The sequence below is a fragment of the Rosa rugosa genome, chromosome 5 (assembly GCF_958449725.1).
Source record: "Rosa rugosa chromosome 5, drRosRugo1.1, whole genome shotgun sequence".
NCBI lineage: Eukaryota > Viridiplantae > Streptophyta > Magnoliopsida > Rosales > Rosaceae > Rosa > Rosa rugosa.
In genome coordinates, this window is record NC_084824.1 from 54,980,990 (window position 1) to 55,039,545 (window position 58,556).

A 58,556-nucleotide genomic window follows, 5' to 3' on the forward strand; every position below is an offset into this window, starting at 1 on the left:
ACAATTAAACACAATACCAATTGAACTAAGCAGAGCCAAACCGTGTACACCTCAACCCTAAACCTAGCTAACAACAAGAACCTACCGTTGATCGCCATGCTCGGGCCAGGTACTTATTCGATTGTTTCAATTTCACTAAAGTGTTATTTTTAGGTCAATTATATATGCTCGGCTTCATGTTTTAAACTCTGCTCATTAGAGTTAAGTTTGTAAAACTTTTGTTTGGCTTTAGCTTTTGGGAAATTGGACATACGTATTCTTATAGAATGAAAGATGCAGAGAGTTGACGATCATTTACTAATGAAAAGCAATTGGAAAGAAGCATGTATATCAGAAATGACTAGCAATTGTCTTTCAAGCAGGTATATGTTCAAGATAATACCGTATTCCACCTCATATTATACATCTATACACTGTTGAAACTATATATATGTTGCTATTTAGTCTGTTTGCTGAGGTTCTTTTGCAACTTATATTTTTTTTTTCCGGATTATTTTGATTGATTCCAATCCCAACCTCAGGGCTGGCTCTGCAGGTTTATTGAAGTAATTTAAAGAGGAGAAAAATGGAGTTGTGTATAGAAAATTTTGCACAGCCTTTGGACTTGAGGTGTGGACCTAAATATTTTTTCGGATTTCCCTCTAAGTTTTTCTCATTTATATATAGTTATATTGAATTAGTGATTCTAATTTAAAGTACTACAAGTTGCTTGTTAAACAAGTTCCTATAAAAGTAACTTGTAGTGAAAAATGCACATCAGAGTGGGATAATTTACGTACTGTACTTTTACTAGCCACGAACTCTTCTTTTAGTCTTGTCTAATAATTAAACCTTCATCACCTTTCCTTTCTTTTCATAGCTCTGGAGGAGCTGAATCAGCTGATAGCAACACAACCATCATGCCAGATAAGAGAAGGAATAAAAGGAAGGGTGCCAATGAGGTGCGTGCAGAACTTAAATTTTTGATTTCATTCTTCTTTGTATTTGTAATGAGGAATTTCTGTTGATATCTAGGTTTTTGAAAAAATCAAGACAAGAAACACACCAAAGATGATCACATCTTACTTGACCTGGAATTTTTGCTTTGAATTTCTCTAGGAGGAGAAGGAAAACACACTTCTGCTATCAAAAAGCACCGAGGCTTTAGTGTACGCCCATTTATCATCTCCCCCAACTACTTTTTCCTTGGTAGTTGATTACTAGTTTGATCTGTTTCCTATCCTAGTGACATTTGATGAAATCTTAGATTTGCATTATCAGGAAATATACGATTCCAGAAGGTGCATATGCTCTTCTGCAGTCATCACAAAATATTGGCCAGGTTTGTATCTTTGTAGTTGTTGTTTATTCATATAATGAATTTTTGTTACATATCTCTATTCCAGGCATTTTTATAATTCTTCATGTAGGTTGAATCAAGAAAGAGAAAACGAAGCAGAGCCCTAGTATTCTCCAAAGCTGGAATTGAAGTTTCCCATGCTGACCAACCATTTAAGAAGATAGATTGTGACGAAATGTGTAGTGGAAGTGAACCTCAGTTGGAAGAGATGCAGAGTCTTGACAAAAATGAGCAGGGCCAACCAGTGATGGTACAAAAGGAAGTTGAAAAAAACACATCAATTACTTTGGAGTCCTCTCAGGGGCTAGACTGTGGCAAAAGTGTTGGCATGAATGGTGAGTTCACAGCTGCCTCACCATCTGGAAATGTTAATATTGGTGACGAATGTGACTTGTCTTTACACGAAGATGTAAATGTTTCGCCAACTTCAAGCATGAATGATGACAGTGAAAGCACAGAGTCAATGGTAAGTTCATACTTAGATCTGTAATTTGAATAAAAGATTATCTCGGTAGGGATTTCCCTTAGTGAAATATAAGAATATGACTGGTGAACTAATATATATATAGGCTAGGTGATACATGAAGATGAACATTCTGAGATCACATGTGGAATATGGATTTGGTATATAGGGGAACAATGAGCTCAATGCCTTTAAGTTAAACTTCGATCATGACATTGTTTCTCAAGTGATTATATATATGTATATAGTATATATATTATACACACAGAGAGTAGTGAGAACTGTCATATTACCAGTTTTGATGACTATCACTTATATTTACTAACTATTTGAAGAATGGGGTTGAATACTGGCCAGGATAAAGTAAAGGGGAGTCCAAAAGTAAATTCCAGCAGGCCAAGTGAACTCCAGCAGCGCAAGAATGTTGTACATGTATCAAGGCCTAATGAAGTTGAAAATGCAAGGGGTTATCTTCCAATAATAGATATGGAGATGGATATAATGGAGGCTATTAAAGAAAATTCTGTTGTAATTATACGTGGAGAGACCGGATGAGGTAAAACAACCCAAGTTCCTCAGGTAGGTTTGTTATTATTACTGTGATTATCTTTATTTTTGTTCTTTTATCTTATTTCTCCTTGAACCTCCTAAATTTGTCATTCGGCTGGCATTTTGCAGTTTCTTTATGAAGCTTGCTTTGCCAGAACTGCTATTATAGGTGTTACTCAAGTACTCAACCCCGCGTTCCTGCAGTCCGTGCGACTGTTAAGCGCGTAACATATGAGGTCTGCATTTGGGTAAAGAGGTTGGCTTTCAATAAGTCAGGTATGAAAAAAGGATTGAAGAAAATTGCTCCATCAAATTCATGACAGAAGGAATATTACTACGAGAAATCCAGGTTCTTTAAGCAACTGATACTTCCTTTGGATGTTAACTTTCTATATATCTTTTAGTAATTGCCAGTTGTATAATGAGATTTCTATGCAATATGGTTACTTAAAAAGAGTGTTTTTGCTTGCTAATCCCAAGTGCAGGAGTCGCGTAGTAGTATAGACTCAGAAGTACGAGTGTCGTTTCCACCGAGAGCAGTGAGAAAAACACAGAATGATGAATAAACTGAAAAGAAAACAATTTGAATGAGTTTAGTTGAGGAGAAAATTCAATAAGGATATTCACTAAGGTTTCGGGGTTCCACCTTAAATCACCTATGCAATCATATTAATTCGACTCTTTTCCTTGAAACTTATTCAAGAAAACTGACACTAAAGATAAATCCAATTTATGGTAGTTCAAACACACAAAGCCCAATTAATTTCTCTAGGAATAGTTCAAGTATAAACTGTACCTATGGCAACAACCTATCAAGACATAATTCCAACGAAATTATTTATCAATCTGCAACTCTACTTAGTCTCAAAAGCATGGATATTTTTACTACACAATAGGAAAAACATGGCTGAACCTATGAAATAGATTATCAAATACCCATCAATCAATGAAAAAGTAAATGCAGAAATTAAAATTGAACATCCAAAAACTGAATTTGCATTGAAGTTCTTGTCGAATCGAACTAATAAAAACTACATAGGAAATCCAAGGTTTCTCCCCTAGCCTTAGCTAGGAGATTAGTTCTCCATAAGAAAAATGAAAGCAACAAAATGATCCATGAGTTTGGAAGAGTACAACGCAGAGGATGAACTGTGGTTGAAGGAAAAGAAGAGAGAAGAGAAATCTGCTCCAACCTCTCTTTATAACCTTTCACTTTTGCCCCCAAGAAAATCTGAAGAAGAATCCAATCCCCAAAATACTAGGAGCCATTTGATGAAGTTTAATTGCTTTCCACTTCTTCTCAGAATCTGGTTTAATTGGGAGATCTCCTTCCATCTTGATATGATGTCGATCTTGGTTCTCTAATTTCACGGAGATTGGGCTCTTCATACTTATTCAATTTCCTTCACTCCCCCTTAATTAAGGTTTATTGATTCTGGGTATTTGGTGATATTGGGCTGCGGCAAGGCAAGGGAAGGTGCCTTCCAATATGTAGAAGAAAGAATGGAGAGCTAGGCACGTGGGAACACTTATCTCCTCCCAAAAGATAATTATACAAAGCACTTGACCGATAAAGTCAACTTGTCCACATCCAAGTCCAAGCACAGCAACTCCTTTAGGCCTTTAATTGTCCAATTCCATCATCCAAGTCCCAGACCTAATAAAGCAAGAATATGATATAGTTAGATTAAATTAGGCCAATAAATTACTCAATAGTTAAGCAATTATGAAGATATGAATGCACTTTTGACCACTTATCACACCCCCCAACTAGCTTATTGCTAGTCTCTAGCAATTAACAGCGACTCGAAACGACTCTCCAACTCAAAGAATGCTAAAAAAAAACAAATTACCTAAGCCACTTTCGTAGGGATCACGATTGCATTTAGCATATGCAACAAGCCTTTAATTCCACTAAGAATTCCTTAGCAGACGAGTTATAGTCTCGTGAGGGTTTTCCAGGGATGATACCCACAAACATCAATTCCAAGAGATTACTACTTCCCATCATTAAACTCAGAGATACCAAACAAAAATATGTCAACACAGAATCAAATCATCCACTAACATAATTTCAGAGAGCTAAAAGAAGACTGAGCAAGAGCTCCACACGTTGTCCAAGTGCCAGACTCAACTCATAAACACCCAAAACTGCCCAGCCACAATCAGTACCATTCCAGATCCCAGTTTCGACACAAACCAAATCATCATAAGCAAGCCTCAACTTCAACTCTCACATAGGATATATCACTCAGAATAAAATCGCTCAGAAGTTGGTTAGGTGTTTCTCTCAATGCATATGTGAGAAGAATTGATGTACATGGATGCAAAGAGTCTCACATATAGTCATGAAAAATAGCTTTTTCTGGTAAAATAAAATAGATCTCATGAAAAGATACCAACCACCATTGAGAATATCGGACTACACCCCATAGTTCCCTCTCTATCTATTCTCCACAATTGTACCACACAACTCCCAAGATCATAGAGGTCTTATATAGGGTTGTAATGGGGCTAGGGACATGGCTAAACAAAGAACGGATAGGATATTCAAAGAATTCCTGAGAAACTATTAGAGGCCTTCAAATTATACACTAGACAATCTTGCTTTCTATGAGTCTGCATCTAAATAATCTGCAACGAACCGTGCTTACTCATCTTCTCTTTCTGTTTCGAATATTTTTTTTTTTTTTTTTTTACTAGCAGCTTTTTTTTTTTTTTTTTTTTTTTTCTGCTGCACATTTTTTTTCACTCCCTTCATTCACTAAATCTGCATACATATAGTAAGACTGCGCACACATATTTGCAGATTCCAAAAGCACAAAATTTCACCCTTCACTCATTCATTTTTTTTTTTTTTTTTTTTTTTTTTAACTTTCCTAACCATTTCTCCAACAATAGTACAGCAATAATCAAAAGGAGAACATTTCTGTGAATACAAACCATCTCTAATAATTTCTCAGAAAATAAGGGGATGGATATGTATATGTGGCTCAACTCCAATATTGGAGCATGGTAGGAGAATATGGTTAAGAATGAAAAAGGCTTATTTTAAGGCTCAAAATGGTTATCTAGGGGATGATTGTATAGGACACAGGCATATATGGCAATGGAGGTAATCCTAAGTGCCTTAATCCCTTCCCAGTCATCATGTGGTCAACTTTTACGCTTCGAGAGACATTAAAGGAAGTTCTAGTGTAATAATCCAAGGCAATGAATCCTCGGTGGTTGATCAAAATAGAAGAATAATGAGATCATCAAAAATGTATTTAGCACAGAAGGAAAATAAGATTTCATATATAACCCTCAACAATAAAAGAATAGCTCAAATCTCACTTTGGGTTATAAGTCTCCACTTATTTTATGACTTTCCAGTCCATGTAAATTCCAAAACCTTGAACAATACTAACATGGCTGAAACAACCCCAAATGTCATGAAGATTATCTTGCAAAAGGACAACATGCAAAGCTAACGCTCATATCTCAAATTAACCACCAAAATCTCAAGTATTTCTTCATGCCATACAGGAAGTATCACTAATGTCTCATCATCGTATTGGGAAGTAGGCAACCTCAAAGGAAATATGACACAAACTAATAATTTTTTTTTTTTTTTTTAACACTATGTGAACAGTGACGACGATGAACAGTACCAAAATTGAAATACACAGTAAACATAAATGCACTAAGACAAAACTGACAAGTTGCTACTCCCCCCAACTTCAAAGAAACATTGTCCTCAATGGGATGATCAATAGCAAAAGATAACAGACAAGTCATTAAAAGTAAAGAGTGAGTAGGAAAGAGTGCACCTGAAAGAAGAGATGTTCCCAAGCAATACTCTGCAACTTGTTAGTGACCGAACAAGAAAAGAAAAACAAACAAAACTGAAAACAATTTTACACTTTACAACAAAGGGACTAAGAGTCCAACAGATCAATCTGCATAGATAGGATTTTCTAGAGAGATGGTTTCATCCTCTAGAACAATATTCTCCAAAAATGGTTTCAAACGCTGCCCATTAACTTTAAACACATTACCATTCTTTGGGTCCTCAATTTCAATAGCACCAAATGGAAAAACTCTTGTAACCACGAACGGACCTGTCCACCTAGAGCGAAGCTTACCAGGAAACAAATGCAATCTAGAATTATACAAAAGAACTTTTTGACCAGGTTCAAAAGTTTTTCTCAAAATTTTCTTATCATGGAAAACTTTCATTCGTTCCTTGTAAATCCTAGAATTTTCATATGCTTCATTCCGAATTTCTTCCAATTCATTCAACTGAAGTTTCCTAAGAGAACTTGCATCATTCAGACCAAAATTAAATGTCTTGATCGCCCAATAAGCTCTGTGTTCCAATTCTACAGGTAAGTGACAAGCTTTTCCATAGATTAATCTATAGGGGGACATACCAATTGGGGTTTTATAAGCTGTACGGTAAGCCCAAAGTGCATCAATTAGTCGTAAAGACCAATCCTTACGGTTTGGGTTCACTGTTTTTTCCAAAATTTGTTTTATTTCCCTATTGGCAAGTTCAACCTGACCACTTGTTTGTGGGTGATAAGGGGTGGCCACTTTATGAGTAACTCCATATTTCTTCATCAAGGCCTCGAAAGGCTTATTGCAAAAATGCTTACCCCCATCACTAATAATAGCCCTAGGTGTTCCATGTCTAGAGAAAATATTTTCTTTCAAAAATTTCAAAACAGTTTTATGGTCATTTTTCCGACAAGGAACAGCCTCAATCCATTTAGATACATAATCAATGCCTACCAAGATATATAGATATCCAAAAGATGAAGGAAACGGGCCCATAAAATCAATGCCCCAACAATCAAATATTTCAATGACTAAAATGGGATTCAGAGGCATCATATTTCTACGAGTTATCGCTCCTAACTTTTGACAACGCTCACATGTTCGACAATATGCATTGGTGTCCTTAAACAGAGTTGGCCAATAAAATCCACATTGCAAAATTTTAGCAGCTGTTTTTTTAACAGAAAAATGGCCACCACATGCTTCATTATGGCAAAAAGAAATCACATCATGCATTTCATTCTCAGGTACACATCTCCTATAAATTTGGTCTGCACAATATTTAAATAAATAAGGATCATCCCAAAAGAAACTGCGTACCTCCACCAGGAACTTTTTCCTATCTTGTGCATTCCAATCCGGAGGGATTTTACCTGTGACAAGATAATTAACAATGTTAGCATACCAAGGTAATTCCGAAATAACAAAAAGCTGCTCATCAGGAAAAGAATCATTAATAGGCTGCAAGTCAGGATTTTCATCAAAAACCAATCTAGATAAATGGTCTGCCACCACATTCTCGACTCCCTTTTTGTCTTTGATAGTGATGTCAAACTCTTGGAGTAGGAGGATCCACCTAATAAGTCGAGCCTTAGCATCCTTCTTAGTGAGGAGGTATTTTAAAGCTGCGTGGTCAGTGAAAACAACAATAGGCGATCCAACAAGGTAAGCACGAAATTTATCTAATGCAAATACTACCGCAAGGAGCTCTTTTTCAGTTGTTGAGTAATTCATTTGAGCACTATTCAAAGTTCTACTTGCATAGTAAATGACATATGGTTTCTTATCTTTTCTTTGCCCCAAAACAGCCCCTATTGCAAAGTCACTAGCATCACACATAATTTCAAAAGGCAAATTCCAATCAGGTGATTGCATAATAGGAGCAGAAGTGAGTAATGCAATTAATCTTTCAAAAGCAACCTGACAAGCATCAGTCCAAACAAATGGAGTGTCTTTAGACAAGAGATTACACAAAGGTCTAGATATGGCACTGAAATCCTTTATAAATCTCCTATAAAAACCAGCATGTCCTAAAAATGATCTAACATCTTTTATGCTCTTTGGAACAGGTAATTTAGCAATCAGTTCAATCTTAGACTTGTCTACTTCAATTCCCTTAGACGAAACAATGTGACCAAGAACAATTCCAGAAGGGACCATGAAATTACACTTTTCCCAGTTCAGAACAAGATTTTTCTCTTCACATCTTATCAACACTCTTTCTAGATTAGACAAACATTCATCAAATGAATCACCAAAAACAGATATGTCATCCATGAAAACTTCAAGAAATTGCTCTACCATGTCACTGAAAATACTAATCATGCATCTTTGAAATGTGGCAGGAGCATTACACAAACCAAATGGCATTCTACGAAAAGCAAACGTACCAAATGGACATGTAAAAGTAGTTTTTTCTTGATCTTCAATGGCAATTTCAATTTGATAATAACCTGAGTAACCATCTAGAAAACAATAAAACTCATGGCCTGCAACCCTTTCTAAAATTTGATCAATGAAAGGTAAGGGAAAATGATCTTTCCTAGTTGCGGAATTAAGTTTCCTATAGTCTATGCACATGCGCCAACTAGAAACAACCCTAGTAGGAACCAATTCATTTTTATCATTCTTGATCACTGTTATTCCAGATTTCTTAGGTACAACCTGTGTAGGACTAACCCATTTACTGTCGGAAATTGGATAAATAATACCCGCATCCCACAATTTCAAGACCTCAGTTTTTACAACTTCTTTCATGTTTGGGTTTAGTCTACGTTGTGGCTCCCTAGATGGTTTAGCATCCTCTTCTAAGAAAATCTTATGTGTGCAAACAAGAGGGCTAATTCCCTTAATATCAGCAATAGACCAACCCATAGCAGATTTATGGGCCTTCAAGACATTTAACAACATACCTTCCTGTTCAACAGTAAGTAAAGAGGATATTACCACAGGAAAAGTGTCGTTTGGACCCAAGAATGCATGTTTTAGGCCTGCTGGCAGAGGTTTCAGTTCCAGTTTTGGCACCTCTACACTTGATGGTTTGCTCTCAACTCGCGGTGGAAGCTTCTCAAACTTAGGCGTCCATCCATTCACTCCTTGGACCTGAAAAGAACCAAAATATGAACTTATTTCAGCAATTTCAGCAACATTAGAATCATTTGAATTCATGAGGAAATTTTCTAACACATCTACAACGCTGCTCTTCACAAATTGTTCATGCATTAGAGTTCCAATAAAATCAACAAATTCACATTCCTCATCTCCATATGGCTGCCTAAACACATTAAAAATATTAACTTCCATTGTCATATTTCCAAAACTCAATTTCATCACTCCACTCCTGCAACTAATGTTAGCATCACATGTAGCTAAGAATGGACGTCCTAAAATAACAGGGATTTGATTTTCAGTGTGTGAAACAGGTTCTGTGTCCAAAACAAAGAAATCAACAGGATAATAAAATTTGTCCACTTGGACCAACACATCCTCAATCATTCCCCTTGGAATTTTTACAGAACGATCAGCCAGCTGCAATTTAAGCTTTGTAGGCTTAAGCTCACCGAGACCTAGCTGCAGGTACACTGAATAAGGAAGTAAGTTTACACTAGCACCCAAATCAAGTAAAGCACGATCAATAAAATGTTCTCCAATGACACAAGAAAGAGTAGGACTACCGGGATCTTTGTATTTTGGAGGAATTTTACTTTGAAGTACTGAACTAACATGAGCAGCTAAAAATGCAGTTTTCTTCACATTATGCTTCCTTTTCACAGTGCACAAGTCTTTCAAAAATTTTGCATAAGATGGCACCTGCTTAATTGCATCTAACAAGGGAATGTTTATTTTTACTTGCCTAAAAAGATCAAAAATTTCAGAATTCTGATTCACTTTCTTTGAAGGAAGTAAAGCTTTGGGAAATGGTGCAGGCACAGAATGATTTTCAACAATTTCATTCTCTTTAGACTCATCAAATTCATTTTTACTCTTAGGTTTCTCTACCTCTTTAACAGGAGGTGCATTTTCAATTGTTCTTCCATTCCTAAGAGTAATAGAATCAGCATGCTCAACTATTTCAACCGAATTGATACGTTTGGGATTTGGCTCAGTATTAGAAGGAAACCTCCCTTTTTCATTAAAAGCAAGAGAATTGGTTAATTTAGAAATCTGATTCTTAATTTCCTTATTCTCTTCAACTATCTGACCAAACATAGAATCATATTTAGTGAACATGGCATCATACCTTTGACTTTGTTTTTGCTGCTCTTGCATGAATGTCTGAAGAGTGTCTCCCAGAGATGGCTTAGAATTAAATGTATTAGGTGCTGAAAATTGAGGGTTAGGGACACTTACCTGAGGGTGAGACTCATTCCGCCAACGAAAGTTGGGATGATTCTTTGTTGTTGGGTTGTAAGTCTCCGAATAAGGTGAATATTGTCGCTGAAAATTTCCCAATGCAGCCACTTGTGGCTCATTCATCACCTGCAAAGAAGGACAATTTTGACCAAAGTGACCAATCTCATAACAATAATCACAAACTTGATTACAATTAACCGTTTGAGGCACGTGAGATTTATTCAAACCAGCAAGTAAGGTCTCATATTTCATCTTCCAGTGGTCTTCTTCTTTTAATTGAAAAATTCCTTTACTCACAGAAGGTGTGGAGGGCTTAGAGCGATCTGTGCTCTCAAAAGTAGAAGAGTCACTCCATTGGTGAGCCTTCTTAGCAATCTCATCTAAAAACTCTATGGCTTCATCAGGATCTTTTTTCAGGAAATTTCCATTGCACATAGACTCAATAAATTGACGATCACGAGGGAGAAGTCCCTCATAAAAGCAACTGGCCAACCGCCAAGTTTCAAAACCATGATGTGGGCATAAGCTCAAGAGTTCCTTAAATCTTTTCCAAGTTTGATACAATGACTCATTTTCATTTTGAGCAAAATTAGCGATCTTTCTCTTTAAAGCCATTGTCTTATGATTAGGAAAATACTCATTGAAAAATGCTTCAGTCATTTCAGCCCAAGAACCTATAGATCTAGCCCCCAAAGAATACAACCAAGCTTTTGCCTTGTCCCGCAACGAAAATGGAAAGAATTTTAGTTTGACAAAATCAACGGCTGCAACTTGATCATAAAATGCAGTAACTGCTTCCTCGAATGCCCTAACATGCACATATGGATTTTCATTTTCCAAACCATGAAATGCAGGAAGAAGTTGAACAATGCCAGGTCTAAAATCAATGTTGGGCATGTTAGGTGGTAACATGATGCAAGAAGGCTGAGCATTACGTGCAGGATGCAAGTAAGTCTGCAAAGTCCTAGGTGGAGGAGGTGGGGGAAGCAGATTATTGTTGAGCACATTATTCAAAACATTGTTTTGGTCATTGTTTACATTATTATTGTCGTCGTCTTCCATGTTTACAGATGATGCAGACGAACTCGAAGACTCAAACAAATTGCCAAACAAAGTTTCACACTCAGGCTTTTTAGCAAATCTACCTAATTGATCTCTATAACGCATAAGAATGAAAACAAACTAAACTAACTAACACTAACAAAATGAAAAAAAAGAAAATGGAACGAATGTACCAAATGTCGAAATATTCCGTGTGCTTCGTCAAACGCTCCCCGGCGACCGGCGCCAAAAAAATTGCTTGCTAATCCCAAGTGCAGGAGTCGCGTAGTAGTATAGACTCAGAAGTACGAGTGTCGTTTCCACCGAGAGCAGTGAGAAAAACACAGAATGATGAATAAACTGAAAAGAAAACAATTTGAATGAGTTTAGTTGAGGAGAAAATTCAATAAGGATATTCACTAAGGTTTCGGGGTTCCACCTTAAATCACCTATGCAATCATATTAATTCGACTCTTTTCCTTGAAACTTATTCAAGAAAACTGACACTAAAGATAAATCCAATTTATGGTAGTTCAAACACACAAAGCCCAATTAATTTCTCTAGGAATAGTTCAAGTATAAACTGTACCTATGGCAACAACCTATCAAGACATAATTCCAACGAAATTATTTATCAATCTGCAACTCTACTTAGTCTCAAAAGCATGGATATTTTTACTACACAATAGGAAAAACATGGCTGAACCTATGAAATAGATTATCAAATACCCATCAATCAATGAAAAAGTAAATGCAGAAATTAAAATTGAACATCCAAAAACTGAATTTGCATTGAAGTTCTTGTCGAATCGAACTAATAAAAACTACATAGGAAATCCAAGGTTTCTCCCCTAGCCTTAGCTAGGAGATTAGTTCTCCATAAGAAAAATGAAAGCAACAAAATGATCCATGAGTTTGGAAGAGTACAACGCAGAGGATGAACTGTGGTTGAAGGAAAAGAAGAGAGAAGAGAAATCTGCTCCAACCTCTCTTTATAACCTTTCACTTTTGCCCCCAAGAAAATCTGAAGAAGAATCCAATCCCCAAAATACTAGGAGCCATTTGATGAAGTTTAATTGCTTTCCACTTCTTCTCAGAATCTGGTTTAATTGGGAGATCTCCTTCCATCTTGATATGATGTCGATCTTGGTTCTCTAATTTCACGGAGATTGGGCTCTTCATACTTATTCAATTTCCTTCACTCCCCCTTAATTAAGGTTTATTGATTCTGGGTATTTGGTGATATTGGGCTGCGGCAAGGCAAGGGAAGGTGCCTTCCAATATGTAGAAGAAAGAATGGAGAGCTAGGCACGTGGGAACACTTATCTCCTCCCAAAAGATAATTATACAAAGCACTTGACCGATAAAGTCAACTTGTCCACATCCAAGTCCAAGCACAGCAACTCCTTTAGGCCTTTAATTGTCCAATTCCATCATCCAAGTCCCAGACCTAATAAAGCAAGAATATGATATAGTTAGATTAAATTAGGCCAATAAATTACTCAATAGTTAAGCAATTATGAAGATATGAATGCACTTTTGACCACTTATCAGTTTTTCTCTAATCTATCTAGTTAAATGAATCCTTGTTATTGTGTAGAGTGATTTTTGGTTGAAGCAGTACTCTGTCATCATTCTTGATGAGGTTCATGAGCGGAGCTTGTGCACAGACATACTTATCGGAATGCTTTCACGTGCAATTCCTTTTCGTCAGGTGATGCTCAAGAGTGGTGCTTACTGCTATAAGTTATACATACTAAGCAAATTTTATAACTCATATGTCATACTAATTTGCAATTGATGGCAGAAATTATATGACGAGCAGCAAAATTTATTGCATGAGGAAGTAACTATAAGTTCTGAAAACCGGATTTTTCCATTAAAGCTTGTGCTGATGAGTGCCACCTTGCAAGTGGAAGACTTCGTTAAGCTATTTCCTGTTCCCCCACCGGTTATAGATGTTTCCGGCAGACAGTTTAAAGTAAGCACTAAGCACTCAGTTCTCAAGGAAAACTGAAGCTAATTATATAAATGCGGCATATAAAAAAGTCCTGAAAATTCCCAAGAGTATGCCACATGGGAGCATACTAGTTTTTGTCACCGGGAAGAGGGAAATAGAGTCGTTGTGTCAAAAGCTACTTAGAGCTTGGAGTAAAATGGTTATGAAAATGTCAATTGGGAGTGACAGCACTGAAGTTTCTGAAATAAACTCTGGTCAGGAAATAACTAGGAATGAGATCAGTGAAGCATTTGATGTCCATGACAACTTAAATGACCATCAAACTGCCAGCGACAGATTTTGCTCTGACGATGAATATCATTATGAGGTAGGTGAGGATGAGTGTAGTACTTCATATGATTCAGAACTAGAGAGTGAGTTAGAAATTAGTGATGACTGATGACGATGTGGATTCATTGTGCCAAGATGCCCCAGAAATTGAGGGTAATGTTGCAGATATTTTAGAAGAGAAAGTAAGCATTGTATCACTGAAGGCTGCTTTTGAAGGTTTAGTCAGAAAAACATCATTGGGCAATAAGTCAGATGGCAAACAACCTAATTCAGTTACTGTACATACCTCCAATAATATGGAGTATTTACTACGTCACCAAGCATAAGTAACACCCACTTTGGGACATCCACAAGACATGGCAAGGCCCAACCGAGACATACATCGTGTAGCCCTATGTTCAGGCTACGCGGCGGTATCCGGAAGTCACAAATCCGCCACCGGGAAGCCACCTTCCCGCCCTTGCCAAGATGCCTCCATAACATAGCTTTCTGCATGTTAAATAGACTAGAAATATGTGGAAACTTGTCCCACATCGAAGAATAAGTAGAGGAAGGGCATTCCTTCATCTATAAAAGGAATGCCTCCTCCCACAACTCAAGACATTCATTACATCTCTTGTAATCTTGTTAGGCCGCAAGGCTCGACACACTAGTATAGCTTTCAAGTGGACGTAGTCTCCCGCTCATGCGGAGGCGAACCACTATACATCTTGTGTCAATCTCTCTCTCTCTCTCTCTCTTTCTTTATTTATAGCTAACTAGAGATCCCCACGGATCCCTAACGTTAACATTGGCGCCGTCTGTGGGAAGCCAACACATTGGCTTCATCACCTTCCATGAGCTAAGTCTGCTTAGCGGAACTCAAAGAAATTCCTTCCCTCCTTCTTTGAGCTACTTCAAATTCATTGGTCACCCATTTCACTTTAGTCATTCTTGAGTTTTCATTGGTTACCAGTGAGTTCATGTTTGAATTTGTGTTTCTTGGCGGCAACTTTTGCCAAGGCATGATCAACATAACTCCAGCGGTACAACTAGAGCAGAAATGTGCAGAAAATTGCACCTTGAGGATGGTCAACACCGGTCAACGCCGGTCAACACGTGGTCAACGCCCAAGGAGTGGTCAACACTTGCAGAAACTGCTCAAAACACCAACATCAGGGGCCGTTCAATGCTTGGTCAACACCGGAAATTGTCGGTCAACGCCCGGCGGAGACAGTCAACGCCCAACTCAAAAAAGTCAACGCTGAACAAAAAAAAAAAAAAAACAAAAAAAAAAAAAAAAACTTGGCGGCAACTCTTCTCTGGACACCCAGGACACTTCTCTGGGCACCCATCTCCTTTTTTCAACTTTTTCCGCCGGACACCAGCTTCCGCCGAGCTCCACCAGTCTCCGCCTAACTCCTCTGGCAGCACCAGTGTGCAGTCCCCGCTGCGCCCACCGGACTGCTCCGCTCCGCCAAACCGCTGGGACGAACTCGAGCCTGCAGTTCCGCCGGACCACTCCGCTCCGCTGCACTCCGCTAGGAATCACCAGCGGCACACCACCGCCCAGCTACTTCCGCCGGCAAAGCTTCTAACGCCGGCACATTACCGCCAGCAAGCCTTGCTCTGCCAAACAAACTCCTTCATGCAACTTCAGCGGCACCGCTACGGCCAACGCCATCAGCGGATCCCATCCGCCAACCAAGACCGCAGCTGACAAAACCCAGCTTCGCTGAACTTAACCACGAGCTCCGCTAACAAGCCACTGCTAGCCACAGCTCCGCCGAATGCCGGGCCTATTGTGAGGTTCCGCCGGCCTTCTTCTTCCGAGTTTCCCGCCGCACTTCGCTCCGCCGAGCTCGCTCTAGGAGTACCACTCCAACAGGCGTCGCAGCAGCTCCGCTTAACCACCGCTGGCTAAATGCTTCGCTCCGCCGGCCAGGAACTCCGCCACCCATGAGCTCCGCTCCGCCGAGCCTTCCCCGCTGGACAACCTCCTCTCCACACCCAGAAATATGCTCTGGGCCAACTGACCTCTCGGTTCGCTCTCAACCTCCGCCAGGAATGCACAGTCACGCTCACTATTATCTCCGCCTAACGCCCAAGACCCACCGCCAGCGGCCTCTTGAGATCATCAACCTTCAATCTCCTTCACTAGTGTGGTGCCCAGCAGCTTCTGCTTCGCTCACTCAGCGGCATGTCCGTCGAACAGCAGTCCGGCATTCTCAAAGGAAAAGCTAAGTCTCTAATATTTTCTGCTTGTCTATCATTGGGCTCATCATCTGTTTACACGTATACCTATTGCATGGACAAAGCCATGCTTCACACTTAGTTGCGCTGTTGCTCAAGTACTTTGGATACACGTGTGTACTCATGCATACACCTTCATACTCTTATCCATAATTGCGGTGCACGTATATGCTCAGTGGACAAGGACCATGCGCAATTTATATTTTAAATGCGGTCGTACGCTATCTTTTCTTTTTTCAAGATAATTTGGTCCACTTCGTATGCCGCCATTCCGGTCCCCATGCATGCTAGCTCTACTTTACCTAGCCACATCAAACACGTGCTATCAACCATCTTTACTGCCTGTGCATATACAAATTCATAGTCAACCTCATGAAATATGCATGTACCCCACCGCCCCGGTGCCATTCAAATGCCATGCAATTACACATCTTTAATTGTGACTTGCTCTCGTTCTCTAAATGCATAACCAGTGGTATATATGCCACCACTTGATGACTATTGTGTCATAAGTCCAAATTACATGTGATAATTATTCTGCATAATTGACTTTGGCTAACAGAACATCACACACATATGCATTAGCTGGGGAAGTCAACCATGCATATCTACCTAGGTCCAAAATGACTTTATGTGTATACCATACGTACCCATCTTTAGTTAATGGGTCTTTCATACTTCTACGGCTCTCTGTAGTGAAAGTATATTGATATATGCATGCTATTTGTCATCAACCACCACATTTGCTTATACACTTTGCTTACAATTTTGTCAAAATACATATGCAAATTGTTGATGTTGCTTTTAATCATCTATTTTGTTTCAAGGAAATTCAAACTATTTCTATTGAGCATTCAACCTCAACTACGAGTTGACGAACATTATCGGAATACTTTATCCGCCACAAGCAATGGACCGCCATGCTCGGCCAATTCCGCCAGCCTCCAAATCGGCATACGATAAGTAAACTACATCTTATCTCTTACGCTCCTGCACTTTGAGCTACCGCCGATGCCATGTCTATACATGTTTCCATGACCCTTACGCATGCCTACGGCGTGTTATTAACACCTTTACTACATCGTATATGCTTGCTCTGTGTGTTTTGTCATTTTTTCGTGCACATACAAACTTTACGACTCCACGGTCTACGACCAAAACCGCCAAGCGGTCAGGCAACGCCTCATAATAGCCATTGATCCGGCAGCAAGGGACTAGTTAACACAGCCTACGGCAGCCATTGATCCGGCAGTTAACCCCGACGCTTGGGTACCAAAGATTGGGATCGCTTCCCAACACCCTCTGCTCCGTGCAGCTCCCCCTCAACAAACATGGCTGGGGAGTCGGGGACTCTCTAGCGGGCCTAGCAGGGGCCCACCCATTGAGCTTCCCGCTCATGCCTTCCCGGCACCCCATTGAGCTTCCGCTCATCCCCATTGAGCTTCCGCTCACACCCATTGAGCTTCCCGCTCATGTCTTCCCGGCACCCCATTGAGCTTCCGCTCATCCCCATTGAGCTTCCCGCTCATGCCTTCCCGGCACCCCATTGAGCTTCCGCTCATCCCCATTGAGCTTCCCGCTCATGCCTTCCCGGCACCCCATTGAGCTTCCGCTCATCCCCATTGAGCTTCCCGCTCATGCCTTCCCGGCAATCCTTGAGCTTCCCGCTCATGCCTTCCCGGCAATCCTCGAGCTTCCCGCTCACGCCTTCCCGGCATTCCCACTCTTCACATTCATGTCTACACGACACACCACACGTTAATGGAACATGGAATTCTTCTACCATTTGTCGCTCCCGACAAATTGAATTCTTTTCGCGTTCCATTAATACGAGCGACAACCAAACGCTTACCTTCGCAGCGCTCATACAACTTACATTTATCATATGCAATCCATATGCTCACACGGCCATACGCGCTCTCGAGTTTGTACGTCATAATCGATCGTACTCGGCGCCATTCGCGTGTATACATCAACATGTATCACGCACCTCATACGTTTATATATGCCAACGCATATACATGCAACTCACATTTGTTGCCCAATGCAACGAGCATTCTACATGTGTCTGTCTTCTTGTCTTTTATTGTACAGGTTAACGAGTCCCTTCTTGCTTACGGAGTTCGGGGACTTGTAGGGGCTCCGTACCGCCCGGTTACTTATGCTTGATGACTTCGTGGTTATAAACTCCCCAACCAAGAAGCTACTCTTACTCGGGGACTTCGGGGACTTGTACATACCTCCAATAATATGGAGTATTTACTACGTCACCAAGCATAAGTAACACCCACTTTGGGACATCCACAAGACATGGCAAGGCCCAACCGAGACATACATCGTGTAGCCCTATGTTCAGGCTACGCGGCGGTATCCGGAAGTCACAAATCCGCCACCGGGAAGCCACCTTCCCGCCCTTGCCAAGATGCCTCCATAACATAGCTTTCTGCATGTTAAATAGACTAGAAATATGTGGAAACTTGTCCCACATCGAAGAATAAGTAGAGGAAGGGCATTCCTTCATCTATAAAAGGAATGTCTCCTCCCACAACTCAAGACATTCATTACATCTCTTGTAATCTTGTTAGGCCGCAAGGCTCGACACACTAGTATAGCTTTCAAGTGGACGTAGTCTCCCGCTCATGCGGAGGCGAACCACTATACATCTTGTGTCAATCTCTCTCTCTCTCTCTCTTTCTTTATTTATAGCTAACTAGAGATCCCCACGGATCCCTAACGTTAACAGTTACTGATCTAGATGCTTGTTCTAATCAATCCAATTATCTCATAGGGAAAAAGGGTAGTGTTAAAGATGGTAGAATGCCAGGTGCACTGCGTGTTCTCCCTCTGATCTAGATGCTTGTTCTAATCAATCCAATTATCTCATAGGGAAAAAGGGTAGTGTTAAAGATGGTAGAATGCCAGGTGCACTGCGTGTTCTCCCTCTTTATGCCATGCTGCCTGCAGCGGCTTAGCTACGTGCATTTGAAAAGGTCAAGGAGGGAGAACGGCTTGTTGTTGTGGCCACTAATGTGGCCGGAACCTCTAAAACTATACGTGGGATAAAGTATGTTGTCGATACTGGAAAAGTAAAGGTGAAGAAATACAATCCCTCAAATAGCATGGAGACATTTGAAGTAGAGTGGATGAGTGAGGCATCGGCTGATCAACGTAAAGGAAGAGCTGGAAGAACAGGGCCTGGCCACTGTCACCGCCTGTATTCTTCTGCAGTATATGATAATTTTCCTGAGTTTTCCGTACCTGAAATATCCAAAGTCCCTGTTGATGGTCTTGGTATCCACGAGGTGCATCCAAAAAGTATTTTGGTGCTTATTTTTTGTATAATCTTCAAGATGTCTAAATGTACAGACAATTTACCATGAAATTCACAGTAAGGAGCTTGTGCTTTCTCTTTTACTTATGAACTGCTTTTATAGTATATGAATTCATATTTTTCGGTGCATCCCAGGGATCAAATTTTCCATTATTTCCTACTCCTCCAGAGGGTGTGGTTGAAGCAGAGCTTTGCTTAAATCACCTTGGAGCACTTGATGAAAACAAAAGAGTGACATCTTTAGGGAAAGCCATGGCTTGGTACCCCATAAGTCCTCGCCAGTCAAGGATGCTCCTTACTATTATTCAAATCATGCATAAGAAAAAAATCGATCCCAGGCCTAATTTAGTGCTAGCATATGCAACTGCAGCAGCTGCAGCTTTGAGTTCGTCAAATCCTTTTGTTGTGCAGTTTGAAGATATTTGCACAGAGCACTATGACTGATCAAGATGGAACTTACGAGCAAGAAAATGTAAAAGTTTCTGGTGAAGAACTTTTGAATACTAGCAGTGATGCTCTGTCCATAGCTAATGCTTTGCGGTGCTATGAACTTTCCGAGAGGCCAACAGAATTCTGCAATGAAAATGCTCTACACCTGAAAACCATGGAGGAAATGTCCAACATGAGAACGCAGCTGCTCAAACGTGTCTTTGATCAAAGGAGGTTTTCCGGAGGTGATGACGAGCTACTCAATTTTTCATGGATGTATGGAACTCTGGAAGATGTACAACATGCTTGGCATGATAAGAACCTTCTTGATAAAAATCCTCTTTCAATGAATGAGGAAAGGCTCTTGAGGCAAGGCTGGCAAGCTATCTGTGCTGGTTGAGCAGATAGAGTTGCCAAACGTATTAAAGGAATTAGTTCAGGCCTTCAGGGTCATCTGAAGGAGATAGGAAAGTTACTGCAATTCGGTATGAAGCCTGCAAGGTTAAAGAGAGAACAGTATTTCTTGACCGGCAGTCATCTCTTTATAGTTCAGCCCCTGATTTTTTGGTGTACAGTGAGTTGATACAAACAAAAGGAGGACGGCCATACATGCACAATGTTACCTGTGTCAAAAAAGAATGGCTTGTCGAGTATGCTCGGTCTTTATGCACTTTACCTGACCCCAAAAAAGGTACCAGACATCGTTATGATCCAATAACAGACCAGGTAGTACATAATGTCGTTCCAACCTTTGGTGATCATTTGTGTGATCTTCCACCGCATCCTCGGGCAATTAGTGAGTTTGAAGATCGAGTGAAAGCTTTCGCTTTTGCTTTGCTTGATGGCCAAGTATTTCCTTGCTTAAAACCTGTTAGCAAGTCAAGAGATCCTCCTCCTGCTATTGTTTTAAGGCCATTAGAATTAGTTCCAAAACAGATTTGGAATCATCTGGAGAAGCTCAAGACAAAAAACATAGACAGCTGTGCTACGTTACGAGAGGTCTGGAAGGTTAATCCCTGGGAATTGTATCAAGAAATCGGGGAATGTAAAAAGAGTCTCCACAGTAAATTTGGATCTCTCTGGTTAGATATGCTTAAACAAGTTGGTTCAGACCTCCCACGATGATTTCACAATTGAATCAAAATAAGGCAACGGCTGGTGTTGGAGTTGGACCAACGTATAGTATTTACATTGATGTCTTTTTAGTAACCTGAAAGTGTTATATTTGACTCCTTAATTGAGATGGATGACCTCTTTGTTAGAATTTGAGCTTCTAATTTGTGATTAACAAACTATAATTAAAAACACAACTTGGATGCTTTGATTAAATTGCAGTGCAATTGAAGCACAAGATAGAACAGATGAGAAAAACAGCTAAACTTGAGTTGATGAGTGCTTGATTTTGAGATCTATAATTCTTATCTATTACAACACAAACATAAGCTTATATAATAACCTACCAAACCATCTTGTGGTGAGAAATGAAAGCCTAATTAACAAGATTATAATTGTACTTTACAATAAAAATGTACAAGCAGAGAAGAGAAGAAACATATTTCCATTTTCTGTAGATAGATTCCTAAAGACGTCAAATAAGAATGGAACAATGCGTATAGATAGCAGCAGATCTTTGTAATTAAGAAAGCAGAAACATGATTCCATTTTCTGCAGACACAATCTAGTCAAACTTTTCTCAAAGCCAGTATTAGGTATGAACGAAGTTTTTCAGACCAAAAAATAGGTGGAAGAAGATAGTTGGAATAGTACTAACTTTCCTACACTACTGTACCTTGTAAATTCAGTGGTGGCCGCAGCTGACTGATCAAAATTTTCAGCTGCGGACATTCGTGGCTTCTTCTTCGGTGCTACTATGGCATTGCCGTAGCTTCTTCTTGGGCTAATATGGCATCACGTATCTTCTTCTTCCGTGCTAGGTACAGTACATGTACCTTTGCTAGGGCTATAGCTTCCTTAAGCATTCCATTATTACAATCTACTACAGTTTTTTTGTGAAACCCGTCCAAAGTCATCTGATGATCTCGGCATTCAATGGAGCAGAATGCGGCTAGGTCACTGCAGGCATCATCAGAATTTCAACTCAGATAAAAGAGTTAATTGCTTACTGATCAGTGCAAACCTACTTAAATGGTTTTCAATTCTTGACAATGAAAAGAGTAATGCCAGGTGAATCACTTCATAAAACATATTTATAAAACATATGTATAACTAACTAGCTATAGCTAATTAAGTATTCAAAAGCAAATAACCGATCAGCTTTTCCCTCTAGTTTGCCACATTGAGCTAGTAATTACTAATTAGTTCAAAATAAAAATCATCATACGTGTATTACAAACTTCAGTTCCAAGGCACTTCTACGGAAAATATTGCTAAAATGAACTCCAAGATCATCTTGACAAAAATAGGGTTAATGAAAAAGAAAGAAAGTAATTTAATTAGCAAGAGTTACATACCCATACATGTAGAGGTCCTTTTCTGGGAGATCCTTCTTGCACAAGGAACAGGCTTTGAGAAAATCCTTAGACCCTTCCTTACGTTGCCTCTCCCGAACCGGTGACCCCGGCGGTGAAGCCAACTGAAAGATACTCCGGCGAGGTTGCATGACACTTGGTTTCGTGGTGGCTGGTTGTTGTACTCGAGGCAGCATGTCGTCAATGACTAATGGAGCTTGCTTGTGCTTCTGGTGCCACAAAGCCACAGGCGACTCTAAACGATTCATTTGGTTGAATACGCGGATATTACCTTGACTCGATGATTGAAAAATACGGGTCCGTTTCGAGGCCATTTAGTTGCAACTGAAGGGTTCTGGGTTTTGTGAACAGTTAATGGTGGTTCAACAACTGTTGAACGGTAGTTGAACCACTTGCTTTTGCGTACAAAGCTTCACATGGGATAGCTTAGGGTTTTGGTAATGCAGGTTTGATCGATATTGAAGAAGAAGAATAAGAAAACGAGAAAAGGGTTGGATTAGGATTTCTATGGATCGATACGAGAACTGGGTGGCGGTTGGTTGTAAGAGGACTGGGAATTTGATTTACAAAAGAACGAGAACTAGGACTGAATTACGGTTTAGAGAGGGAGATAGAGTTTTAGTGGGAGACCGAGAGTTAAAACTTTCGCATGCATTTCCAGTATTTTTTGCTTTTCCTGAGAATCCGTTAGGCCCCAGACTCCTTTTCAGATGACGGTTAGGATAAGCGAACTTGGATCAAATTACCAACAAAACTATTGACTCAGCTTATGGGATGGAGCAGTTCGTGAACAGGCAACGCCCAAAACTGGATGTCATGTTTTATCAATTATGAGATTAAGAAACATTACAACTTGAATAGAAATAGGACTTTTCATGGTTTTATAAATTAGAAGAAGTAATGGGATGGAGCATCTGTAAGTGGAATGCAATGGCATGCCCAAACATGTTAAACTTTGTCATAACAATAATTTTTTGAAATTCTTCTGTATCACCATTCCTAGAGCATGATTTTTAAAACATGATCCAATTGACAGAATAACAGAACCTTGAACGACTTTTTGTTATGAATTTTATTATTTATCACTTTGAAAAATCATTAAAAAAAACCTTAGAGCTCTATTAGTTCGAGAATCTTTTAATAATCATTATATCAGAGCGGAAAAATTTTGGACAGAAAATAAGAACATGCAAATTTAGCAAAAAAAAATTGTGTGGTCTAATCCCCAATTTTAGGTAGATACCATGGTCTTGAAATTTTTTTATTTTTTATTTATTTAAAGAAAGTTATGGGGGGTCTATGTTCCACGGGTTGAGGGGTGGAGGGCTTGAGGCATATAGTTTAGGGTTAGGGCGGGGTTTACTGCTTTGACGTGAGCCGACTCGAGAAAGGATGGACAGAGTTGCACTCTCCTCTAGCAACGGACCTTCCCTTTGTTAAAGGTTGTTGAGGTGACACTGCAAAGCTCGAGCTCGCCGATCATCATGGTAGTGGAGGAACCCTAATATTTACCTTTGAGGGTACAAGTAGATGTATAAGTGATGATGACCTTGATTATCTGCCCCAGATCAGTGACAATATCAGTGTACAAGTATTGCTCATGTCCCATAATTTAGAAACAAGGGGATTCTTCATCTCATGACGTTTGAATATCAAGTTACTCCCGACTTGAACGTGGAGTACCAACTTCTCAAGTTCTCAATACTCGCAACTTTGAATACTATAGCAAGCTGCCTGACCAATCAAGCAACGCATCCCATTACTTCTTCTAATTTAAAAGCCTTTGTCATCTAACCAGAGTTGTAATCGATCTATACATATTTTGAAGTATTATTTTCTTCAATAAATTTCCTCTGGACTGAAATAAATTCATTTGCTTTTAGAAATACATTTACATCCATAAATTATTAAGTTATTCGGAGTTGACGTACCACTATATTATGTGAAGCCTTCCCACCTATTCAGGTACATATTAATTTGAATTTCCCTGAAAATGAAACAAAATCACCAGACAATTCGCAATTTAGCACTAAATCGTACCTATACATTGTGCCACTGCTACCACGCGTGAAGATGAATTGGGACGTGGTGTCTCGAATCTAACAAGTAAGGACAATGTCGGTTTTGTAATGTAGGACACTAGTCACCTTGCATGTAATCTGCATTGACAAACGTACATTATTTGCATGCATGCTCCATCCATATCAGCCTTCACCGCTTCGATCATCACCTTCCATAAATACCTTAACATATCTCTGGTCCACTTAGCTAATTGTCACAGTTGCTTCGATAAATACTAGTATAGCCAAGCTTGCTAGCTACGATGGTGAACAAAGCCAGGGTTCCTTTGGTGTTCTCAATCCTCATCTACTCTCTTTTACTTGGCTCTGAGTCTCTCACTCTCGGTGATGACCGCTACGATTACGATCAGTGTGCCCGGCGCTGTGCGGACAAACCAGCGCATGAACGTCAAGTATGTGTGGCGGCTTGCAGTCGTCGTCGTCATCGACCGGACGTAAGGCCAGTTGATCCTCGTCACGAGATTGAGCAATGCCGGCGGCGTTGCGAGAGGCAAGAGACTGGAGAACGCTGCCGAAAAAGGTGACATAAATTCGAAAACAAATGAGATTGCTTAATTTAAATCTAGACAAAACTCAAAGTATAGCTATTAATCTATCGATCAATATCATAAATCAATTTTACGAAATAGCCGTAGACCAATTTCATGTAGTGGTAAATCGGTCGAGCACTAATTTACCATTACATGGCACTGTAAAATTCATCTGTGGAATTCGTTAAAGATAGTATTGAATTTTTGGATGTTAAATACTCTGGTCGTAATGAAAATTCTAAAAAACAATGAGTAAACTCAACATGGCCGAGATGATACAAACACATAACATTAGACATTTTTGATAATTAGATCGTCCATGGGTACATCTAGATTGTTTTATATAATTTCAGTCGATGGTGTACGCACGTACGTATTTCTATGATTAGAAACATACTCTTAATCAAAGAGAACATCTTTTAGTTATTTAGCTACATCAAACAAAAATATGACATTGATACCAATTAGATTTCCATTAACTGTAATATTTCACTTTGCATAATTGGGAATTTGCACCTCAGTATCTTCCGATATAAGGTTGAAAATATTGGAGATTAATTTTAAAGATTCGTATGATAATGCGTCTCAGAGTCTATAATGCTTATTGATCCATGTATATGCCCACTTACCCAATGTCAATGCTGTAACCAACATTCTAAAACTGAACCATCCCAACAAGGTGCGAGGAACTATATGGAGACAGAGGAAGAGAACCAGACATGATTAACCCAAGTAGAGATCCTGAAGACCGATTTGAGCAACAATGCGAGAAGCGCTGTGTCTCGGAACTTGGCGAACACAAGCAGCTGCAGTGTCACCAACGCTGCGTGGAGCTTATGAAGGAGCAAAAGCAATGCCAGCGGAGTTGCCAAATGCAGGGACGTGGTGATCATGAACAATGCCAAAGAACATGTATGCAGCAACTTGAAGAGCAACTAAGGAAACAACAAGAACAAATAGGCAGAGGGGGCGAGAACCCACACAGGGAAACACAGATTCTTCAGTCGAAATTGCGATCTGAAGAAGGTGAAATGTATGTTCTGGAGGGGTCAAACATGTGAAGAAATAATGTTGCATGACTGTAGATGTAGTAGCATGCACGTACGGTGTGTCGAGCTTTGAAGTAGCTAGCTCATATACAGTGAGCTTTCATTTTGTTTTTGGAAAGAGCTCTTTGTTTGAATTAATAAATGAATGAAAAGTTTCTACACGTATCTGTGCGCAACATGAATTAAGTTGCTAATAACTATACTCCATACCCAGCATGTATTATTGATATAGATGTTTAGAGATTATTAAATGGTTATCACTAGCTTATGGATATGCATTTCGATCTCAAATTAAGTAAACAAAGATCCATTAATTTGCTAAGTATAATTAAGCATGCTATGTTCAAGCAAGCAACATCTCCCAAAGTAACGAAGAACTTCTCTGGTTCAGTAAGCTGCAGCATCCCGAAGTAAAAACTCACTTTTGTGGTTTTGCAACACTCCGTAGTTTATTAACACAACAAAAAAAAAAAAAAAAAAGGAAACACAATAGGTACTGTTCTAGATATGCAGCTCTCTTTTTCCTTAGAAAATTCGTTCTTAATGATCGATTGACGCAGTAAAATTTTCAGCATTATTGAATTTGTATAGGACTAAGCCTCCATGGTTCTTGAACTTTTGTTTTGAAGGGAACCCAGCAGCTGTTTGGCCTGACGGGTTGAGTCGTTGAGATATACGATACTTTATCTATTGGTTTGCATGTTCATATTACATAAACTGGATCAAAGAAAACACACCTCTTGGTGAGAAAATTACACATCTTTTGAATTGAATGAATGATCAGTAGGAGCAGTTACTATATTGTTCACAGCATCCCTGTTTTCTACACTGCACCAAGTCCTTTTTCACATTCACATTATGGTTATCGATACACCAACCCATTTCCATTTTCCAAGTCCTGGCTACTCCCTTCCATGCACTTGAACACGTTCCAACCTGAGTTGTCCTTCTCTTCCTCAAAAACCAGAACTCCACAGCTTCACAGTATAATAGATAGTCCATCGCCATGTCACATGATTATCATGCAGTCATATTACTCACATACATCTATTTTACTCTGCAAACTACCATTTTTGATGACACATAAGTTTGGGTCCAGTAGGACACTAGTCACCTTGCATGTTATCTACGCTCATGCATGCATGCTCAGCCTTTTAGAGCATCTACAAATACCTCAACACTCTCTGCTGTGCTTCCAAGTAGGCTCAAAACAAGTGACAGAACACATGAACATGGCGTTCAAAGCTAGTTCTAGTCTCCCTTCATTGCTGTTCCTTTCCACTCTTTTCCTTGCCTCTGTATCCTTCGCTGATCATGAGCTAGACCAATGCATTCAGAAGTGTCCGGCGCAAGACCTCCGATGCCAGATGGGTTGTCTACAGCAGAAAGAGCACGGAGGAGGCGGAATGCAGCCCCTTGTCCCTCGCGAGGCATATCAGAAGTACTGTCAGCAGCGATGCGAGATGAAAGAGCGAGACCCGAAAATGTTTCAAGAATGCGAAAGAAGTTGCATGGAGGATTTTGAACAACAGAAGCAAGGAGGAGGAGAACAAGGTAAGGGACTGCAAGGCGGCGGAGACATTAACGACGATGAGGGAGAGCAGTGGGAGGAGATGCGTGAGGACATGTGCGAGAAAAGTTGTCTGTTGCAATTAGGTGAGGGTGCGGATGATCAGCAACAGCAGGAAGTGTGTGAGAGAAGTTGCCAGAAGAAACTTACACTGCAATACAAGCAATGCAGGCTAAGTTGCCAGAAGCAACCAAATGGAAAATCGAAACGAAAAGTAAAGCAATGCCAGACACTGTGTAGGGTGAAAATTGAACAAGAACAACAAGAGCAACTAGAACAACAAGAACAAGAGCAGCTAGAGCAAGAGCAACAAGCACAGGAGCAACAAGGTCAACAAGAGCAGGGTCAGCAAGGTCAGAAAGGCCAGCAGGGTCAGCAGGGCTTGGCTTCAATTTTGGACTCGGCAGGCTTCTAAATTGGAACTTCTAAGCAGCAATAATAACTCTATGTCGACCGACAGTACTTGCTATATATAGGCTTTGCTAGTGTTGAGATAATAGTTCCCTATTACTCCAGTTTTAATTACTCATGGCTAGCTTGCTTTGAGTTCCCTCAGGTCCAAACTTGGATGTAATCTGAGCTTAGATAGCTCCATGATGTTTCCCAGAGTAGGAAGTGGTGTTTTGCAGGCCAAGAGTGGTGTTGGTCCTGTTTTAAGTCTTCCTCCTCCGATCCAAGAGATTCTATTTCCAGGCCAAGAGCAGCTAAAATCCTTCAAAAATGGTCTCGTTATCCAAATATTTGAGTAGACGATCTCTAGAGGATAATCCCCATGGCCATTAGCCTTCTTGCACCGGCGCAAAAGAAACGTTTTTGCTAGCAACTTTGATTATACTATTTTTGAAATCGAATAATATATGAATAATGAATGGAAAAAAAAAAAAAGTAACTACCAAGAGCTACGTTTACTGCAGATATTCGAAACCAAGGGTATTGATGCAAAGAAATTTCTACTTAATCGACCCGCGATGGTGCGGGTATGTTATATGTCTAACTACAGCCGTTCGAAATATAATATAAATGATACATCTAGTATGCTAAACCAGATATGCACATATTATTAGATATGCTAACTTAGTGTTTCATATATGGTGGAATGATATTATAACAATTTGAAAATGACCTTACTGAAAGGTCATAATCGTCAACCCTACATTAGTGTTTCAACTATGGTGAAATTATAACAATCCAAGGTAAACTAAACATATTACCTTACTGAAGGGTATATACTATGGGGTAAAAAAAAAAAAAAAAAAAAAAAACCACCAGGAGTAATCCTACCAAGATCCTATTGCACCAAGACTCGGTCCATATTGGGATCACACAGCTTGAGGAATGATATAAGAGAAGATACATATGGAAGATAAGATGATAGTAGCGCATATAAAGCATTTAAGCATGGTCAAAAAAATTCAATTTGGGAGGAAGAGAGAGTGAATGGCAGAGTTGTAAAAAAATTTAACATGAAAGGCAGAAAGGAGGAAGAGCAGGACAGTGGCTAAGCCGTTAAAAAATATTAAAATGAGGGATAACAGTGATGAACAGTTAACCCATATATAGTATGATGACAAAAAGGATGGGACAAAAGGCAAAGCTAACATTGCATTCTCAAGCAAAAGACTTGGAACTGTTGAACATATGAACTTGGAACGTTATGTCCTGCCCTCTAACGAGACTTCCATTTCAGTATCCCAGTTAAGTAAAGAATAATTTCTTAACATTAAACCGAAGATGCTATAGATCATAAATCTTGACCTGATAATGTAAGCAATCATCTGAGCGAAAAAATAAATCTAGACAACCAAAGTATCACCAATGACGCTGAACTGAAACTCATTAAACTTGGTATACATGAAAACTTAACAATCTAGCAGAGTACAACAAACATGTCAACAATATCCACGGCATATTCAGACCAGCAGCAGACCACGCTGACTGAACACAGGTGAAATTAGTCGATGGCCAAGACAGAATCACACAGTGTACTCAAAAGGCTGAGGAGGTTGAGGTTCTTCATCAACTGCCATGGCCGACGCAGATCCTGGCTGTCCAGTTGCTGATCCACCAGCAGGTGACGCTGTAGAAGAGGGTGTATCCGTAAGTGAGAGCACTTCTGGTTCAGTAGGTCTTTGGTCTCTCAAGAGAACAAATCCTGATGGTGCTAGCTTGACAGGCACATATCTGCTCTCTTCCAGAAACTTAATGTATTCCTCCTGAGCAGGAACCACCCTAGCTGGGTTGGTCAAAAACTCAAAAGCCAGTTCAGGTTCTGATTTCTTCTCTGTTGAGCTATCAACCTGCCAAAAGGAAGGTGGAACTTCAATTACGAACAATTATGTAGTCATTAACTAAATCCGTACAGGTTAGGTCCAATAGTTTCTTCTCTTCCACATGTGACTAGTTTGAACCATCTTTATGTGTATACATCAAAAACATTGGTGAAATAGTTATGCAACAGTTAAAACAAGCTATAGCAATCTTTTAAAATCTGTACTTTTTCCCCCCCTTAATACTTTTCAATGAAGAGAACAACAGTAAATTGAGAGCAATCTCTCAAGTAAATGCGGACAAAAACAGAAGGAGGAAGTACAGAAAATGCTGGAATTATTATGCCCATATTGGTTACCTGCATTGAATCCCCATCTTTCTCACTAGAAGATTTTCCCTTTCCTGAAGATGTCTCTCCCCCAGGATTTGTCTTTTCAGGATTGGCCTTCTGATCTGCAGCTTCTTTCTTGGCCCTAGCTTTGGTGGCCTTTGCTGATGTTGACAGAACAGCAGTGGGGAGTTTCACGGCTGATGTAGTGGTTGCCACAGTGGTCGGTTTAGGATATTCAAACAGAGAAGGTTTTGCATATGACAGGAACTGAAACTTCGGAACTTTAAGGTCATAGTTGAGTCCTATAAAAGCTGTTGGTGAGAATGCCAAGCTCAAGAAATATATGAGGGGATACCAGTACCAAAATTGGCTGAAAACAGCAAGGCCAACCACTGCAGTGACTTTATCATGTTTTGTCTTAGAAAGCAGTCTAATTGTCACATTCCTTCCGCCAGCGTCAAGAATTCCAGAGGCCAAGATTGCTCCCATTTTGCTCATGGTATCCTCATGCTTATCAAGAATTATTTTCTCCAATTGCCGCCTATATAAAAAAAATGATCACGAGAAGTATGAGTTGGCATCACCTATATATGTGCTGTAGAAAACATTAGTTAAAAAATCTATAGATACCCACACCCACACACATAGATATATAGATACATACATATAGACACATCCACCCACACACAAATATATATGTATACATATGGAGAGAGAGAGAGAGAGAGGAGCTTGTAAATGTTGCAAAATCCAAAAAGCACAGTACCTAAAAGCTCCAACACGAGAATCACTAGCTTCACTAATCTGGACCATGACCATAGCCATTGCAATGAGGGCACCTTGGCGCACAAAATCAACAACATCTGAAGTCAGAGGCTCTAACAAAGATATGGCCTCACTCAAGCCAGTACCAGCACACGAAATTCCTACTGCAAGAGCAGCACCATATCGAACATGTGGGTTGTAGGACTCAGATAGCAGGGAGACAATACGAGGCGTCTGCAGTTTACCGGAGCAATTTAAGAGATAAAAGACCAACTTATAAAAAAATAAAAAATAAAATAAAAAGGCAGCAAGTAACACGTAATTTCTTTGGCAAATACTTACCTGCTCTGGCTCAGAGTACAAGACAAAACCAAGGGCTAGAACAGCAGTTCTCCTAACATCATCACTCACATCTGACACAGCAAAATGCAGCAGCTGGCGAATAGCTTTATTGTTTGCTGTCCCGCTATAGGCCAATGCCAATGCATACATACCACCATAACGCAATATGGGGTCTTGATCTCTTGTCATCTGTTCAATTAGCGTGTCTGCTTCCTCTTCTCTTCCATATACCGTCAGGGCAATCCCCAATGCCAACCCTCTATAACATACAATTCACAGTTAGAAAAGCATAACAGTGTTATTACCAGAGACAACTTTCCTCAATGTATAACATATTTATTAAAAGACTCCAATGAAGGCAGAATCAACAAGGTCAGGTGATTGTCTATACCTGATGATCTTTTCGTGTTGTGTCTCATGTGCATATGCAAGCATTTCACTAGCCTTCTCACTTGCAGTTCCAACCATGAGTAAACCCATACTAATACCAGCTGCTTCACCAGCAACGGCACTGTCGGTATACAGCACACTTTTAATGTCATCATAAATCTCTTCATCAGCAGTTCCTAAAGCTGACAAGCCAAGACCCAAGCACGCCCCATGTTGAATAACCTGCATCGAAGGAACTCATTAGAAAGATTTGGTTATAAAATTATGCACACATGGATGTGATCAACAATTTATATAGCACACACCTCCACATTAGTACTGCGTAGGCTATCACGAAGGAACTGTTTGATGCCCTCGCCATGGTTGGCATGAATGAGTCCCAGAGCATACAGAGCACCACCTTCCGAGTACGGACTTCCACCACCACCAGCCCCACCCTGAGGCAAGTAAGGTGCCATCAGAGATCTTCCCTGCTGCAAGTGGCCTCTGTGAATAACACCTAGCCCCGCTGTTGCACTGAATTTTGCCCAATTAGTGGCTCTGCTTAACCAGTCCTGGGGATTGGAAGAAACAATGTTGTCAGCAAAAGTGATATAATGCAAAGGGTGGTAAAGGGAAAATCAAGATATCTGGTTCTCACCAGATTCTCCCTCAGAAATGTATCCACAGTTGTTCCAGCGTGCATAATTGCATTAGCATAAATTGTTGCACTATGGCATACACTATTTCTCATCTCAACAGACTGCTTTATTGTCTTCAGAATAAGCAGATCGGACCTATAAGCAAGTCACAGAAAACAGTGTAAGCACTTCTCAACCACTCAATTTCAGAAGGAATGGAAAGAGAGATAAGTGGAAAGTATAGAGCAGACTCACTTGTTATGGCTGTACAGAAATTGTAAGGTCAACTTTATCGACGTCTCTCCGGACAAAATTCCTTTGATTTTTGTCAGTCTCTCGGAATACATCACTTCACTTGGATCTTCAGGCACAGTCACACTGGTAGTAGAACTTCCATCTGTCATTTGAACATCCCCTGGAGCAGAACCTTCATTTTGTGCAGCTTCACTGGATTCTGGTTGCACTGGCTCTGAGGTTTTAGTCTTGGGAGCTGGAAGGCGATTTCTTACATTTAAGAGAAAAGCTTGGTGCTCATTCTCAACGAGGTCAAAGGCTATTTGAAATGCCAAAAGTGCATCTTCCTTGTTTTCAGAGCGCAGGAGCTTCTCCAATATGGTTGCAACACCTTCTGGTTCATCCAAGAACATGAGACACTGACAAATGCTCAAGTAATCTGGAGAAGGCAGCTTTTGATACACTCTGACAAGAAGACGAAGCACCTGCACAGAGAACCAAAGGAGATGTCTGTCACTCCCCTTCATAAAATATATTTTCACAGAGCATGACTAGCTTTAATCAATGATAATAGCAGCATGCATGTATAGAAAGAAAAACCTTAATAAGCGTGATAAAAGGGTAGTGACATGAACAACAAACAGTACTTTCAAACAAAATTGTCTGAAAGTATTTGGTTTTAGTTCCAAATTAACAATATCACCTTCTTACTTTGACATCAAATAACTTAATTACAGCAAGAAATCAAGAAAACAGATGTGAGTAAACACCTCTAATCCAGCATATATGTGCACCCATAAACCAGAACACCTCAGTCAATTTTGTTTAATAAAACTATCATGGAGAGATCAGAAGTGATTAGGCACAACCAAGGTGTCGGAACAAAGTAGTCCAAAATCTTTAGTAAACATAACAATAATACTTCAACCGAGAACAGCCAAAATTATAGCAAAGCACTCATTCGACATGTCTGTCAAATTATTCAGTCTTGTTTAAAAACAAGCCTTCTCTTTCAAAAATTGAACTACACTGGAACCCCAAGAGACCATATCAAAACAGCAGCAATCTAACTCTTATTTTAATATATAAAACCTTAAGGGTTACAATTCTCTCAAACATGAAAATTACTGTAGAAGAGGTACATATAAACTAGAACATGAAACTGTAAGAGCATGACTAAGCTATCTATACCTCATTGTTCTATAGCAAGAACCAAAAGGAAAATATAATTCAAAAATAAAAATAAAAGAAAAAAGAAGAAGCATATCAGCATTTAAAGAGTACATGTGTTTATCATTTTGTTACTGTATCACTGCATTTGTAAAAATTATCTTGGACACAGACAGCATAAATATTTAAAAATTTAAGCAACAAAATTATTAAATAAACAGATACCAAGTCGCAAGTATCAAAATCATACATGCCATCATATCATGAGCGATTGAGCAAAGCCTTACCTCACGTCTGTATTCTCTAAGATTAATATATGAATGAGAGACATTGATGCAATATGACAGGGTTCCTTGAACATTATCACTCTTTATGATTGCTTCCTCAAGTTTATCCAGTCTTCGACATTCAATTGCAATCCCCATAGCTTGTTGATATTTCCCATCCAGGATACACCTGACATGAAAAAATGGTCAGAAAGCTAAAAGAACAAATTTTACATTTAAAAGCATATAAGCTTCCATACTTATTCAGCATTCTCTCCACGATAGCCTCCAACCTAGGATCCACATTTGCTGCTTCAGCATTTGATTCTGCTGCCTTAGACTTAAGACTGGCATACTCATCTATAGCTTTAGCTGAGGAGAGGAGCAAACAACAAAACATGTCACATATATACTCTTTCAACTTCCATATAACTGGTTCACTTCTAAGTTCTAACAGTACTACATCAGAAATGATGTTATCGATTAATAATGGCATAAACCATATTTCTAAGACACTGCTAATACCTAAAAGTGATCATACAGTGTTTTTGTATCAATGTAAAAATAACAGTGTTCTTACCAAGAAGAGTATGAATATAATAAGAATCTTCTGACACGTCAAATAAGGATCCAGCTCCAAGGGCGTAGGACAGTGAGTCATTAAGTTCACCCAAATAGTAGAAAACCTGAGGGTGAGGAAAAACATAAGCCTTGCGAAGAAAAATCAAAGTAGTGAAACCTGCATAGTCAAGAAGTAGGAAATCTACACCCACTAGTGATGAAAGAGACTTGACGTCTGCCTGAGAAATTTGCAGGTAGCAGTTTTTAATTTGTATTACTAGTTCGCTACTGTTTTCATAATTTCTAGAATGTCACAGAGAAAAAACGCAAACTTAAAGCTATTCAGCCAAAAGGATTTAGTGGTGTTAAGTGGTCTCCTGACCTTATACATTTGCAACCAAAATTAGTTTTGACAGAAAACAGGGAAAACTTTTACCTTTGAAACAAGCAATGCAGCCAGTTGTCTTTGATGCTGACCAAACTCTTCATCTTCATACAAACTTTCTCTGAAAAACAATGACATAAATATAAGCATTTGAATGAGCATAACTGGATGTATTTTCAAAATCTCATATTTTGAAGGAGAGGATAGCTTAAGTTATGAAGGCACACTAGCAAAAAAAAAAAAAAATTAATTAAAAATTTAAAAAAAAACTTGTAGTAATAAAACAAACAAAAAATTGCCCATCCATCTGTTAAATGCACATCAACAAAATAGGAGAAAAAGAGAGAGATCGAACGGTGAAAGTCACAGAGACGCACTTTTCAGACATATACAGCAGTTCTATTCGAATTAGAAAGAACTTTATTGTTTTGGCTGAAGTCAGCTCTTAGATTCTGAACTAAATCACGCTTATTATCTGGCATCAAATACTCTTGCAACATTTTGAACACAAGACACCAATCTTTTTTACAATGCAACAGGTATCTTGCATCCTAGCCAAGCATGGCTTCATTTCTAGTTATCACCATATCTGATATTTCCTCTCCTTATAACTGAACTATTTGTAACTCAAAATGCATTGTCATAATTTTAGCTATGAAAAAAAGACAAAGAAGTTCTAGAGCCAACAATCCACAGACATTGTTACGTGTCCAACTACCCACAGCTAACTTCAAAAACGAAAAACAGACATCCAAGTAACATATCTCAACAAATTTTCATCAAAACCACCTGTACAACTACAACCTAGTAACTCCTTCCAGTTTCACTGCACAATCCCATTATTTTTCTCCCTCATGAAGTCTTCTATTTATATGTTTCCAGGAAAGAAAAAGAAAAACATACTTCTAAATACATATTTTAGAGTTTACATACCAGACGTAACAAATATAGAGTGCAAATACCATCAAACTATGATTTCTGATATATAGCCCTCGTCGAATAGATTCAGAAGGCAATGATGCAAGGTTCTTGCGTCTAACTATTTGTGAATCTTATGCACCTAATCCAGTTATTCCCAGCATATATTTCTAGAATTCACTTTCAGGAGAGGCCTCCACTAATCTAGGGAGAATGAATAAAAGATGTCAAATAAGGACAGCCCCTTACAGTTGCACCGGACACTGACACCTAAAGTCATGACCAATCCTAAAGCAGCTGTCAGGTAAAGCTTTGAGAAAGCATAGCCCGATAAATATCCCCAAGTAGTGTCCTTTTCTTAAATACTTAGACATTCAATAGTTGTAAAGGAAATCCAAATTGCATCATAGTATATGTTGCATCTCAGGGATTCAGAAATACCGTAAACCCCCATCTGCATTCTTATCTTCACCATTATCTTTGAAATACATACATAGAAATCCTCTTTCGGTGCAAGCCGAAAAACACTAAATTACAGCATATGCACAAAATTCCCAATATTACATATCCTCAATTACTCAACACTCCACAATACGCAACAAAATCCAAACAATTACATGAAGAAACCTAATCCCCTTAGCCAAGTTCAAATCTTCCACAGAATTTCAATCTAGAGTTTATCAAGCTGATTCTTCATATCTCAAACAGATTAAGAAAAAAGGAAAACGCAACCCTAATTTCAGGAAAAGAAGAGAAAACGGAGCAGGGAGAGAGAGAGAAAGTACATGATGGGGACGCTGGTGGAGATCTCGGGCCAAAACCCATCAACCAATTTGTTGAGGTTGGACAAAGCGTAGAGCTTTAGCTCCGGACGGGGCTCGTTCAGCATGGCAAGTAGACCACCTGCCGAGCTCACTAAGGTCGCCATTGCTGGACTGAAAGGGACCGATTGCAGGAGCCCTAGGTGAGATTCGAATTGGGTTCAATCGATTTGGGAGATTCGAAACCCTAAGAAGCAGCAAGAGTAGAATGATAGAGGAGACGGAGAGAGAGAGAGAGAGAGGAGCAGTAGTGGGAGTCTGCTGGGCTTTTCTTTCTTTTCTTTTACTTTCTAAAGCCCCAAATTTTTTATAAATACTAAATAGTTTCTCCACAGCAGTATACTTACCCAACAAGTCAGAAAAAAATAAAAATAAACAAAAAATACAAATAAATAAAAAATTGAGATAAAAGAAAACTATTATCGATACCATCCAAAAATGGTGAATTATATCGACTTCCGACTTGGAATAAGCCTCTAGATCAAGCAACAAGAACTTGAACAACATTGATCATTAAGTCTACTGAACTCGCTTATGCTTAAACGAGACTATAAGTGTGAAACAACCTAACAAACTAACAAGTTGAGAACAATGTAGGCAAAAATAAAGCTAAACCTGACTAGGGCACACAGACTACCTAGATTGTGAGCCCCGAAAATTTTGTTTAACTTTTGAAGGTAATTTTTTTCGCCAATAAGATTTTCGCAAGGTGATTTAAGTGAAGAAGTCGATTTCGGAGATTGTTTTGGTGTCGAGACCACCTATTGGGCCTTATGATTTAAGTTTGGGCTGAGATTCTTTCATTTGGGCCTAGAAGGTTACAGAAGTTTAGTGAGGCGACTGTTTGTTGAAGTTTTAAATACGATAAATTGAGTTGTAACAAAGTTTTGGATTTTGGGTTTTTACGAGATCGAGTTTTGGGCCTAGGACGAAGTCGAGAAATAACTTAGGAAGTTTCCAACGAAAAACGAATAAAAGAAAAGTTATGAGCCCAAAACCGAAAGCAATTAGCTAGGAGAGTTTCGTAACTCGTCGCAAGGGCAAAATGGATATTTCACGGACATAAGTATAAATAGAAAGTTAACAAGGAGAAAACCCTAGAATCCCATTCTCTTCCTCTCTCATCTCTCGGTCGCGTCCCTCTCTCTCTCCCCGTCCCCTATCCTTCTCTTCTTCTTCCCTCTGCAACCACCGGAGAACACCATCGTTAGGGTAAAAGCCCTAACGAAAAGGGAATTGCAAGAAAAATTAAAGCAGGAAGAATAAAAACTTGTATTCCTTGATGATGGCTGAAGGTTATAGCAAGGGAGTTTATATACTCCATATCATGTGGACACGTGTCGCACATGGAGTGAGCAAGATGGGAAAAAACCCTAATTGGATTAATTAAGCATAACGGACTAATTAACAGATAACTAACTAATTAACTAATTGACTAATTGGTTAACTAAATGACCACGTGCCGAGCGCATGCACGGAGAAGACTTTTCCTACTAAGATAAGGAGATCCATTAAAGCTATTTTTCATAACAACCATCTCCGGCCACCACACAACGTCACCACCACCACCACCAATTGACGCAACACCTAAACCCGAGGCTCGCCGTCAACATGCACCGCCTCCGGCCTCTACCAGTGACCACCAAAGCCGCAACACTACTGCCTCCCCTAGTCCTCTGACTTCCAGTTATCGATTCAAACCACCACTACCATAAATCGAAGCACCAGGTCCTAGAGAGCAAAACTCGAACCGTGGCCTCAAACTCCGATGCCGGAAAACGCTGTACAAGCTCGCCGGAAACCGTAGCTCTGCATGTCTTCGTTTATCGGCCTCCAGTTTGAAACGAGCGAAGTCACCTCCAAGGATAGAATCAACACATCACAATCCTCCAAAGCCCCCTAATTCTGACCTCCGATTCCGACCAGAGCCGCCGCACCCGCTACACGCGCCGCCTCTAGCGCATGAGCCACCACAGCTCCACCGCTCATGGATGCCGGATTTCCAGATAGTTTCGATTAGGTAATCATCTTACCCTCTCTTAGTTAAAACCTCGATTTTTGATGCGGATTGAGAAATCCTAACCCACTACCTTTTAATTTGGAATTGAGGTTTACGGATTTCTACATTTTTGGAGTTTTGGAAAGGAGGAAGCTACTGCGTCGGTTTTGATTGAGACCGAAAAAGGGTAAGGAGTACTCACAAATTCTGTTTTGAATACAAGTATTGGTGAAGAGATGGGTTGTTAATTTTGTTATGATCGATAAGTGTTAAAACTGTTGTCGACGGTGGATTGCAACAGCGACGACTTAATTTCTAATCTGGAAAAGAAGAATGGTAAGGGCCCGATTATTCTGAATTGTGAAATTGATGGTGTTATCTTTCTGATTGCTGTAAATGGGTGTATTAGTGAAGTTGTTAAAATCAACAGAAAATTGTTTGTTGCCTCATGAATGGAAAAGAGTGAAAATGGTGATATGGTGGTTTAAACGTTTGGTATGGCATTTGTGGTGACTTTGTGATTACTACAGATCTTGTGATCTGTTTGTGTTTAATCAAGGAGATGAAATTGTTATAATTGTGGATTTGTCGTAAATACAAGGTAGGCAAAGAATGGTTAATTTGGTGACCTTTATGCAGTTAAGTGAAATTCGGACATTCAATCTCAATAAATGAAGTAAATTACAAGTGAAGTACTTTAAAGCTACCATATCCCAAAATCATAATCCATTGGGAATGGTAATTGTGATTTGTTTTCTTAAAGTAAAAATGATAAACAAATGAAGGTGAAAGTGCCAAGTATAATCGCCATATCCCGAATGATTCAAATGCTACGTCGATCATTTGGATTATTTGGAAATGGATAATAGGTTTTATCTATTAAAGGAAGATCTCTACAAACATAAGTTCTAGATCATTGTTCCATTAAAGAATAATACGATGGGCTTTAAGGGAATTAAGTGAATGCTTTAGGTGCTCGGTTAATTAAGTTAATGACGTCAAGAAACTCATTGGTTAATTTTATTATAAAGGACTCGTGCGTGTGCATTTGGAACTGGACGAAGTATTGAAAGTCGAGAAATAATCTAATCGTGGACGAGCACTCCATATCCAGGTAGTGTGAGTTGTCCCTTCTTTGTTAGAGACTTTTCTATATGTGGAATGCTCTAGTATAATAATATATTGCCTGCAAATACGTTTTTGGTTGTTCATTAGTCGATGCCTCAAGATATCCCCGTTTCCATAACTGATCATTGCTGATTGCGAAAACCGAGGCTAGACTTGTATGTTGAGATACTGTACCCCATTGTATGTATGTACTTGTGACCTGAAAGTGAATGGGACCTAGACGCGTTGATTCCTAGGCATCCCACGGTGTCGATAACCGTGAACCTCCGGAGGGGGCTCTGATCCTATGTGCGTCGAGGAAAGGTAAGTACCGACGGTGAACCAGTCATAGGGCACTCAGGGCCAGGAAATGGACACTTTTGCTACTTGTAGCCACAGGCACTACAGAGTAGTTGATCGGTTCTCGAAGGATGATGAGCCAGGCCGGTCACCGATTGTTTTAGAGTAGCCGGCAGGTAAGTATCTCGGAGCTCCAAGTTGTGTGAAGCATGCTGCATATGTTTTATAAAAGAGAATAAATGTTTGTGGTTGCCTCTTTTTTAAAGTATTTTCGATAAACATGCACAATATTATGTAGTAGATATTTTCAAGTATATTATTTTCAAACCTAGCATGGTAGGGTCAGCCCTTATTGAGCATGCGAGGACGAAAGCTCACCCCTATAGCAGTGTGCAAGTTTCGAGCATGTGGTAGGGGGAGCGCACAGGGGAGGCACATGGCCCGGCTTGGCGCATTTCTCTTTGACTTTACCAACAGAAGGTTTTGGTCCTTTATCGGATTTTGAAGTTATTTATTTACTTTTTATTTGTTTCCTACTGGCTATTTAAAAACTTCAAGAGGCCCGTAACCTTGGGACGCGTCTTTCATACTTGAAGTTCACTTATTATTTTCCAAATTGGGCTCCTATTGTAAGCCAAAATCCTTTAGCCCACTTTAAATTCTTCTTTTGAAAATATGTTGTTCGGTTGCTAGAATGATTTGCCCAAAGAAAATGTTTTGTAAACTACAAAACTAAACCCAAAAGGCCTTGCGGTTTCGGGTTGATGAGTCATCGGGATGTCATTCGTGACATGTCGATTTCTCATTGGCTCGAGGTCACGACACTGTGAGACCCCTCTCTCGGGTCACCACATAGATTGAGAGAAAAATCCCACTACCTCCTCCCAAAAATGTAAACCATGACGGGAATATTAATTTTCATACTTGAACAGATGCTAGAAATGGACGGAGTCACCAAAATAATTATATATATGCTAAAAATAAACACAGTCACCAAAATGACATTATATGTAATTAGCTCAAAATAAAAGTAGTCGGACCTAGTTGATCTAATTGTATATGTATTTGTAATGACATGGAATTAAATTTCTTCCCAACAAAATTATAAAATAAAATTAGATTATTAATTATTTTTATAAAATAATAAAATAAAAGGTTGAGAGAGTTTAGAATCTAGAACGAACAAAGACGCCATGAAAATAGGAAGAACAAAAGAATAAGAACTCATCTCTTGAACAAGAACGCCCAAAATCCTCAAATATCCTTTGATAAGCAACTTTAGCATATATATAATTATTTGGGCTAACTACTGTTTAGTCCCTGAAGTATGCATTCGTCTTCGTTTTAGTCCCTGACTTTCTAATTTAATCCCAAAAGTCCTTGAACTCAAAATTTGAAAGTCAACTGGTCCTTTCCATCTATTTCATCCAGTTGCTTGATGAGGTGTCAGTTTTATACTTGCCAGCTCAGTGCCACGTAAGAGACTGATTTTGTAAAATGACAAAAATGCCCCTGCTTCAGTTTCTTCCAAAATTTCCTCCAAAATGGTAAAGTCTCTTGAGAGAACTCGAAGAGAGAGAAAGTAGATCTAGATTTCTCTCTCTCTTCCACCAGTGAATATCTCGGCACCACCGTACCTCACCTCCACCACCATGGTGTCCACCAGTCTCTGGCGACTCAAACCCAGCTCCCACATCGTCCGGAGATGCCGGAAAATGACTCACGCGCCGACGAAGCAATACCCAGAACTGCTTTGGACACCCAAACCTTTCTGGGTGTCTAACTTCTCTCTCTTCTGGCACCCAGCAACCCAAGTCGCCACCAACGACATTTCTCTTCTCCAAGTTGCCACCACCTCCCATTACCATGAATTTCTTCAACTTGCAAATTTCATGGTATTGGGTTCATAGAGGAGAGAAGATGGGAGAGAAAGAAATCGGGAACAAGAACAAGAACAAGAAATTCAATAAACTAATCGCTAAATTCTGACGCAAATTTAGATAATTTCATATATCAGAGATGAGTACCCGATGGTGTCAGGGGGGGCGGATCCGCCGAGAGGGAGATCGACGCCGGCGAGAAATCGAAGAGTGCGTTTGGTGTCATGAGCTTTTAGGGTGCTGAGAGTGTGGTCGTGGCTGGCGTATTTGTACTTGAAGCTCGTGCACATAATGGATCACCCATACATTGAATGAGGGAGAAGAATCAGAGTCGGAAAGTTTTGGGTACTTCGGCGGTGGTTCTGCAACTTCCGGTGAATGTCGGGGTTGTATGAGGTGTACCAAAATTGATCCTTTCTTCGTGCTCTACACACTGGTATAATTAGTTTTTAGTTTTGATTTGAGTTTTGATGGACGGGTGTTTTGGGTGTTTCAGCCATCATCGGGGTTAGCATGCACGGCGGCGCTTCTGGAGTTTTGGTTTCGTTTCTGACGTCCTGGAACATGAATTGATGTGTAGCAGAGCTCGTTATGTGGAGTTGGATAAATTGGTGACTTCAGGTAGAGATCGCCACCATGGTACTACTGTTCGTGCATGGTGGTGGTTTGAACTCCTTTTGGTTTTTTCGATTTTAATATATGTTGTTGGTTGTTGAAGAAAATTGCTCTCGATCAGGTCCATACTGCACTTCGGACTTAAGGAGAGAATTGGGATGTGCTCTATTCTGCTCGACGTTCACAGTGGCTGCAAGTTTATGCTTGCTCACTATTTCTGTTAGCTCAGATTGAGCTACTCTGATTGTCGAGGTGCACCCATGATTGCTTTGCTCTTTTTGCTTTGCTTTTGATTGTTTCATGTTCATGATTTGCTATGGTAGTCGAACTTACTATTTTTGGAGGAAATTTTGGAAGAAACTGAAGCAGGGCATTTTCATCACTACACAACATTCAGTCTCTTACCTGGCGCTGAGCTGGCAAGTATAAAACTGACACCTCATCAAGCAACCAGATGAAATATACGGAAAGGACTAGTTGGCATTCAAATTTTGAGTTCAGGGACTTTTGGGATTAAATTATAAAGTCAATGACTGAAACGAGGAAGAAGACATACTTCAGGGACTAAACAGTAGTTAGCCCTAATTATTTTAAGGCTTTTGGGCGTTCTTGTTCAAGAGATGAGTTCTTCTTCTGTTCTTCCTCCTTAATTTCATGGCGTCTCTCTTTGTTCTAATCTCATTTCAAACCTTTTATTTTATTTACTTTATAGAAAATAATTACTAATCTAATTTTTTGGGAAGAAATTTAATTCCATGTCATTTGTCATATCTAATCTGGACCATTAAATACTTTTATATCTAAAGACTCACATAAAGTGTAAAATTTTGTGTCAAATATAGTGTGTCTATTGATCCAGACCCCATTTTTTTTTTTTTAGGCAAGATCTCACATTTCCAGTAGCCATATCGGCCAAAGTGACACAAAATATTAGCCAAAGTACTAGGCGATTAGTTTAAGTTTCCAGTAGCCATATCAACAAAAGTGATGCAAAACTAGATAATGGTAATACTGTCTACTATTAAAAAGGAAAATCAAACCGAGAGCGACCCAAGTAAACCGAGCGGTGGTGGTGGCGATCTCGGTGACAGAAGCAGTAGTAACCCTCTTGAACTAGTGATTGAGAAGGCAAACAGCCTTACGAGTCGCCTCAGGAAGCGCGGGCGGATCTGACATTGGGCTTACCGGTCTTAAGATCCAGAACCACTTAGCTCGGTCACAGTCCTGGACAAGCTGTTGTCTCTCTATGAAGTTGTCCTCTATTATCTCCCTCGCGACCCGCGCTTTCTCGATTTCCACTACAAGGGACTGGCTTGAAAGTGTTGCAAAGGCAATCATCACCGCGAGGAAGCTGGAAAGTGCCGAAACCACTGCCTAGCTGCTGCAAGTTTTCTCGACAGGAGGGGTGGTGGTGGTGGGGGTACAATCATCGGTGGAAGAGGCGATGAAGAGGGTGGAGGGGTACCAGAACCAGAGGAAGAAGGGGAATGACCGTTATCCTCGGTTCCATCAGGATGCGAATGGATTGGAACGCCAAGCCAGCGCGAGAAAATCTTCGAGGCATCGAGTGAGAGGTCGATGGGACTGTGGGATTGACTCTACTTAAATTGTGCAAAATTACTCCTTTAATGTTTGTGCGTTATTTTTACATATGTTTGACTTGATTTCAGTTATTTACGTAATAGGAATTGAAGACAAACAACATTCAGAAGAGTAAGGGTTAATGCATCAAAGGACATGGGAACGTACGAGTTCACAGGATTAAGGTCATCTAGGGATATGTTTTAACGTCATACTTTATTAGCACAAGTATCCCACCAAAAGAGACTTCATACTTGCAAGTTGTACATACTTTGTTGCTAAGCTTTGCATTTGTAATTTGGTTAAGACATTGAGGATTCAAAATGTGTTTTTAACTTAACAGGAGCATTGACTTTTGAGGCTTCAAGAAGGACTACAAGTACCTTTTGACGAGACTCACTATGTATGCCTCTATCCTGTTTTGTGGCTCTTACCTTCCTTATTTCTGAAGTGCATAAAAAATAAGTTGGTACTCATTTTATAAAATTCAAAGTGAAGGCATCTTTCCGGAGATTATTGTTCAAGCAAGGTGGGAGTCAAGCAACTTAATTAGGAATACCCATTTGCTGTTGGTGGCATAAACATATCATTTATGTTGATTCAATTGCTGGATCTTTGGTCGGGTTTGTAAACAAGTTTAATTATCATCTTAGACTTTTCCTATTATGTTAATAACACAAACAACTTTGTAGGTTAAAATTTTATTGACATCATGTTACCCTGCAGCAAGACCAAGGTGTCTTCCCGGGATAAATTTCTTGCACTTTATTAGGAGGTAAACAAATTTACACCTCACACTATCCGGTGATGATCGACTATGTTTAATAATGTGATATTCAACCTCCTGGATCTAATACTTATGGTTTGCATGCAGAAGATGAAGCTGCTTCTAATGTACTGTTCTGTATAGCTTTTGAAATGGTCGACGCTCAGTGGCTTGCTATGAATGCATCCAACATGCAGTTTAATGTAACCTCTCAACTAACACAAAGCAACCTTCTTTTTTTTTTTTTCACTTTTTTTTTTTTCAATTTCTTTCTCATTATTATTAGAACTTAGCATTCCTCACTCCCAAATTTGGTGAACGCTGAATGTTTTGTTTCTTCTCATAAGCTCTCGAGATGACTAATCATAGGGCTTTCGAATCCTTCAAGATGTTCTGCAAGCAACGGGGACGCAGTTGGAAAGTGAACCATCTTTAGAAGATATATATCAGAGTATACAAAATTTACCAGCTTATAATCTGTTGTACCAGTAGCTTTTTGGTAGTACAGAAAAACATTAGCACTGTGCTTGGACTCGGAAAAGTTTCAATGAATTCAAAGGGTTAACATGACTACAACGCTCTGCATAAAACAATGGGACATCTTTTTCATGGCCTCATTTCCACTTTGATATCCACTGACTTTATCTGAGTTGTTCCCATTGGATTCAATTTGGTATTTTAACCTTTGCCATTGGATCTTAATAGCATACAAAGTTTTCAGAGACACAATTGGCTAAACATAAGTGCATATCATAGTTGGGATTCACATCACAGCAAAGTGCAGGCACCGTTACCAAAACTCCAAAGACACAAAAAATCCAAAATGGTTCCACGTTCCAAGGTGAAAATCAATCAGAAGGCACTACAATGATGTGACAAGTAGTGCATTTTAATTCAAATAGATCATTTCATGCTTGACATGGGCACTCAATCAGAAAAGTATAGATGCCCCTGCCAATTCAGTAATCACAATCTTTCGGGTCCTTTCACTTGACTCACTCATCAATACTCTTCCAAGTTCAGGAGAAGCCCAGCAATTTATTTTAGCAGCAGATCCACTCCTAACCTCTTTTTTTTACCTGAGCTTCCTAAGTTTTGAATTAGATGAAAACACGTGGCTCTCTAATCTAATGGTCTACACTTCCTCTTTTTCTTCAGAGCCACTATGTTTCCTTCCTTTCTCTCTCCTGTTCTTCTTTAATGTATTTATTTATAAACGACGATGCAAATGCCGCCGTCGTGATCTGCAACAAGATGAGCAGATGGGTTTTCATTTTTCAATTGCTTTTGTCCATTGATTTTTTTTTTTTTTTCAGGTAGATAATTTTCAAGTGAGAAGATGAACTTGAACCCACCCTTTACATTTGCGATTTGACAATGGAAGGCAATTGAAGTGTTGGAGGGCCAGGTCTTGTAGTGAGAATAGCAATTGGGTCAACTGGAATGGGACAGTGAAAAACTGGTTTTTCTGAAAGGGTTTTTGTTTTCCAGTTTTTGGGTTACTTATCTGCTTTGGAGATTCATAAAAACAAAAAACAATGAGTTTTTGCCATGTGCTGTGATTATGTGATGAAGCCACTTTTTCTTTTTCTATAATGAAAGGGTTATTGATGCCCTTTGTTATTTCTTCAATTACCAAGCTTGTTAATAGTTCTCTGGCAATGGATCGAACCACTGGACATTGATTAACCTTCACTCCCAAAAGCTGAGAGAGACTGTGCACTTTAGAGTTTAGAGAATATTTTTCACCTGTAAGTCTATTATTTAGTTTTTTTTTTTTAGGTTCAGTATAGTTCTTGGACTGCTGTGGCACCTGAAAGTCTGCACAACAATCAGATTATTCAGATTAAATCTCAGATCTCTTGCCACTTACCCTAAAACTGGCATAGCATACATAAATATTTAACATTACCTGTGTAGCGGAAAAATTAGTTGATATGTTGCAAGTTACAGGGTGGCAGAGATATTAAACAGAAAAAACAGACATTTACAGATGGCGAACATCGAAACAGAGGAGTAGGGAACAAAGAAAGCAATCACTGAGAGATCCAAACCCCAGTGGACGACCCCATCTGTCGGCACGTTTCAAGGCCTTTTGGCTAAAACCGACGCACAACATGACGGACAAACTTAAAAAACGCCAACACTTAATTCATTTGGCGCCTTCTCAACTCCATCTCAAACTCAAACTAACTCACAGGGAAGAACATGACACAGTGATCGCTACCTGACCTCCTCACATGTGTGTATCACATGTTCTCACTTCCACTCATTATTCCCTACACCTTAGGTCCTTAACCCTAAGCCATTCATCGTAGCCGTTTATTTTTTACGTTACTTTCAGGGACGTAGCAAGGAATGACAGGAGGGTTGGGCTAATTTTATACATACAAAATTTTTGCCAAGAAATTTTTTTTTTTTTTTTTTTTTGAGGTTTGGAACCCAATGGGAGGCTCACAGAATTCTCAGTCACATTTCTACTCCCACTCCCAATTTCATTCCCACTACCACTTGATGGAGTATCACTTGTAAACCATGTAAGAATATTTTTGTACCGCTTGGGTTTTCGGCGATCCGTCATTTTATTCAATACTTATAATATATATACATACATTTCAATATAACAATTAACAAGTAAGATGAAAATCAGTAATGCAAATATGCAATTATCAAACACCAACTAAGCTTATGGACAGCCCTACGGGGCATCAATATTGCACAGAGCACCTGAGTAGACCCACAAATATTTTGAACTGAGATTGACAACTAAACAAGCCCAAATTTAAAACTGGTTGGTGACTTGGTGTTGTAAAACACCATTTTTTTGAAAAAAAAAAAAAAAAAAACTAATCAGCCCATTCGGCCATTCCCAATTATCAAACATCATCAGGCATCAGCAATGACAAATTGACAATCAATTATCAAATATCAAGCATCATCAACAAGTCAACAACCCATTCCAAACCATTACCAAACATCATTGTAGGCTTGTAGCTGGACAACCCATTCGGCCATTCCCAATTATCAACCCATTACCCATCAGCAATGACAATCAATTATCAAACATTCAACAAGACAACAACCCATTCCCACTACAGCAAATCAGCAATGATAATCAATCAACCAAAAATCCAATACTTGGGAGGCTGGGATTTGGGATTGAAGCCTTGAAGCCTTGAAGGAGTCGCACTGCGACTGTCGCAGACTCGCAGTGGAGCCGTGGAGGTGGCTCGGCGGACTGCCGGGACTCGCCAATCGAACCTGGAACTCTGGAAGGCTGAAGCAAAATGAGGACAGCGCCACAGGGGGAGAAGGGGAGAGTCTGAGAGTCGACCTACAGCCCGCAAAGCATCAGTATATGTTTTTTATTTTTTTTATTAGGCTATACCCATACTTGGTCGATTTTGGCCCAAATTTTCCTTTGGGCTGTAGCCCAAGTAGCCCTTGTCTTGGCTACGTCCCTGGTTACTTTGCATTACATTAGAAGTGGAAGAGAACCGAACCTCTGCCCTACATTAATTCTACCTCAATTAGCCTAGTTTCCTGACGGAGATTGCATCTTTTCTCAATTAGCCTAGTTTCTTACTAACAATTGATCTGAGACCATGTTCTGGAGGACGACATAACATAGTCTCAGATCAATTATTAATAATTTATCAAAAGAAGAAGGATTTTTTTTTATTTACCAAAAAGAGATAGATTCGAAACATCTGGTACACAAAACTACCTAAAATTAGGAGCGAAAATTACATTATTACTACCAGAACATTAGAATGTGAAGAAGGCGAAGATCCTAATCACGAAATTCAAACCGAACGGGAAATACATGAGGGACAATAAATTAGACGGTCAAAATAACAAAAAAAAACAAAACAAAAAAAAAAACAGAGTCAGAAAACAATAATAAAAAGGGACTAAAGTAACGGGGGGGGGTTGGACAGGTGAAGATTATTCCGGCTTCCGGCAGAGGATCATATGCATCGGAGTGAAGATTCCGGTCTCTCCACCTCTGGTCAAATAGTCAGCGGTGACAAAAAGCATCTCGTGAACATCCACTGTTCCTTTGGGTGCAATTCCCAAGAAGGAGAGCACGGTAACCAGAATGTGGTTGCGCCAGTAGGCGATCCTGCCCATCTTCAACCTAGTCCACCACGGCTCACTGGGAGGCTTTGCCAGATCCTTCTCCTTCACCACTTCAAACCCCACCTTCTTCGCCGCCTCGGCGATGTCCACGTGGGTCCTCAGCCCCGGCAAGGCGTCGCCTCTCTCGATCCCCTGAATCACCTCCCTGTGTTCCGCATCGTCACCGTTGTACTTGTCAGTCGTCACCCACTCGTACGAAGCGTACAGCGCTCCAGGCTTCAGAACCCTAAAGACCTCGGCGTACACCTCCTCCAGCTTCGGCGCGTGGCACGTCGCCTCGATCGAGTACGCGCCGTCGAAGCTGTTCTCCGGGAACGGCATCTGGAGGAAGTTGCCGCACACGACTTGGCAGAGTGAGTCGAGCCCGGCCTTGTTGTTGTGCAGACGCGCCCTCTTCACCTGGTACTCGTTGATCGTGATCCCCACGACGTTCGCCCGCGAGTGGGCTGCAATGGCGCGCATCGGCCCGCCAACGCCGCACCCGACGTCGAGGATTCGAGCTCCGGGTTTGACGTTAATGAGATCGACGGCCATCTCCTCGTGGAGGCGCGTGGCATCCTTGTGGGACTTGCCGGCGACGGAGGGGGAGAAGTGGAAGGACTGGCCCCAACCCCACTCGTAAATATCGGTGACAAGGTTGTAAAAGGTGTCTACGAAGTCGGGGACTTTCTCGGAGGCTTCGATCTGTTTAGGGCGACGGAAGAAAGACCAGTACTGGTTGTAACTGTCTTGGACTTTTTCGGCAGAGATGGAGCCGCCGGAGAGATCTGCGGCCCGCTTGCCCTGTCGCTCGGCTGGGCCGAGAACGCAGACGAACCAGTAGAGCCCACCGGCAAGGAGAGCACCAGTACAGAAGAGGGTCAGAGACTCCATTGGACTTTCGATCTCCGAGAGATGGAAGAGTTAAAGAGTAGAGAAGAAGAAGAAGAAGAAGAAGAAGAGGGAATAAAAGGAATAAAATCCTAATTGGGGTTTTATGTTTTGTTTTGTTTTATTTATTACCCATCAAATAGGCGCGTAGGTTTGTGCGTGATTCCGGGTGTCAAAAATTTGAACACCTGCAAAAGGCTTGCCCTCCAAAATAGAAACCCTTTCAGTTCACTCTTCTAATTTTCAAAATAAAATAAAAAAGTTCTCTCTATAAAGAAAAAAGAAAAGAAAAAAATACGTCCCTTCGGGGACATCCCATAAAAAGAATAATTTGTTTTTTTTTTTTTAAGGGAATACGACAAACTATATTAAGTGAAACTAAGGAGTACATGGAGCGATGCAAAAGCATCGAAATAAAATTAAAAAGCATAACAAGATGCACAAACGCATCTATAATGAAAAAACAATAATAAAAGATAACAAGATGCATAGAAACATCTGAAATGGGAGGTAACCAGGATGTGACTTGATGCCGGACGACATCGCTGCACTGCATATGTTGTTTGGGCCCAAAATGAGCATTTTTGCCTGACAAGGCACGTCTTGGAGAAATTGAGCCAAAGTCAGTGGCTCAAGCTATATATTGTCGACAAGTTCGAAATATATATTTAGAGGCTAAATAAAGCCTACTATGGAAGCATGAAAAGTCAACTTTAGCACATTTTCCTACTTCGGCTAGGAGAAACCGAGATAAACAAGGAAGGAGGGGTGGCAGACTGATCAAATGAACTCGAAATGAGCTGAAACTCTACAGATCCATTCTAGACAGCTCAAGGATCATTTCTTATGAAGAGTGCCAGAGCTAGTTTTGAGTGGAAGGCCTTCAAACAATCAGTCCAATTTTCTGCAGAAGCAAAACTGGAAACCTGGACCTGTAAGAGGTCCAGCAGCGTTTCCGGCCCAACCACATGGAAGAAAGCTCTGAAAATTTGCCACAATGATCTACACTCATTTTGGATCATTTGATGTGAAGAGGTCCAAGGCCCATTTTGAGTTCTTGGTGGAGATATAGCTGCAGCAAAATTGGAGCAGTAAGTGCTTAAACCTAACATTCCATTAGTGTTTAAACCTAACATTCCATTAGTGTTTTAAGTGCTTAAACCTAACATTCCATTAATGTTTAAGTGCTAAAACCTAACCCATTATGAGTTGTTTAAGGCCAAATAGTGTTGCTTGGTAGCCTATATATAGAGGCTACAACAAGTATCAAAAGACAACAACACAATTCAAAACATCTCTAAGATGATCTAAGTTCTCTCTAGAGCAACTCCTCTCATTCTCTTTCTCTTATCGGTGATCACACTCCTAATCCTAGTCTTCTCAGAAGCCGACTTTCAGTGCCACCAAACCCTCTGTCAACGTACTTCGGTCCTAGTCTCCTCGGGAGCCGACGGTAGTGCCGCGACCAAAAGAAGAACAACACAATTCAACAACATCTCTAAGATGATCTAAGTTCTCTCTAGAGAAACCTCTTGTTAACGTTAGAATCCGGGGGGACTCTAGTTAGCATCAAAGAGAAAGAGATAGAGAGAGAGAGAGAAAGAGTTGACACGAGATGTATAGTGGTTCGCCTCCGCATGAGCGGGAGACTACGTCCACTTGAATGTTGTACTAGTGTGTCGAGCCTTGCGGCCCAACGAGATTACAAAAGATGTAATGGGATGAATGGTGTTTAAGTGGGAGGAGAGTTCCTTTTATAAGTGAAGGAAGCCATCTCCTTTACATTGTTTTCGATGTGGGATGAGATTATCACTATTCTAGTATAGAAAGCCTAGTTTGTGAGGGCAACTTTGCAAGGGCGGGAACGTGGCTTCCCGGCGACGGATTTGCCTCTTCCGGATACCGTGGCGTAGCCTGAACATAGGGCTACACGATGGATGTCGCGGTTGGGCCTTGCCATGTCTCGTGGACGTCCCAAAGTGGGTGTTACTTATGCTTGGTGATGATAGCAAACTAGTCTTGCTAGTGTAGGTATAAACAAGTCCCCGAGTAAGAGTAGCTTCTTGGTTGGGGAGTTCAAATCATGAAGTCATCAAGCATAAGTAATATCCGAGAGGCGCACGGCCCCTACAAGTCCCCGAGCTCCGCAAGCAAGAAGGGACTCGCTATCCTGCATCACAAAAGACCAAAAAAAAAAAAAAAAAAAATCGTATATGTAGTTACATCGGAGGTGCACAACCATAGACTCGTGGAGCCCGGAGGCTAGACCACATGTAAGAAAACGTGAAACAGTGTGGTGCCCGGAGGCTAGACCCTAGATAAGAAAATGTGAACAAGTGTAGTGCCCGGAGGCTAGACCACATGTAAGAAGCATTGTGAACCGAGAGCGCAACTAAAACATGTTGGATAAGTGTAGCGAGTTAGGTGTTCGAGCAAGTTAGGTGTAGGCGCTGTATGAGCGTGCGGGGCGTAGCCCAAGCGAGTCGCGGCCATGCTTTGATACCTAAGCGAGTCATAACCGTTTCGCAAGCATTTATCCGAGCATGTTTAATTGAGCTATAAGTGTCACAAGGTTCTAGATGAATGTCACATGAAAGTGAAATTGAAGCATGTATGTGTGTAGCATGAACTTGTAGGAAAGCTGCTAATAACATGTTGTAGGCATGCTTAAGTGTCATAGAGACATGTATAGTCATGGCATCGGCGGTAGCTCAAATTGCGAGAGCGGAAAAGATAAGAAATAGTGACTTATCTTATGCCGATTTGGAGCGAGTTGGAGGTGGCCGAGGATGACGGTCCATTGCCTGCGGCGGATAAAGTAGTCCGATAATGCAACTCGTAGTTGGGGTGATGAGGTCGATAAAAATAGTTGAATTTCCCTCGAAACAAAGTAGAGGATTAAAAGCAACACCACCAATTTGCATATGTAAGTTTGACCAAATTGTAAGCAAAATAGGCTATATATGTATATGTGTGTACAAATGGTCAGAAGCATGAGGTTTAAATGGTATCTGGGCGGTGGGGGTACACACATATGCCATGAAGTGGACGAGGTACCTAATTCATGAAGGTAGATGCGTATGCACATGCACCACAAAGCAGCCCATAACTAAATTAACATATATGTGAGTTGTGCATAAAGCATGGCACGTGCACCCTTTATTAATTGTCAGAGGGTATGGGGCTTGAGTCTAAGCTATTTCAAGTGTGATGTTGACAGTCTCAGACAGCTCGGGAGCAGAGGCAAAGTGATAGAAGAGAGAGACTTAGCTTAGATTGTGAAAGCCATAAAAGCTCGGGGCCTGTTTGGGTTGCTGTTGATGCTAGCGGTGCGTGCTGGAGGTGCTAGCGGAGCTGGTTACCGCCTGATGGTGCAAGCAGATCTGTTTCCCTCTGGTGGAAGACTTGCCGGCGGAAGGACTGGCTGGCGGAAGCTGGGGCTCAGCGGAGGTGCCAAGCAGCGGTGCAGCGGAGCACCCCCGGCGGAGTTTCGACGAAGGCCTGCAGAGCATGAAGCATAGTGGCTGCAGTTCGCTTTTCGGGGCAGTGGAGGAATTGGGCGGGAGAATGATGGTGGTGACTGTGCCGAGCGGAGGCGCTGACTGGAGCCGATGCTCGATGAAAGTTCGGCGGTGCACAGTCCGGCGGATACAGTGGTGGTGGTCGGTTGAGATGCCAGCTGAGCTCGGTGGGCGCTAGCGGAGGTGGGTGCTAGCGGAGCTGTGAGCGACATAGTGGCTGGCGGAGCGGAATGCAGCGACGGTGCATGGACTGAGGTCGCCGGGGCAGAGGTGGGCGGAGCGGAGCTCTGCGAGCAGCAGTGCAGCGGTGGGCTTGCTGCCGTCACTGGAGATGCTGAAGAAGGCCAGCGGAGGAAGAAGACGTCAGGTTCCTGTTGGCATATCGAAGGAGACTGCTGGGCGGAGCGAAGGAGAGATGGCTCAGCGGAAGAGCGAAGTGCGGCGGAGGATTTAGGCCAGCGGAGGCGGTGGGCAGCGGTAGTGGAGGTTTCGCCGCTGGTGCTCACGAGTCCGGCGAAGTTGGGCGGAGCGGATCCGCCGGCTAAGTTGGGCGGAGCGGAGGAGAGAGATAGCTCAGCGGAGGTGGATTTCCAGCGGAAGTTGGAGCTGCAAGTTGAAGCTCAGCGGTGCTGAAGTCTGGAGGGAATTTTGAAAACTGGATGGGTGCCCAGAGAAGTTTTCTGGGTGTCCAGAGAAAATCGCCACTGATTTTTTTTTTTTTTTTTTTTGAAGGTTCAGCGTTGACCAGCCATGCTGAGCGTCGACCAAGTGTGACCAACTCCGCTGGGCGTTGACCAACCCCGCCGGGCGTTGACCAACCCCGCCGGGCGTTGACCAACCCCGCCGGGCGTTGACCAAGCCCGATTTGATGTTGAACGAGCGTCGATCGGCCAAAGCTCGTGGTAGGTGACGAAGCCTTTGTGTGCCGGCTTCCCACAGACGGCGCCAAATGTTAACGTTAGAATCCGGGGGGACTCTAGTTAGCATCAAAGAGAAAGAGATAGAGAGAGAGAGAGAAAGAGTTGACACGAGATGTATAGTGGTTCGCCTCCGCATGAGCGGGAGACTACGTCCACTTGAATGTTGTACTAGTGTGTCGAGCCTTGCGGCCCAACGAGATTACAAAAGATGTAATGGGATGAATGGTGTTTAAGTGGGAGGAGAGTTCCTTTTATAAGTGAAGGAAGCCATCTCCTTTACATTGTTTTCGATGTGGGATGAGATTATCACTATTCTAGTATAGAAAGCCTAGTTTGTGAGGGCAACTTTGCAAGGGCGGGAACGTGGCTTCCCGGCGACGGATTTGCCTCTTCCGGATACCGTGGCGTAGCCTGAACATAGGGCTACACGATGGATGTCGCGGTTGGGCCTTGCCATGTCTCGTGGACGTCCCAAAGTGGGTGTTACTTATGCTTGGTGATGATAGCAAACTAGTCTTGCTAGTGTAGGTATAAACAAGTCCCCGAGTAAGAGTAGCTTCTTGGTTGGGGAGTTCAAATCATGAAGTCATCAAGCATAAGTAATATCCGAGAGGCGCACGGCCCCTACAAGTCCCCGAGCTCCGCAAGCAAGAAGGGACTCGCTATCCTGCATCACAAAAGACCAAAAAAAAAAAAAAAAAAAATCGTATATGTAGTTACATCGGAGGTGCACAACCATAGACTCGTGGAGCCCGGAGGCTAGACCACATGTAAGAAAACGTGAAACAGTGTGGTGCCCGGAGGCTAGACCCTAGATAAGAAAATGTGAACAAGTGTAGTGCCCGGAGGCTAGACCACATGTAAGAAGCATTGTGAACCGAGAGCGCAACTAAAACATGTTGGATAAGTGTAGCGAGTTAGGTGTTCGAGCAAGTTAGGTGTAGGCGCTGTATGAGCGTGCGGGGCGTAGCCCAAGCGAGTCGCGGCCATGCTTTGATACCTAAGCGAGTCATAACCGTTTCGCAAGCATTTATCCGAGCATGTTTAATTGAGCTATAAGTGTCACAAGGTTCTAGATGAATGTCACATGAAAGTGAAATTGAAGCATGTATGTGTGTAGCATGAACTTGTAGGAAAGCTGCTAATAACATGTTGTAGGCATGCTTAAGTGTCATAGAGACATGTATAGTCATGGCATCGGCGGTAGCTCAAATTGCGAGAGCGGAAAAGATAAGAAATAGTGACTTATCTTATGCCGATTTGGAGCGAGTTGGAGGTGGCCGAGGATGACGGTCCATTGCCTGCGGCGGATAAAGTAGTCCGATAATGCAACTCGTAGTTGGGGTGATGAGGTCGATAAAAATAGTTGAATTTCCCTCGAAACAAAGTAGAGGATTAAAAGCAACACCACCAATTTGCATATGTAAGTTTGACCAAATTGTAAGCAAAATAGGCTATATATGTATATGTGTGTACAAATGGTCAGAAGCATGAGGTTTAAATGGTATCTGGGCGGTGGGGGTACACACATATGCCATGAAGTGGACGAGGTACCTAATTCATGAAGGTAGATGCGTATGCACATGCACCACAAAGCAGCCCATAACTAAATTAACATATATGTGAGTTGTGCATAAAGCATGGCACGTGCACCCTTTATTAATTGTCAGAGGGTATGGGGCTTGAGTCTAAGCTATTTCAAGTGTGATGTTGACAGTCTCAGACAGCTCGGGAGCAGAGGCAAAGTGATAGAAGAGAGAGACTTAGCTTAGATTGTGAAAGCCATAAAAGCTCGGGGCCTGTTTGGGTTGCTGTTGATGCTAGCGGTGCGTGCTGGAGGTGCTAGCGGAGCTGGTTACCGCCTGATGGTGCAAGCAGATCTGTTTCCCTCTGGTGGAAGACTTGCCGGCGGAAGGACTGGCTGGCGGAAGCTGGGGCTCAGCGGAGGTGCCAAGCAGCGGTGCAGCGGAGCACCCCCGGCGGAGTTTCGACGAAGGCTTGCAGAGCATGAAGCATAGTGGCTGCAGTTCGCTTTTCGGGGCAGTGGAGGAATTGGGCGGGAGAATGATGGTGGTGACTGTGCCGAGCGGAGGCGCTGACTGGAGCCGATGCTCGATGAAAGTTCGGCGGTGCACAGTCCGGCGGATACAGTGGTGGTGGTCGGTTGAGATGCCAGCTGAGCTCGGTGGGCGCTAGCGGAGGTGGGTGCTAGCGGAGCTGTGAGCGACATAGTGGCTGGCGGAGCGGAATGCAGCGACGGTGCATGGACTGAGGTCGCCGGGGCAGAGGTGGGCGGAGCGGAGCTCTGCGAGCAGCAGTGCAGCGGTGGGCTTGCTGCCGTCACTGGAGATGCTGAAGAAGGCCAGCGGAGGAAGAAGACGTCAGGTTCCTGTTGGCATATCGAAGGAGACTGCTGGGCGGAGCGAAGGAGAGATGGCTCAGCGGAAGAGCGAAGTGCGGCGGAGGATTTAGGCCAGCGGAGGCGGTGGGCAGCGGTAGTGGAGGTTTCGCCGCTGGTGCTCACGAGTCCGGCGAAGTTGGGCGGAGCGGATCCGCCGGCTAAGTTGGGCGGAGCGGAGGAGAGAGATAGCTCAGCGGAGGTGGATTTCCAGCGGAAGTTGGAGCTGCAAGTTGAAGCTCAGCGGTGCTGAAGTCTGGAGGGAATTTTGAAAACTGGATGGGTGCCCAGAGAAGTTTTCTGGGTGTCCAGAGAAAATCGCCACTGATTTTTTTTTTTTTTTTTTTTGAAGGTTCAGCGTTGACCAGCCATGCTGAGCGTCGACCAAGTGTGACCAACTCCGCTGGGCGTTGACCAACCCCGCCGGGCGTTGACCAACCCCGCCGGGCGTTGACCAACCCCGCCGGGCGTTGACCAACCCCGCCGGGCGTTGACCAAGCCCGATTTGATGTTGAACGAGCGTCGATCGGCCAAAGCTCGTGGTAGGTGACGAAGCCTTTGTGTGCCGGCTTCCCACAGACGGCGCCAAATGTTAACGTTAGAATCCGGGGGGACTCTAGTTAGCATCAAAGAGAAAGAGATAGAGAGAGAGAGAGAAAGAGTTGACACGAGATGTATAGTGGTTCGCCTCCGCATGAGCGGGAGACTACGTCCACTTGAATGTTGTACTAGTGTGTCGAGCCTTGCGGCCCAACGAGATTACAAAAGATGTAATGGGATGAATGGTGTTTAAGTGGGAGGAGAGTTCCTTTTATAAGTGAAGGAAGCCATCTCCTTTACATTGTTTTCGATGTGGGATGAGATTATCACTATTCTAGTATAGAAAGCCTAGTTTGTGAGGGCAACTTTGCAAGGGCGGGAACGTGGCTTCCCGGCGACGGATTTGCCTCTTCCGGATACCGTGGCGTAGCCTGAACATAGGGCTACACGATGGATGTCGCGGTTGGGCCTTGCCATGTCTCGTGGACGTCCCAAAGTGGGTGTTACTTATGCTTGGTGATGATAGCAAACTAGTCTTGCTAGTGTAGGTATAAACAAGTCCCCGAGTAAGAGTAGCTTCTTGGTTGGGGAGTTCAAATCATGAAGTCATCAAGCATAAGTAATATCCGAGAGGCGCACGGCCCCTACAAGTCCCCGAGCTCCGCAAGCAAGAAGGGACTCGCTATCCTGCATCACAAAAGACCAAAAAAAAAAAAAAAAAAAATCGTATATGTAGTTACATCGGAGGTGCACAACCATAGACTCGTGGAGCCCGGAGGCTAGACCACATGTAAGAAAACGTGAAACAGTGTGGTGCCCGGAGGCTAGACCCTAGATAAGAAAATGTGAACAAGTGTAGTGCCCGGAGGCTAGACCACATGTAAGAAGCATTGTGAACCGAGAGCGCAACTAAAACATGTTGGATAAGTGTAGCGAGTTAGGTGTTCGAGCAAGTTAGGTGTAGGCGCTGTATGAGCGTGCGGGGCGTAGCCCAAGCGAGTCGCGGCCATGCTTTGATACCTAAGCGAGTCATAACCGTTTCGCAAGCATTTATCCGAGCATGTTTAATTGAGCTATAAGTGTCACAAGGTTCTAGATGAATGTCACATGAAAGTGAAATTGAAGCATGTATGTGTGTAGCATGAACTTGTAGGAAAGCTGCTAATAACATGTTGTAGGCATGCTTAAGTGTCATAGAGACATGTATAGTCATGGCATCGGCGGTAGCTCAAATTGCGAGAGCGGAAAAGATAAGAAATAGTGACTTATCTTATGCC

The 58,556-nt window shown here is 41.3% G+C and overlaps 3 protein-coding genes, 1 non-coding gene and 1 pseudogene across 4 annotated transcripts; 2 read left to right on the forward strand and 3 right to left on the reverse strand.

The window, feature by feature from the left end:
- The first annotated feature begins 336 nt into the window (after positions 1-336).
- LOC133711940 (ATP-dependent RNA helicase DEAH13-like) lies at positions 337-20,974 on the forward strand (annotated as a pseudogene).
- LOC133712598 (uncharacterized) lies at positions 3,319-13,114 on the reverse strand. Its single transcript, XM_062138708.1, has 2 exons — positions 12,554-13,114; positions 3,319-11,927 (listed from the first exon to the last, which is right to left on the reverse strand). The coding sequence occupies exon 2, from the start codon at positions 11,691-11,693 to the stop codon at positions 6,288-6,290; it is 5,406 nt and encodes a 1,801-aa protein (XP_061994692.1). The 5' UTR covers positions 11,694-11,927; positions 12,554-13,114; the 3' UTR covers positions 3,319-6,287.
- On the forward strand, positions 11,032-11,139 carry LOC133713259 (small nucleolar RNA R71). The gene has a single exon (XR_009847925.1). It is a non-coding gene; the product is annotated as a small nucleolar RNA R71 (small nucleolar RNA).
- Positions 20,975-29,268: 8,294 nt separating the features above from the next.
- On the reverse strand, positions 29,269-36,928 carry LOC133708452 (26S proteasome non-ATPase regulatory subunit 1 homolog A). Its single transcript, XM_062133910.1, has 13 exons — positions 36,604-36,928; positions 34,952-35,021; positions 34,535-34,640; positions 34,215-34,326; positions 33,976-34,144; positions 32,540-33,003; positions 32,305-32,440; positions 31,970-32,218; positions 31,666-31,886; positions 31,275-31,533; positions 30,934-31,166; positions 30,195-30,708; positions 29,269-29,865 (listed from the first exon to the last, which is right to left on the reverse strand). The coding sequence occupies exons 1-13, from the start codon at positions 36,744-36,746 to the stop codon at positions 29,542-29,544; spliced, it is 3,000 nt and encodes a 999-aa protein (XP_061989894.1). The 5' UTR covers positions 36,747-36,928; the 3' UTR covers positions 29,269-29,541.
- An 11,790-nt stretch (positions 36,929-48,718) lies between these two features.
- LOC133709502 (24-methylenesterol C-methyltransferase 2-like) lies at positions 48,719-49,981 on the reverse strand. Its single transcript, XM_062135275.1, has one exon. It carries the CDS (start codon positions 49,901-49,903, stop codon positions 48,836-48,838), a length of 1,068 nt encoding a protein of 355 aa, XP_061991259.1. The 5' UTR covers positions 49,904-49,981; the 3' UTR covers positions 48,719-48,835.
- Between the last annotated feature and the right edge of the window lie 8,575 nt (positions 49,982-58,556).

Coding starts and splice junctions, on each gene's coding strand:
- LOC133712598 (XM_062138708.1), bottom strand. CDS start 11,693: ATGCGTTATAGAGATCAATTAGGTAGATTTGCTAAAAAGCCTGAGTGT.
- LOC133709502 (XM_062135275.1), bottom strand. CDS start 49,903: ATGGAGTCTCTGACCCTCTTCTGTACTGGTGCTCTCCTTGCCGGTGGG.
- LOC133708452 (XM_062133910.1), bottom strand. CDS start 36,746: ATGGCGACCTTAGTGAGCTCGGCAGGTGGTCTACTTGCCATGCTGAAC. Junction 34,145..34,214: donor GTGGAGAGAATGCTGAATAA/GTATGGAAGCTT, acceptor TTTTCATGTCAG/GTGTATCCTGGATGGGAAAT. Junction 31,887..31,969: donor TACGCAGTACTAATGTGGAG/GTGTGTGCTATA, acceptor CCTTCGATGCAG/GTTATTCAACATGGGGCGTG.